Here is a 70,656-nt window from a genome sequence, read left to right on the forward strand (position 1 = left end):
GATAACTGATGATTTAACATTTTTGTATTTTAAAAAAGTTCATATAACCTGTGCTTTATGCAAGTTATATTATATATTAAAGTTTATATTATACATGATAACATTATTATTACATTATTGCATTCCTTTTTTTCTTAATGTAAATTTCAGTGGTGTTAGAAATAGATATCCCAAAATCTAACAAGTTACTGTTTTCATGTCATTTGAGTGAACGGACCCGTCAACAGGAAACGGGGCTTTTATTTTGAAGGCGAGTGTTTGCCTCTGTGGCGGATGTAAACACTGCTGAGCTAACAGGCTAACGTCAGGTAAGCTCGCTTATCTTTCTTTTATGACGTTATCCATGACGTTTATAAATTTAATTTAAAGAGGGTCTGATGTTATCAAAGCAGTTATCAATATACGTTGACTAAAAATGATTGCAAATAAAAACATTAGAAAAGCCTCGTAAATGTTAGCTAGCTAACTGTTGATGCAGAGCTTCGGGGCATTTCGGGTCGTGTAGTAACAATAAATTGCACGGTTTGAGCTTGTTTCTTGTATTTACCGTTAAACTGATTTAATTTATTAACTGATCTAAATGGAAAGCTAATATCTGTACAAACAGGAGAACGGAATGAAATGAACTTTGACCTACTTATTCGGTCAGGCCGAGTCCGGCTGAGTAGTTTTAACTTTAAGATATGCAAACTATTATTTTGGAATTTTAGCGCACTTTTGAAATTAAATGAGGCCAAAAATATTAAAAATGATGAGCAAGTAACAGCACCCAGGGATGTTGCAGCTCTGACCCAATTATGTATCAGAATATGATATACATACAGAATATTTTACATTTTAACAAACTTTATAGTACAAATATAATATAATATCAAGACATTTTAATGTGAAAGATTCTTGCCCACTGTCTTCTGCACATGCAATCGAAGATTTTATAATATAGTTGTTAATAAACCTTTGTTTGTAATTGCAGAAGACAATGGACAAGAGTCTTTTTGCTGTTTGTTAGATCCTACAAAGTAGCCATCATTGATGACAGCTTTGCACACTGTTGGTATAATCTGAACCATTTTTTATTTAAACAAAAGTAGAAAGATGAGACAGAAGGGTGTCCAAACTTTTGACTGGTACTGTATATTTGCATACATGCATGCAAATACAATATAGCTTTATGGTTTGTTCTCGTATTGCTACATTGGACAGCATATGTATCTATACTGATAAAGGCTGATATAGCTGTGACAGACCAATATCAGCAGACTGGGTTCTAATAATTTAGAGATGTTCACATGAGCTTAATGCGCCATGTTGTCATCTGCAGTTTTCAAACAGTGTTTTGTTGTAATGTAAGTATTAATATTACTTCTGTGAATGTAAACATGAAGCCTAAAACACCATCTGTCGGTGATGGATCAAATATTATTCTCATCTGCTTGAATCAAAAGCAAAACAAATTTTGGCAGAAAACTGAAACCTTAGATATGTGAGGCTGCTATCCTCATTTCCTTAAAAGAGTATGAAGTGTGCCTCCAAACAAAATGTGTAGATGAAGGAGAGAGAAGTTCACAAATGAACCAAAAGTGTGAATGAAATATCCAGATAATCCTGTAAATTACTGGCTGAATGAAACCAGGTAATGTGTCTCCTTACTGCCAGTGGTTCACACAGTTGAACGCCTCATCTTCTTTTCTTTTCTCACCCCAGACTGCAGGTCGTGAGCCATGTCGGTGTGCTCAGTCCTTCTGAAGCGCCGCGTAGCTGGAGGCTGCAGCAGGGTGTGGTGCGGCGGTGCTTCTCGACCGCTCATCCACATCAGATCAGCCAGTGTAACTGAGCCGGGCGCAAGAAGGTCTGACGAAGAACAACTGTGGGAGGCAGCGGCCGGCTACCTGCCGTTCTCCAGAGCCAAGATCGGATCTTTCTTCCAGGAGAGGCCAGTGCTGAAGAACCCGTTTTTAGAAGACGCATTGCTCAGAGGATACCTCAGGAGACACCTGCCCGAGGAGGTGAGGAGGAACTAAACTGTACAGAAATGAAACAGCCCTATATATGGACCCTGTGTAATGCCTGAGAAAGACCGACATATTGGTTGTTTTAATGTCTTTGGGTTTTGAACTGTTGGTTGGTTGGGGGAAAAAAAGGAATTTGAGGACGCTACTTTAAGCTCTGGGAAATTATGATAAGTATTTTTCACTTATTTTTTGACATTTTACAGACTGAACAATTAAACCTGAAAATAAACGGCAGATTAATCAGTGATGAAAATAACTGTTAGTTGCAGTCTTATTTGATATTTTGCTGACAACACTGATATTGACATGCTGCAAAAAGAAAAAAAAAAAACAGTTCAGCATTGTGCAAAGTAGGGTAAAAAGGCTGTTGGTCAAAAACTTTACAAATATATTTTGTCTTTTTAATTTAATAAAACTTCAGTTACTTGACTGATAATTGTTCTATTAATTTTGCTGCTGCAAACATCTGTTTGCTAATTTTCTAAAACAGTTGCCCAATTTTTTTTCCCAATAACTGGCCAAAAATTAAAAAGCATTATATTTTGTAAAAACTGTACATTCTAAATCTAAAATAAAGTCTCAAAATAATTTAAACATTACTTTTTAATCTGCTTAATAGTAATTGTATTCATTTGCAAAGATGGTTGTCAAAAAACATCCATATGCTTTATTTTTGGAGCATTAAGATTAAAAGGAAAGAAAATCTAATTTAAAACAACAGCCAATAAGAAAGCAAAGTTTTTTCTCAGGATCCATCTTTTATTATTTCAGACTGTGGAAATTGTGGCAACTTGAGCAAACAAGCCTTTTGTCAGGCCGATAAGCTGAGGTGAATGTGTGTGTTTGTATTTGTCCACAGGCAGCTTTCTCAGACTTGTGTGCATTTGGAGAGCGTGTTGCCAATGAGGTGGACAGGTGGGGCAGAGAGTGCGAGGTTACTCCTCCCCGATTGGTGCAGTTTGACGCTTGGGGTCGCAGAGTGGACCATATTGCGACCTCACCCGCCTGGAAACGCATGAAAGACCTGTCGGCACAGGAAGGACTGGTCGCCATCGGCTATGAGAACTCATTCGGAGAGTGGAGGTCAGGAGACTTTTGTACTTCCTTTTTCAGTTCATATTTCACTTAATTTTTTTGGCAGTTTCTAATAGGTTAAAACTGTGTGTGTGTGTGTGTGTGTGTGTGTGTGTGTGTGTGTGTGTGTGTGTGTGTGTTCCAGTCGTGTGCATCAAATGATCAAGTTGTACATCTTCTCTCCCTCCTCTGGTCTCTACACGTGTCCTCTGGCGATGACTGACGGAGCTGCTAAAGTCATCCAGGTTTGTCAGAATCAGTCAATACAGAAAAGTAAATAACTGGACATTTAAAACTCAACCTATGAGAGGTTCTACAGAGAACCCCTCTATGGTGTAATGGCTCCACCTGGCACCCTCTCTGGGGGTTCTATTCAGGACCGTTCCACCTTATAACAAGAACTCAGCCATGATAACCTCTTTGTAATCCAAGGTTTTTATCAAATAGCCAACAAATGGGTTCTACTGAGAACTGTTTTTATTCCAAGGGTTTTATGTAGAACACACTCAGGGCATTCCATTGATAACCTTTTTATATTACAAAGGTTTTTATCTAGAACCCAGCCAGGAGGTTCTACCAAGAACCCTTTTATATTCTGGTACAAAGAACCTTTGATGAAAGAGTTCTTCAAGGAGAACTCTTTCTTCCAAAAAGGGTGGATGAAAAGGATTCTCAATGGAACACTTAGTCTTATAAAGAACCCTTGACAAAAGCCTTTCTTCAAGAAAGAGTTCTTCAGAAGCAAAGGTTCTGGGTAGAACCTCAGCCCTTCAGCTTGAACCCTTTTGGAACCCTCGCTTCTAAGAGTGTAGAGTTGAAATATAATTATAGAACAGCTGCATATAAACATGGGTTTTACAGTAGTCAGATGGTTGCTATGCATGTAAGTACTTTATTTTTTTTAACCTAATTTCTCCCAGTAAGCTGAATTTTTTTGAACTTGTAAAGATTGTGAGTGTTTTTCTGTCCGTGTATGTGAAGTCTTTAGGCGTGTCGTGGCCGGTACATGAGGCCTACAGTCGTCTAACCACTCGACAGCCTGAACGTTTCTGGACATCTGGACAGTGGATGACAGAAAGACAGGGAGGATCTGATGTGGGTCGGTAGTGACAATCACAGTCATCTTACATGAAACAGTATAAAGAAAACCTCTATTATTGCAGTATTACACCATCCACTTATGTAGTGATTGTTTATTGTCGTGACTTGAATTATCTGTTGAGGAATTTTGTTTAAATACTCACAGTTCTGAATTTGTTCTGCAGAATAAGACTAACTGTTGTAATGCACCATGTCTTGCATGTCCTCAGGCACCGGCACGGAGACAGTGGCTGTTCCTCAGACGGATGGTTCATACAAACTCCACGGCTTCAAGTGGTTCACCTCTGCTACGGACGCAGACATGACTCTCACACTGGCCAGAGTGCAGGACAGAACAGGAGCGACCACACCGGTGCTGCAGGGTTCTGACTCTCCTCTAACATCAGTGGTCATCACTCTTCCTGAATGACTTACAGAGCGAGTTCTCTCTCCTACTTCACAGGGAAGCAGAGGTTTGTCTTTGTTCTACGCAGAGGTGAGCAGAGATGAGGACGGCCGGCTGAAAGGAATAGAGGTCCAGAGACTGAAGGACAAACTGGGCACGAGACAGATGCCGACTGCTGAGCTACTGCTGGACGGCCTGCAGGCCCACAGGGTCAGTTACACATCATCACTTATTACAGCGGTGATAAATTATTTCTGGCAGCTATAGCTCACTTTGTTTGCTAAAGATCACCATAACCTCACGTCCATCTCATGAACATCAGCACAGAATTTTTAATTATATTATTTTGGTGGCCAAAGGTCAAAGGTCATGCTCCGAGTGACCTCACTATACATAATTTTGGCCCGATGAATTCATATTCTAACTGTGACCAGATTTCACATAAATATCTTGTAGGATAAAATGATGACCTGGAGACATTTTATATCCAAAAGGTCAAAGGTCAACTTCAGTATGACATGAAAGTTTAGCTGTCTGTCAATCGTCTGTACTCCTCTGTGAAAATCATCTCCAAGTGAAGACGGCATGTGTCTCATTGGAAAATATTCACTGGAATCATGTATAGTATTGTTATAACTTCCATTCTGCCAAAAAAATAAGATTAAAAAAATTATCAAATTCCTTCAAAGTCCTCAGACAGATGTGGATGTAAACTGTAACTAGACTGGTTGGCGGAGGCTTATAGCCACAAAGCACTACTTCCAGTTTTGTTTGTTTCAGGACCTTTCTGGTCTGTTTCACTATTTAATGGGAAACAGTACAGTTTAATTTTTTCCAGCAGTGAGAAGCTGCTCCATTTTCTTTGTGAACTGCATTGTGGAAGAATAGTAACCATTGACAACACTCTCAACAGTCAGCTGTATTTAGTCTGCACACTGTCTGGTTTGTTTAGAATAAATTTCATTGTTTCACTATGAATGTACTACAGACAAGGGTTGGGTAATATATTCAAATTTTCCAACCTGCCAACATGAGCACAAATACCTTTCACTCCTTCATCTAATTGGGCATGTACTGTGGCTGAGCAGCGGCTCTTGCTCGCGCTTTGTTTTTGTTTTTTTTTACATCAAATTAATTTTTTTAAAATCCTTGACATCTTCATTCCCTCTTCGCATTCACAGCTCTCAGAGGAAGGCAGAGGCGTGGCCTCCATCGCTAACATGCTGACTATAACCCGGATCCACAACAGCGTCTCTGCAGCAGCTGCAATGAGAAGGCAGGATACTACTTATACTGCTGTACTGCATCTAGCCATCATTTCTAAAGGCGCGCTCTAAATATGCTGATTAATGTGTGTGTGCGTGTGTGTGCGCGTGCGTGCGTGCGTGTTCACAGGGTGGTCCAGTTGGCTCGTGACTACGCCACTCGCCGCACTGCCTTTGGAAAGCTTCTTAAAGACCACCCGCTGCACATACAGACTCTGGCCAGGATGGAGGTGAACTGACAGGAAGTGAACACACTACACATACTCTATGACATGTTTCCCATCATGCCTCACTCATTGCTTGCTGCTGACGTGGACAGGTGGAGACTCGGGGGGCGTTCCTGCTGGTGATGGACGTGTGTCGTCTGTTGGGCCGAGAGGAAAGCGGCATGGCGACACAGCTCGATACACACCTGCTCCGTCTGCTCACTCCTGTGGTCAAACTGTACACCGGGAAACAGGTGTGTGTCTTATACAGATGTGATTCACTGTCATCTCATTGTTTTGATAGAAACCTTTAAAGGGATAGTTCTGATTGTTTAAAGTGGGCTTGTATGAGGTACTTAGTAGTCAGTAGTCAGTTTATTACCTGCAGTAGATGTTGACCGGCACAACCCCAGTTTGAGAAGCAGAGTACCAGCACAGAAACTAAGCAGTGTACTGCTGTGGACAGGGTCAGCAGTAAAATGTATTTAAGCCACTTAGAAAAGGTCCACCCAAAAAAATTAATATCACTTTAAGTGTACACTATATTTAGAATATTTTTACCGATTTACTTTGCTGTCAGACAGCCTTTTCTGCCAGGAAACCACTGTTACAAGAGCCAAATATTGCTTTTTCCAAACCAACCAAACTCCATAGGAGAAATCAGTAATTTTACCTCACAGAACACAGAGTTGCTGCTCTGCCGCTGCCACCTTCTGTTAGTTCATTTGTGATATCATGTGACTTCAGTATTTTAAAGGGTCGTTTGGATTCACTGAAGTCATACAATAATACAAGTAAACTAACAGATCGGGGAAGCGGCAGATGAGCAACTCCTGTGTTCTGTTAGGTAAAATTACTGATTTTGCCTATGGAGTTTGGTTAATTTGGAGAGAGACATATTTGGCTAATCTAACGGCAGTTTCCCACTAGAAAAGGCTGTCTGATGGCAAAGTAAAGCGCAGAAAATATTATAAATTTAGTGTACACTTAAATTGTATTGATTTTTTGGGGGGTGGACCTTTCTCGAGTGGCTAAAATACCTTTTGTTGCTGACTCTGACCACAGCAGTTAATTGCTTAGCTTCTGTGCTGACAGCTTGCAGCTTCTACAAACTTCTACTTCTTCTACTTCATTTAGTACAGTGACTGTGGATCAGAACTATCCCTTGAACATTCTTGCTTTGTTTTATCTCAGGCAGTGGCTGTAGTGTCAGAGGGCTTGGAGAGCTTTGGTGGTCAGGGCTACATTGAGGATACTGGATTGCCTGGACTACTTCGCGATGTGCAGGTGAGGTCAAATGATAAAAACCAACAATGTTTTACTTTTTTTTCCATTTCGAAGCTTGCATGTCTCTTTCTCTGTCAGGTGTTGAGTATTTGGGAAGGAACCACAAACGTCCTGTCTCTGGATGTGCTGCGCTGTGTTGCTCGCAGCTCAGGAATGGTTCTTCAAGCTTACTTCACTCATGTCAAGGTATAGGGTTTGGGAATGTTCCTGCCAAACAAGTTCAGTAACTAATCTGTGACGGAGTTGTACAGGAATGTGATTTGTGCTTGTTTTCTGCTCCTTGTAGTCCCTGCTTGCAGGTGCATCAAGTGTTTCCTCATTGTCCCCAGCAGTGAAAGCACTGGACGGTGCACTCTCGAAACTGGAGGGTTTTGTTCAGGTAGCGGCTAGCAGAGGACCCGGCTACCTGGAGCTAGCAGCCAGAGACCTGGCATACAGTCTGGCTCGCATCTACACAGGTAGGTACCACAGTCACACATTAAAAAGTACTCCAAAAAACAAAAAAACTCCCACAAAAAAACAAAATCAATGCAGCAGAACCAGCAGAGCTCCTACTGGTGCTAGAAATCCTTGAATTTAAAGTGGTGTTTTCAAGGTTTTAAAAGTGCTTGGATTTTGGATAAACTGCTTTAAAGATAAGATATTGCTTTATTAGTCCAACAACGGGGAAATTTTCAGTTTTATAAAGAATATAAAGAAACACCAATTATAGTATAGTGTTATATACAATATGAACAGACTCAGCCGACTGCTTGAAATTGTGATTACTTGTTTTCATAATAAATTGCTCTGAATAGTTTCCTTTTTAGATAAAGAGATAAAATAAGTCCGAGACAGACTAATCTGCTGATGCTGACTCAAGTGACATCACTTAAGGCAGTTTTCCAGACTACATACAGCTCCCTCTGCAGACACAAAAAGATTTATGCAACTTTTTCTGCGCACATATAGTCATACTCCCCAAAACCTGTAAACAGACGTCATTTGTTTGAAGTTAGTGGACTTTTCTAAGCTAACGTTAGCTAGTGTTGCACACCGTTGGCAGTGTAGGAAAGCTGAAGAGATCGTAACTGCATTTGTACTTTCTCAGAAAAACCATCCAGTCGTTTACATAGAAATCAGTTCACATGCTGTTACACGTTCACACATTGGCAATACAAACCGATTAATACGTGCACATCCACATTCACAAAGTACCTTTAAATGTCCGTATGTTAACAGGTGCCCTTCTTATTGACCATGCATGTTGGAAAGGAGCCTCTTCATCCGACACCTTCGCAGCTCTCAGGTAAAAATTGACTCTTCTTTCAGGTTAAAAAAAATACAACAAAAACTTTGGATCCATTCATCGAGCGTCCATTTATTTTCCTTTATCAGGTGGTGTGAACACGACTTGTGTCCTGTGGCGACTAATCAGGAGAGAGGCTGCTATGATCCCAGTACTCCACCGCTGGACGCTGCGCTGGTGTTTGAACAGCCGATCCAAGACTGATGGATCAAACTGATCAAACTGTCACTTGATCTGCTAACACTGTGCCTTCCTTTAATTCTGTGGCAGATCTAGTCACTGTATCCACTTATGTGGAAGCACAGCACTGGAACTGAAAGAGTTTTAATATAATGTTCCTTTCATGTGCAGCTTTTATGTGATTTAGTATTTTTGGTATTTACCTCTGTATAAAATGTATCTGCAATATAGATTTTTGTCTGCAGTAAATAATTTTGCAGTATACAAATAATTGAGAGGCCCGGATGTTTAAAGCGACGGTTCACCCAAAAATGAAATTTCACTCATTTCACTCACCGATGTGAGGATGGGTGAAGATCCCCAGTTAACAAAACACTCCTGGAGCTTCAGCGGGAAACAGTGTTGGAACCAAATCCAGTGCAATTGAAGTTAACGGTGACCAGTTTTAAAATATAAAAAAACGAACCCAAAAAACACAAAATGTCTCCATACTGCTCATGTGGTGAAATCCAGGTGTCCATAAACTGCAACATTAAAATTTGACTTAAAAAGACGCCATTCACACCATGTTTTTAGCCTAAATGTCAACTGTACCCTCTCAGACCTGATCCGCGTGCACACACCTGAAACGCTCTCACCCAAGCGGCGCGACACGAGATATACGAGATCTCGCGATATCTTCACACCTGTGTTTTCATGCTACCTGGAAGCGACTCAGACGCTTCTGTCTTCAAACAGAGAGAGATCTGTTCAGTAAGAGTGATTTATAAGATGTACAGTTGACTTTGCAAACTTTCAACAAAGAAGAAAATGTCCGAGGACTTCGACGTAGAAGAAGAACATTGTTTCTTTGCTGCAGCCGCGCCGCTTCAGGTGTGTGCACGTGGATCAGGTTTGAGAGGCCACAGTTGACATTTAGGCTAAAAACATGGTGCACATGGCGTCTTTTGGGTCAAATTTTAATGTCGCGGTTTACAGACACTTGGATTATACCACACGAGCAGTATGGAGACATGTTGTGTTCTTATTTTACATTTTAAAACGGGCCATCGTTCACTTCAATTGTACTGGATTTGGCTCCAACGCTGGTTTCCGCTGATGCTCCGGGAGTGTTTTGTGAACTGGAGATCTTCACCCATCCTCACATCAGCACAGAGGTGAGTAGATACTGAGTGAAATTTAATTTTTGGGTGAGCTGCCGCTTTAAATGGTGTGAGGCGTATCAATAAAAACATGAGCGCAGGCTTTTCACATTCACAGCCATGATCAGTCCCACACTTAACTTTTCAAAGTCAAGAGTAAACACACACCACAAACCCCAAAGTAACCGGAGCAAAGGTCAGAAGCGAGGAGAGTCTGGCATGTGGGAGTTTACTTACATGCTGCCTTCAAGAACTGTTGGAAAAATGTGAGAGTCTGAAACAATGGAAAAAATCTGAACTTTGCAATTTTGCACAATTTGTACACCACAGGATTGTTTTTGATTGTACAGTGATTTTTTTTTTTTTTGTTTGTATACTGTGTCATTCTGCAGTTTCATTGTGCCAAAGCACACTAACAATGGAACAAAGTGATGTACAGTAGATTTTTAGATTGAATAAATAAAGAATACATTAAATATAAACCTGATAAATATTTGGTTCACTTCTATGTAGAGTTTTTTAATTTTTATTTTTCCTTTTCATTATTTGGTTTGTTTGGAAGCCCATGTCTACCAGTAACATAAATACACATTTGAAGTCATAAATATGAGTAAAAAAAAAAAAAGTCAGAATTTCATTTTGAATTTTTATCATAATTGTGACTTTTATTTCAGAATTTCGGCTTTTTATTTCATAATTATGACTATCTCATAATTCTGACTTTTTAATGTTATAATTTTAACTTTTTATGTTATAATTTTGACTTTAATTTATAATTTTATCTAATGGTTTCAATTTTTTATCTAATAATTATGATATTCATCATTCAGACTTTTTATCTCGTGAATTTTTACTTGACTCTTTATCTAATAATTATGGCTACCTCATATTTCTGACTTATTTACAATTATTACTTCCTAATTCAGAATTCTTACTGTTATATCAAAATTCTGACTCTTTATCGAACAATTATGACTCTGTTCTGATTCATACTTTTTATTTCATAATTCCGATTTTTTTTAATCTCATAATTATGTCTTACCATGGGGATATTTTTTCTGTTACTGGATGAAATGGACCTCCGTAGTTTTGAGGGTTCTTTTTGGAATTCTGAGTTTACGAGGAGTCCTTGAACGCAGCACGTTTCTGGTTGGGAAAACAGTAGGTGGGGTTTCAGGCGAAGGTGTACACGATGTACACGGACACTGAATCTGGGCTGTCAGAGGATTAGAGAAACAAAACATAGATATCAAAGTGAAGCTACGGCTACGAAAACAACGACGTGTGTTTTGAGATATTTTTCTCAGCTTTTTTCGCGATAATTTGAGCTGTAAAGTCCGGACTGCAGGACTGAAAACAACCCTCCACAGTCAGTCTGTGAACGCAGCAGCAGCAGAATGGACACCGCGGCTCCAGGATAGAGTGAATAATGTCCTGTCCTGTTTGTCTGTCACTTTTGCTGGTGTTGTCGTGTCACCAGCAGGTCACCTCGGGCTCCCATGTCCTCAGGAACCAGCCTGGTGTCGGACTGTCCGGGGGGTCTTCAAACACAACACGAGCCATGATGTTGGGCAACAGCAACGATGAGGTGAGGGACATTTGATATTTAACACGTTTACTGTCAAAGAGCGTTAGTGTGGTCATAAGGTGTGAATGTGCTGGTTGTTTTCTGGTTTAATATCACACAGGGTTTGTGCAGGTTGTCAGCAGTTTTTTTTTTTTTTTGCAGCTGTCACATGATCAGTAGGAGACCTTGACATATCTCTGATGTGCTCACATCTGGGCAAACCATATTTTTACATGTCAAGGTCCACCAAACACATCTGGGCAGTTATATAATTGTGTTGTTTGGGAGCAGGGAAATGCACTTTGTGATGTGTGTTGTTTTCACTTGACTTTATTTGGTAAATAATGAAAACTTCCCATCACAATTTTCCAAGACCTCATAAAGAATGCATTACCAACCAGGTATAGTTCACGTTTTGCTCTGCTGGGGCCCCAGACACTCAAGGGCCCCATAAAGACAAAGTATAAATCACATGCACAGGTAAAAGACAAGTTACCCTGTACAATGAAATTCATCTTTCAACTGTGAATGCTGCTAAACAATAAAACACATTTAAAAATTAAAGAAATATTCAAGAAACGTTTAAATATATCAGATATCAGGAGAAATACAAAGAATAAGGCTGAACAATTCATTTAGATTTTATCACTGGTCCTGGAAATCTTTGAATGGGGCGTTTTTGAGGTTTGAAAAGTGCTTGAAACTGCTTGAAATCTGTGTGAAAAGTTCGCTTTTTACATAAAGAAATAAGTTGAGCAAAGCATGACACATTTTGAAACATGAAACTATGTCGTTTTTAGGTTGAATCTGTTACTCTTCTGTAGAATTTCTATCACAAAACATAATTTTAGTGTGTGTGTATAATTTTAGTTTATAATATAGAATATATACATGAACACATTTTTTGCAGTGATCCCTCGTAACAGAGGCAGGAAATTTTTACAGTTTAACAAGAAACTTTATTGTCCAAAACGACATCAGGGCACAGAGACAGTAAACTGTTCACTGCTGTTTTTAATAATCATAAACAACTATGGATCAAAAACACAAATAGAACAGAATATACACGTATATTAAACTTAAATTAAGAAGGATTTAAAAATTCATAAAATGCTGTCTACAAAAATATAAAATAAAAACAATCTAAATTATGTTATGTAAAAAAAAAGTTTTCTTATTGGCAGTTAGACAACATAGATGATAAATAAAATGCATAAATAATAGGCCAAATGTTGCAGATAATATTGGTCGGCCTGTACTTTTACAGTGAAAGAGAGAATAATGATTTGAAAGTGATCCCTCCCTTTGAAAATGCCTTCATATCACAACTGCAGTATCAGTCAAAATAATCACAATTACTTATTGTTTTAAGCCCTAAAAGAGAAAATAACATGAAGAACAGGTCCAGTGTGAAGCAGAAGAGAAAATTAAAAGTTTTTAAAATCTGGATGTGAAATTGAACAATTACTGCCTTTAAGAGGACCTAAAGAAGAAGTTAAAACTTTCCGGGGATGTGTTAAATGAACTGTTTGTTTATTACTGAAGTCATTGTCAGTGCATTATGTCGTGACATGGGCACAGATCCTGGGGGTTACCAGGAGTGTTGGAGGGAAGTGAAAATAAATGTTTACATTTTGAAGGTTTTATGTCTCCTCTATGTATCCTTCACATTATGGTATAATAAACTAAGAGGAAATTTGGAAAATGAAGTTAATGGTTTACTTCAGCCAGATATATTTGAGGGTACTTCTAGTATTTTTACAACATTTTTGGTGTGTAAATAAATAATGGATACAATAAGTCACAAAACGGACCACAAGGGATGCGACGTAACGAATGCACCTGTCCACAAAAAGTGCTTGTTTTTTGCCACTGAACTTTTTCTTTCACCAGAAACAGCTGTTACATCTCCACTGTCTGAATTTATTAAACTTTAACTTGTAAATATTTATTTTTTGTTCAAAAATGTTCATTATTTTTATGTGAGTGATAAGACCGATGTTTCTCTTGGTGTGTGTGTGTTCAGTGTGACCGTGTGATGAACCTCAGTGCTGCAGACCGCTGCGCCTTTGTGAAGAACACACCAGACTGCAGCATGGAGGACGGCTTCATCAGCTACCTGCAACTGGCCTTCTGCCTGCTTCCTCCCAACCTTACACCTCTCACCATCACTCTCTGTGTAAGACCCGTCCGTGTGTGTGTGTGTGTGTGTGTGAGAAACTGCCACTCAGCACCAGCTGATCTTTTTGAGGAAGTAGATTTTACTGTGGGAGAACCCAAACTCCTGATTTTACTGGGCTCAGTCATTTCATTCTTTGCTAAATAATGGGTTTTTATGTAAAAACATGTGAACTTCCTGAATTCCTCTCTTCGCAACATAACGAATCAAACGGTCACACATTTAATCTGTCACATTAAGCCGCCTGTGTTGAAGCTAGACGGTGTAGGAACAAAAGGATCAGTGTAGTGGAACAAGGCCATGTTCTTCAGCGTCAGCTCTCCTGTTCGAGCACAGCAGAGTCAAGCAGCACTTCTGTCTCCTCTGAGTACAGCGGTGCACTAGACCTTCACTTTCTCCTGCTTTTTTTCTCCACAGATCATTTGGCTGTTCTTTTTGTTTGTCATCCTCGGACTCTCAGCATCTAAGTTGTAAGTGTCTCTCATGTTGCCATTTTTGTGTGTCAAGAGTTCCCTTTTATGCATCAGGGCAGCAGAAATCCATCATTTTCACTGATTAGTTTTAGCTGTGGAAATTGCAACACTACACACACACACACATACACACACACACACACTCACTCACTCGTGCCTTCAGTGCGGTCAGTTTAATGGTCACATGACTGTAGAAAGTTGTGAGATGTCTTCAAAGGAAGCACAGTTTGTTCTGCTTTTCTACCCCTCCCAACCCCACTTCACACACTCAACACCACTGCACTACAGTGACTGAGTGGTGAAGAAGCTGCTGAGTGTTAAATATAAAATGTCTTGAACTGTTAAAGGCATAGTCAGTGTTTTACATACAGTAGATGTCAGCTCCAGTTTGGAGAAGCGGAGAGGAGCACCAGCGTGGGTCAGCAGCAAAACGTATTTGAGACACTTAAAAAAATTGAATATCAGTTTAAGTGTATCCTGTATATAGAATATTTTCACCACTTTTCCAGCACTTTTCAATGGAAAACTGCTCTTATGTGAGTCAGATATCAGTCTGCAAACCAGCCAGACTCCTTTCACAAAAACAGTAATTTTACTTCACAGAAAATGGGAGTTGCTGGTCAGCTGCCGCCTGCTCAGTTGGTCTGTTTGTGTCATTGTGTAACTTTGGTATTTTTAAAGGTTAGTTTGAATTCACCAAAGTCACTCAAAAACACAAATAAACCAACCAGTCAGGCAGCGGTAGACCTGCGTCCTGTGAGGTAAAATTATAGATTTCAACCATGGAGTTTGGTTAATTTGGAGAGAGGGGTATTTGACTTATATATCAGGTGTTTCCTGTCAGAAAAGGCAAAAAATCTGACTTATTCCTTTAAGGAATATATTGTGTAAATTCTGAGAGGCATTTCATGAACCCTTTGCATTTGTCACTCACCATTTTTTTTCCACTCTTACTCCACAGTTTCTGCCCCAACCTGTCAGCCATTTCTACCAGTCTGCACCTCACGCACAACGTGGCCGTATCCTTAATCTGCGTCCACTGACTGTACGTCACCCAGAGGTTCTCACATTGGTCTGATTTTCATTTTTAATCAGTACAGAGCAGTCAGACCGCTGAGTCACCAACACAGTTCCTCTCTAAGAGTGACTTTTGCTCAGCGGTGGGTGTGTAGAGTACTGAAAGTCAAAAGTAAAAGCACAATCACTCCAATAAGAAAAGACAGAAATGAAGTAAAAGTACATTTGAAATGAGTGAAACCACAAATTGCTTTCTATTTGAATATTCTTAGGGTCTGCTGTACTTGTGAAAATAACAGTGTTGAAGTTGGTGTTATATTAGGTTGCCTGCTTTCTAAAACACACAAATTTAACAGCCCAGCAGACCACTAGGCACAAGTTAATATCAATAACACCGAAGATTAAAAATATGAATGAAACATTAGATGGTTGTTAGCTAACTACATGTTCACCTACAGCCTGTGATCTAGTTTTATACACTTGGTGATTTTTTTAAATTGTTCAAATTTGTCTGGGTGGTTAAAAGCAGAGATCTCAGTGTTTTTTCGGGAGCCGTCATGTAACTTTTTAGACTTGGGTATAAAAAGTGTGGCCAGGGATCGTTGCTGGAGGCTGCAGTTTCATACTGCGGGCAAATATAGGTGGTGCTTATTGTTTTTTCCATCAGCAATTTGTAGAGGCACACCTTGCACACTCCCCGCTACTTTAATCCTCACATTTGGAGCAGACTGGTTGTAACGTAGGTATAAATGACAAATATAGCAAAGTAAAAAGATTACTGGCTCAAAAGTAAGTAAAAAGTTAAAGTATAGTGTTTTTTGGCTGTTTCTCTTTCTTGCAAATAGATTTTTTGTGAATAATATTTTCCTTGACTGGTGTTTCTGCTGAGGGCGTGACATTTCTGGCTCTTGGTAACGGAGCTCCAGACATCTTCAGTGCCATTGCAGCTTTCTCCCACCCACACACGGCTGGGCTGGCTGTCGGAGCTTTATTTGGTATGTATGCTCGCACGCAAAGCTAAGTAAACAACTTATAAACTGGCCTTATCATGCCTGCTCTGCCTCCCTCCACAGGAGCTGGTATATTTGTCACCACAGTGGTCGCCGGCAGCGTGGCGCTGGTCAAGCCTTTCGCCGTGGCCTCCCGTCCTTTTCTGCGTGATGTCAGCTTCTACATGGTGGCGGTGTATTGGACTTTCTTCATGTTGTACAGAGGAACCACGACACTGAGAGAAATATTTGGTACACACACACACACGTGTAACTTCTGTATTTGTCAACTTGGACCCTAGTTCGTGGTGGTTTTGTTTCAAAGTGACTAATGGGAACAACATTTTTGAGGGAGCCCGCTGCAGCTGGGCAGCCACAATACTGAAGTGCACTGTAATCCCTCTGGGCAAAGTCAAAGTACGTCCACAAGAAGTGCTTGTTTTTCCACTGACAGGCTCAGATTGTTGTTCCAAGTGTCTGATAACATCATGGAAAGGATCCCTACTGAGACAGACCTTTTTGTTGAAGAGTAAAATCCTTTTTGTTTAACCAGAAACAGCTGATTTATTTATTTATTGCTCTTGCCAGAGACCAGATTCTATTTACAAAAACATAATTCAGTCATTTTATCATCATGAGATAAACTAGAACTCTCCAAAATCATACTAGTTTGTCTTCCATTGTTCAACAATCACCAACTCTGATTTAAAATAACCTCTTAAAGGTGGGGTGTGCTATTCTAATGCAATACACTTATTATCAAATTCAGCGAATATCTTGTCATGTAAGCTTACTGTAAACAGCCGAGCGCGGTCGGCTCACATGTAGGTCTGTCCTACAGTTTGAGAGGCAGGAGTGAAGATAAATCCGCCTTTTAATACCAAAAATTTGAAACTTAAACTCTGAGCTCCTCTCCTGCCAGTAAAGGAGTCAGCGTCAGGTTTGTCCCCGGCTCTCAGCAGCTGTCTGTCGGCCCTGTGCTTCAGCTCCACCCCGGTCTGCGATAAAATATTCTTTTCCCTCATTGAGGCCACCAGTAACTTCAGGCTGCAGACGCGGCTTCACCATATAGTCACTTGTTACTGTTGTTTCATTGGCAATGCGCGTTCACAAATTTAAGGGGTGAAGCTTCTGCAGGGGCACCAAAGGAAGGGATGTGTTTGTTTGGTTTGTTTCTCCACTGCTTCTCTAATGTCCCACATCCCTCTTGCTCCTCTTTTCAATGTTTTCAATGTTTAATACTCACTTAGACACAAAAACATTGGAAAATAGGGTCCAGGTTGAAAAATTACTTGTGTAATTAAGATTCTTTTTTTGTAATAATAATATAACATGACACATTTCTCTGGTATTGGCAGGCCTTTCTCATCTGTCCCCAGCCTTTCCATCCTCAGTCATTTATTGCCTCTGCTTCATTTGATTCATTTGTCTGTTTATTTTTGTTACTAGTCTGATATCAGACTGAGCTGTCAGCTCTTTATGCTCCATTTCCGTATTCAGTCTGACATTATCTCCACTCTTAACTGATTTATCTGAGGGAAGGCAGATGCAGTTTTCAGTTTTCAATGCTGATTGGTTATTCATCAGTCGCCTCTCGATGAATCCAGGTAAAGGTAGCCAGTGAGCAAAGGAAAAACTGATGTTGATTTCTTTTTTTCTTTTTTTTTTTTTACAGATACTGGATCTGTAAATATAAAGTCAACATGTATCCCATAAGTTTCAATCATTTCTGACTCTGACAAAATCTCTTTATGTTTAAAGACGTGGAGGATTTTGCAGCCTTGCAGTGTGGTGTTGTGCATTCTTGTTCTGGTGCCAACATCCTCAGTCTCAGGCTGCAGCCTCAGCTTCTTTTCTAACCAAAAACAACAAGTTCAAAGAATCACTCAGCCGTAGTTCACTGTGAATCACCTACTCTCTGATGGCACATGAGGGTCAGCTGCCACTTACAGTCTTCATCATCATCTCATGCCCATTTTTAAACGATTCCTTACTCATTAATTTTAGACACACTCTGACATTCTGAGCTTCACTTTCCTTTATTTTCTTCTTCTAGGGTACCTGGGCCTCTATTTGGTGTACGTATTAACCGTTATCATCAGTGCATACATCTACAACCGGCAGAAACAGTCACTCAACTCCAGTGTTCGGAGTGCTCCAGATATCCCAGGTAAGAAACACAAATACACAATATAGTCTCCTGAGCATAATTATATTGTTTCCTATAAACTTTTATGACTTAAATATCATGTGTAGGCCAGATAAATGGAATTCATGTCGGTTGCACAGAGTTGCATGTTAGGCGATTTGTATAATTAGCATAATTAGCTCAATGTCAGGTGAACTAAAGGAGATCAGAAATTGTCAGACTTCCCAGAATTATTGTCATGTTAATAAGCTGCAGAGTACGTATAGAAAATAATAAGAAAAACATGTCTAGGCCCATTGTCATACCCTTACTAGCATATTAATCATTACTAACAACATATTTAAAGAAAGCTGAGCCTTGCTTAAGTTTTTACTCATACATTGTTATTTTAACATATTAGTAAAATACTAATAGTAAAAATATTAAAAAGAAAAATATATCATTCCATCCTGCAGCACCCAGCTGCTTGCAAGAGGTCCAACATTTCTCTAGAAATGCTTTTCAAACGGACAGTTGCAGTATAAGTCACATCTAGCTTCCTTACGCAAATTACATCATTAGTTTAAAATTAACTTCATGAAAAGAAACTGAGAACGTTTCTGTGCACAACACATTCTGAGAATGTTCACCTGTTCTGTTCTTATTATGATGATAGCTTCAAAATGTACAGGCTCTGTCCTCAATCTGTGAAAAAAAATCTGTATCTCTTAATGTAATGGAGCTAACTGAGGATATACTGTAGCTTAGGTTAGGCTGAACGCTGGCAGCAGATGAGCTCAGCGCTGCCACAGGTGCCTTTTGTGTGATGACAACCAATTTGCATTAGGCCTTTTGTTTGTATGAGAACAAAATCATTCACCCATTTAGCCTGATCATTTATCCTGGCCTTTCAGGAAGTCACAGACTTTGGCTCTCATGTCTTGATACTCTGTTTTATATTTTGTTCACAAGGTCTCGTCTTGACTTGTCTTGAACAGATACCAAGGAACTGAGCCTCACCTGCTGAACCTATAGATGACATTTTAATCATAAAAATTCATAAGAAATAACATCGCTGGGTTTCATGTAGGCTTTACACAGGTTTCCAGTAGATTGATACACACAGACAAATAAAAAGAGCATGTTTCTACAGTTTCCACTGACACATTTTGTCTTTGCAGCAGAGTTTCACTCCTCTGACTCATCCGATGATGACATTCCCTGTCTGAATGGAGGGACCATCCAGCAGGAATATGGTAGGAAAACAGCAGCACCACCACCCTTCTATAAACCACAGTATGAGTTAATGTGCACCAGAGGTTTTCTGCATGATCAGGACCATAACATGCATGTGTGTGTGTTTCAGAGTCAGAGTACAGGCCACTTTTGCCGTACTCAGAGTCCACGAGTCAGATCCTGCTGAGCTCTCTAAACCCAGTGGACAGCAGGAAGTGGAGGAGGAAATCCTGGAGCTGGAGAGTCTTGAAAGTCCTGAAGGTGTGTGTGACAGCAGATAGATACAAGGGACAGTGTAAAAAGCTTAATGGGCCTCATTCACTAACGTGTGCACACAAAATAACCTGCTGTCTGCAAACTGCTACACCCACATTTCTCTTCACAAGTAAATATGTTTTCTTCAAGAAGGATCACAGAGAAAGTTGTGAAGTTCTTGTACCATCACATACAGACAGAATCAGGCGTTGCTACAGCGTGGGGGGTGTTTATTTGTGTTTACATCATAACCACCGAGAAACAATCAGGAAATAATCTTTTATTTATCTGATTCACGCCTCGCCCTATTCAGTCTGTACCTTGGACACAGCTGTGCTGTGCGTGTCTCAGGAGGAGGCCAGAAAAGGCTCACTTTGAGACTCATAAAAATAATTCTTAAAGCTGATACTGTGTCCCTGGAGAAACGGACTGTGTGCAGAAAAAAAAGAGACGTAACAACAGACCAGAAGAAAAAGCAGGAAGCAGTTTGAGAACAGAGCGCTGGTCTGTCAGCCCAAGATAAGAGATTCAAAGACAATTATTGGAAATATCCATAAGTGGGATTATTTATGCAATTTTTGTGAATGAGGCCAAATGATTTAAGACTTTGACATTACATTAATGATCTGTGTTCTGCACCCATCAGATACCTGTAGAGGTGCTGCTGCTGCTCTGTGTCCCTGTCGTTGACCCTGATAAAGAAGACAAGAACTGGAGGCGGCCGATGAATTGCCTTCATCTGATCACTGGTCCTCTGGTGTGCGTGCTCACCTTCCAGTCTGGACAATGTAAGTGCAGCACCATTGATGATTGAAGCACCATGACACATTGCAACAGACATGTTAAATGTTTGTCTTTTTGTCCAGATGTACATTATTTGATCCAGGGGCAGTTTCCTCTGTGGCTGCTGACTCTTCTGCTGGGACTCTTCCTGGCTGGCATCGTCTTCTGCACCACCACCAATGACCATCCTCCAAGATATCATCCAGTAAGTTTCTGCGAACTTTAAAAAGGAACAGATATTGTCCCAAGTATACGGGAGGTAAACCCCTTTCGGAGGAGACATTTTTATTTCCAGGCTGGATGTAGTGCTTAATTCAAGCTGTGATGATGAAATATGTCCTGTTGTTTGTCATCTTCTTCCCTCTGCAGCTGTTTGCTCTTCTGGGCTTCATAGTGAGTGCAGTGTTGATCAGTGCAGTGGCCTCTGAAGTGGTCAGTCTTCTGCACATGCTCGGTGTGGTGCTGAGCCTCAGCAACACTGTGCTGGGTCTCACTCTGTTGGCCTGGGGCAACAGCATTGGAGGTGAGATTTGTAAAACTGTTCTTTTTTTTCTGCAAAACATATAAAAATCTGCCTGTACTTAATAATCTCTCTTTTTCAGACTGTTTTTCCGACATCACCATCGCCCGGCAGGGTTACCCACGGATGGCCATATCTGCCTGCTTTGGAGGCATCATTTTCAGTATCCTTATTTCTATATGAGAACATGTGTCAGTACAAAAACATAACTTATGGACATGTATATCAGTGGCTGCATCCTTGACTGTTTTCTCTTCAGACATGCTGTTTGGGGTGGGTTTAGGATGTCTGGTACAGATGCTTAAAACACACTCTGATGTGGAGGTAATCTCCTCAAACACACATTTCAAAAGTTTACAGATACACAAGACTGTTTTGGAACCCGTGAACATGGCTGTATCTTTTGTCTCCTCCTCAGTTTGAACTCGAGGGTTTGTTGACGTGGATTCTTGCCGGAGCTCTGGGTCTGTCTTTGGTCCTGTCCTTTGTCATTGTTCCTCTGTGCCGGTTCCACTTGGGTCGCGCCTACGGGATCTTCCTCCTCGTCTTCTATGGCATCTTTCTCGTCATCGCGCTGCTCACAGAGTTTGGCGAAATCCACATCGTATAGATGCGACTCTGAGGACAGTCTGAAATGTGGGACGTCCTCATCCCGGAATGCAAAGTGACACACTGGAATGGACGCTGCGGACAATTGACATCCTCCTCTACACGTAATATTAAAGGGATAGTTTGGATTATTTGAAAGGGGCTTTTATGAGGTATGTAAAGATAATTAGTGTATAACTTTAAGTAGACGGTGGTTGGCATGCTCCCAGTTTAAAGATGCACAGAGGAGCATCGTCTAGAAAGTTGCTGTGGACAGGGTCAGCAATATTTTAGCCTCCTAAAAAAAGAAAATCAACATCAGTTCAAGTGCACGCTCTATTTAGAATATTTCCATTATCTTATCTTGCCATCACGCTGCTTTTAATGACAGGAAACCACTGTTATATAAGCCAAATATCATCATCTCTCGCTCAGCCTGACCCCACTTTATTTTATCTATCATGATTTTATCTCACAGAACACAGGAGTTGCAGCTCTACTGCTGCCTCGGTCTGTCTGTTTCTGTTATTGTGTATCTTCAGTCAATCCAAACTAACTTTTAAAAAACCGAAGTCACACAATTACACAAACAAACTAACAGATCAAGGCATCGGTAGACCGGCATCCCCTGTGTTCACCAGTGGAGTCTGGTTGAGCGAGAGAGAGCAATATTTGGCTTATAAAATGCAGTTTCCTATTAGAAAAAGATGTCTGCTGTCAAGCTAAAGAGGTGAAAATGTTCTAAACATAGCATACATTTAAATTATTGATTGACTGTTTTTAGGTAGCTAAAATTGCTTTTGTTGCTGACCTTGTCCACAGCAGTAGATTGTTTAGTTTCCATGCTGGTACTCCTCTCTGCTTCTGCAAACTCAGGGACGTGTCGACCGCCATCTACTGTAGGTAAGACACTGACTATGGATAAGTACCTCTTACAGACCCACTTAAAATGATCTGAACTAACCCTTTTTATACAATTTTACTATTTATACAATACAAGAATGAACATGTTGTGCACTTGCCTGCTTCCCAGAGCCATCCAGCGGCTGGTTGGTGAAACCGAGCAGGCGAATCAATGACAAACTTAAGACTTTTCTGCTCAGGGAGAGCTGAAACTAATCATCACACTGTGCCTTTATTCAACTTCTTGTTTGTGCTGACTGGAGCTACGATGGCACTTTGTGAATCCAGAGGGAAAACACAGGTCATTATAATTTGTATTTTAAAACATTGTTAATGAACTAACTGTACTGTAAATCAAAATGTTAAAATGACCCTGTACAAAGCTGCTTTTGGGGAATAAATAATTTTAGTTTGGTGTTTCTTTTTACAGGTCGTAGTAATGCTTCGATAGTCTTTCCTCACTTTCTGTGTCGCTGTCTGCACTGCTGTGGACAGAGTCAGCAGCAAAATTATTTTAGCCACCTAAAAATATTTATATATTTATGTAAGTGTATGCTACATTCAGAATATTTCACTGCTTTACCTCGCCATCAGACAGACTTTTCAGACAGAAAAATGTTAAGTAAGATAAATATCACTCTCTCCAAAGCAACAAATCTCTTTTAGCAGAATCAGTAATTTTACCTCACAGGACATGAAGCTGCAGGTCTACCACTGCCTGGATCAGCTAGTTTGTTTGCATGATTGTGTGACTTTAATAGGTTAGTTTGGATTCAGATGTCACACAATAACACAAACAAACTAACCAATCGCAGCAGCGGTAGTCCGGCAACTTCGTGTACTAAGAGGTAAAATCACTGTTTCTGTGAAAGGAGTCTGGTTGGTTTGAAGAGAGGGATATCTGGCTGGTCTCCTGTTTTAAAAAGCAAGGAAAGGCAATGAAAATATTCTAATTATTGCATACACTTTAGGTGGCTAAACTGTGTTTTCCTGCTACACCTGTCCACAGCAGTACATTGCATAGCTTCTGTGCTGGTACTCCTCTTTACTTCTACAAACTTGGGGGTGTGTCAGTCACCATCTACTCTAGGTAATAACACAGTCTACGGATAAGTACCTCATGTGACCCCCACTTCTAACTATGCCTTTAAAATATTGTAAATAAGTAGTTACCAGCAGTATAATACAGCAAAAATACATTGATGACAATTTGAACAGTTTAATAAAATCCCTTAATAACTAACTCAAATACATTACATAATAAGAAGTTATATAAAAGTAAAATACTTTAAGTCTGTTGAGACATTAGTTAAGAGACACACCATTATTTTGTTGGGTTGAAGCTAAGAGGAGTGTAACTGTTTATAGTTTTGGTCTTAGAAGTATTGTCAGTGTTAATACTGATCATATGGGCCGTTGAACTAAGGCATCATCAGGTTTAAGTACTACATGATTTACAAGGTCACAGAAGGCCTACAGCAGTATACGAACACAACATACTGCAGTAGTCCTTGGTAATACCTGCTGCAGTCTTTAAAAAGGCCAAAAGAGGGCAGCGTTCTCACTTCATCTGTCCCGTGACAGATCCGTGCTGCTGTCTTTCTGTCCACAGCGACTCCTCCAGGTAGGAGTCGTCGTCGTCAACTCGTCTCAGTCTGAAAGGCCCCGGACTAGTTTCCCACCATCGTGGAGCTTGGGGTGAGGTGTGTGGGATGGACTGGAAAAGACCTGGAATAACAGGATTTCTCAGCATTTAAAAACGCCGTCTGAGATGATGGTGTCTAAGTACTGCTGGGAAAGTGTTTTGTTAGTTGATGCTGTGAGATCCAGTCTGTGAGTTGAGCTGAGGCTCTGGGAAGGAAGACGGGTCAGAGACAGGACTGTCCACGTCCTGGTCCAGGCTTTGGTCGGGCTCAGGCAAGTTTTCCCTTGAATACTCTGCATACCACTCCTGGAAGAAGAAAGTGTTGAAAAGTTTAGGAGGTTTAGTCAGACCAAACTGCGGTTGTGCTATGCTGGTTCAGGTTATTACAGTCCAAATCTTTTACATAGTTTATCTATTTGTCACCAATAACAATGTCAGAATTGGAACTAATTATGCATTAAAATATTCATGAATTATTGACTTTTCTGGTCATCCAACCAACTTGCACTTCAGAAAACAACTTCTTCCCAAAAGAGACTTATAAAGAGAATGTAAAGACAGTAGACTGACAGAATAGCCTTAAAAATCAAAAATACATATTATTTTCCTGGCCTGTGGTGAATTCTGGTGATATCAGCCTTAGAGATATCTGCCTTTCTTCCAAAATAATGGGACTAAATGGCACTCAGCCTGTAATGCTCAAAGCACCAAAAAGTTACATTCAACAAATTCCAACCCTGTGTCTCTTACTCAAGATAATCCACAGATTCCACAGAAAAAAGAAAATAGTTCCCATGTGAAACTGCTAAACAGCACTACAGCACATGGGAAAAATATATATTTTCGATTTTGGGGTGAACTGTCCCTTTAAGGCCTAAATGCACTGAAAGCCACAACTGACAACCTTTTACACTACAGCAGACAGCAAACTTGAAAGCAAAAATACACGAGGAGATGAAGGAGAGACAGCATCTGGACAGTTTGTCTTAATTTATAATAATGCATGGCAGTGACAGATGTTTCATAGAGGAGACGAGCGTATATAACACAGATCTGTCACAGTTAACAGAGAGTCTGCAGTGGTTCACACGTCACTGATTAACCACAGAACCCTACAGTAACATTAGGATTCATGATGGAAAAAAAAAATGTCACATCAACGTTTGTCCATATTCACACCCTCCCAGCTCTCTTTCTGCACACTTTTTAAAATTTCTTTTGGCTCTCAAAGCTTTGGTGCTTATTTTGCTGCTCCAAAATCGAAACAAGATCAGAGTTGGAGCATCAAGGCAGTTTGACACGCCTCACAACACATTCGGCCATTTAAAAGAATCAGTGTACTTCAAAAGCCACATGTCAGATGCTTTCAGTGCATTTGGGCCTTTAAGGATAATCCTATGTTGTTTTAAAGAAGTTTTATGGTGCAAAAAGTCTGTAGGAAAAACAACTTTACAACATACACAGAATATACCACTAAAGTTTTAACTGGAGCAAATAAAATAGTTTTTAGGTTACTTAACTGGCTTGCAGTTAATTAAATAATATATTTTAAGATCATTTTAATTGTTTAAAAACCTGTCCATGACTGTGCTCTTCTTTTCAAACATTTATTGATATATTTCTTGATTATTTCTCACCTGTATTTCCTCCTCGTACATTTTCATGCTGAGGTCACTCTTTGTTCTCGACCTACGCCCCAGGTACACCAGAGACGAGTGCTGTGTGCGTCACAGCGGGAGGGGAAAGCCAGTTAGTGGGACTTCATGTGAAGAGCAGAGGAAGGAGAGTTTACTGTGTGTGTGTGTGTGTGTGTGCGTGTTCTTACCCCGCCCCTGTCCATGGCTTGTAGGACTCCCTGTAGAGAGCTGAGGGAGGACAGTCCCGGGCACGTCTGTTTGTACAGCTCCAGAGTGGCCAGAGCTTCATCACGACTCACTTCTACTTCAAACACTATCCCGTTCTCATCTGGAGCATAAACAGACACAGCCAGATGTTAAAATGACTTACTGAACACCAATTCACATGCCGCACTGTCCTTTCACACAGTACTGACAACCAAATATTAAACAAACAAGCATTTATCTTATTATCTGTGTTTCCATCACTTCAGGGGACATTACAGTGACTTATATTGATTTCCTTACCCAAAACTTAAGCTACTTAATCTTTACAATTAAACGTTCAGTCATACTCAATGTAATTTTTTTTTATAGTCATAGCGTTGAAGAGTTTTCCAAATGAAGCTTTGAATGTCTTGTTATATTTTATGACATTATCCCCCTAACAAAATTAAAAATTAAATTAAATTAAATTAATTAAAAATGCTCAGTTTCATTAAAAAGATTCATCCGTTTTTTTTTTTTTTACTGAATCACCTTTCTTTAATGAACACGACTCGTCAGCTTTGTCAGCATAAATGTATATAAAGTTCTGCTGTGCTGTTTGACTGCTGCTAGACAATCCTGCAGTGTTTCCTGTGAAGTTTCTGTCAGGTCTGGTGTATGCACCAAAAAACACAAAAACCCCTAAACAGATGAGGGTGTGTGTGATGGCATATTGATGCAGTCGGCTTTGGGCAGATGACCCAACAAGCCATCTGTATCTAATATTTGCATTCAAATTTTTGCTTGCTCGGTATATTCATGGTATTGTGAAATGAAGGAGAGGGCGATTTATTACAGAAAAAAAACATTAGCATGTCAAACACAGCACAAAAAAAAGAAAAAAGATTTTTTTGGGCTGGTTTGGGTTCCCCTTGGCCTGTTGGCCCACAGTTTGAGGGGAAACACTGCCAGTGTCCCGTTCACACAGATTCATGTCTCCCTTTGTGCAAAGCAAGCTGAGGAGCAAACTGATTAAAACATGTTGTGAATTCTGGAAATGATTACATCTGTCTTTTTTTTTTTTTTTTTATAAATTTTGACTTTTTCTGGATTACTAGAAATGAGATGGAAACAATGCTACACAGCCAACACTGAATCTAATTCCACAAATAGTATAATGCTGATAATATCAGTGTAGCCTAACCTTGATCTCAGTGCAGAAATACTGAGTCTCAACAGAATGAATAGACATGGGAAAAAAAAAAAAAAAATAGCAAACAGATTTATGTCCCCACAACATGAGTAATACAAGGTCCCACCCTCTGGGTTCTCCAGTGGTTCCCGGTTCTTGCGGCTGTAGTTCATGCGGAACACAAACGCATCCAGAATGAACGCCACAATGATGGTCATCACCACCTGCAGAGGGAACAGACACAATAACACACACACACACACATGTTCGGTCACATTCACAAGAACTGACAGAGGCAAGAATTCCATGCATACTTCTGCAGACATATGTCATAAACACTGGAGCACATGTGACTGCACAGGCCTCACTCACCATGGTGACGATGTAGAAGGTCATGAAGTAGAGGCGGCTCCAGTGGCTCGTCATAGACGTGACTCCTTCCTGTGAGAGAGTGAACACGGCAGCGGTCAAATAGCGGCACCCGCTGGTCAATGACAAGACTGCAGGGAGGCGACTGATCAAAGACCACAGATAGACAGGCTGATCTTACCATGGTGATGTACCAGTTATTGACCACAGTCAGTTCAAACAGAGTCACTGGAGAAAAACACAACAAGAAATTAAAACACATTAAAAACAAGCTAATTTATGCACACAGAGAGATACATACATGCACATTCATACATTGTCCTGTTGTTAGGGAGTTTTCCAAACTTTAGGCAACATGCTAAGGCCTTTGAGCCACAGAGAGACCTACACTTACTTTTAACAGACATACCGTCTCTCCTCCAGACAGTAGGTGCAGCTGTCTTCTCCTTTCAGATAAACAAGGGAACAACCTGATAGTGTTGCTATGGTAGCTGAGGTCAGAGAGGTCTTGTCTCTGAAGACGTAACTGTAAACTGGTTTGGATAACACTGACCCTGAGCTGTGGATCCAGGGGTGCTGAACTGTGGTCTCAGACCTTGTGTACTCATAATTCCTGTGTTTGGATTCACTGACCAATAGGCTAATTCAGTGTGTTGGGTCTGACCTTATCTGGGCATAGGTTCATCGTGTCTGTGAATGTTTGAAGACTATCTCAGAGGACTTAAACTCCAGAACTGAAGAGAACATCAATGCCAACTGTGTACTGGTTATTCCTTAATTCTCCTTGATCAAGTATTATTAAACCAGTTTCAGCGTAAGACATATTGGACTCATGTGTACTTCCCTCTTCTGATGTATGGGGAAAGGATAAAATCCACGACACGTGCTGCCATAAATACTACCTACCATGCTACATCCACAGCAGAAAATAACCGCCAATAAATGCATTATTTACTCTTTGAGTATCATTTCCTCAAATCTACAGTGCCGAGCTGTTTGTGGAATGAAGCTACATATTCATGACCTGTTTTGAAAGATTTACATCTTAAGAGGGAACCAACAGCCTTGTCGGCAGAGATTCACAGACAAGCTGGAGGAAGCGGGAAAGTGCAGAGAGGTGGACTGACGCAGTTCTGGTTTTCGTCTTCTCATGGGATTTGCTGACTGTGATAAAATACAGAATAGTGTTTGAAACAATGAAAGGACTTACCAAAGCTGCTGAGAATGTTGTTGAAGTTATTGAGATAATAGTAGCCTTCCTCCAACACTGTTTTGTTGTCATGGGTGATTTTGATCTGTCTGTAGGAGTCCGCCACTGTGCTGGTGCTACGAGAAAAAAAAACCCAGATGAAACGGTTAGTGTTAGTTGATGTAAACATAATTTATTCTCTTGTGCCACAGGGTAAAGGAAAATATAGAAGACCAGTATTAATATCAGCCAACACGTAGAATACTGGGTGTTATTTTACAGATGATGACATCATGACTCACTTGCAGCAGTTGGGGTAAACCACATCTGCAAAGAACTCCATCCCCACGATAGCAAAGGAGTAGTAGAAGATGATTAAGGTCAACCCCAGACTGGCCATCCTGGGGAAGAGCTCAAACATGGTGTCCAACACGTTACGATACCTCTGCTTTATCTTAAACAACCTGTGAGAGACCAAAGACCGACATTTCAAACACAGAAGAAAATATGAAATAATGCCATTAAGTACATGTGCACTTCTGAAGCCGAGATCAGACTAATGATTTGTAACGCTGAAAGGGTCAGCAGCACTCCTGAGGGTGAGATGTTGTGTTGGTTCTTCAGTTAGGAAATTTTTGTCTTAGCAACATTATAGAAAATTCATGGTAATTAAGACAAAAAACACTGTATCCAACATAATAAGATATTTCTGCCATGAATTTTCTCTTTTTTTAATTTGTTGAATTGTACACGATTGATTTTTCATGTGGCCATCCTAGCTGTTGCTTAGTGTCATACAGGCTGGGAATCAAATAGTGTTGGACAGCTAAATAAATAAAAATAAATAAAAATCTAATATTGATGAAATAGAAAAAAACATGAAAGTTGTGTGCGTAAGGAGTATGTGGTTGAGCAGAGTGAGAGAAAGCAAGCAGTGAATGCAAGGAGAGCAGAGGAAGAGGTTAGCTGTGAAAGTTGTCACATTAGCAGTAAATCTTAAAGTGATAGTTCACCCAAAAATGAAAATTTAGTCATTATCTACTCACCCTCATGCTGATTAAAGGTCAGGTTTAGTTTTTTAGTCCACAAAACACTGCTGGAGTTTAACAGGAAAATAGCGTTGCAGAATCTCCAAAAAACAATGGAAGGACCAGTTTTCAAACATAAAAAAAACAACCGGAAAAAAACACAATGGTGTAAATGACGTCTTTCAAGTCATCTTGGCATGTTTTTTTTCCGGTCACCATTCACTTAAATTGTCTGGGAGATTCTGTAGTGCAGTTTTCCTGTAAAACTCCAGCCATATTTTGTGGAATAAAAAACTAAACCTGATCTTCAACCAGCATGAAGGTGAGTAGATAATGACTGAATCACTTTAAGGCTTGTGTCATACAGACATGGCTGTACCTCAAACATAATGATGAGGTAATCCTCTCTTTCCTCCATTCAAAACTCTGTCATCACTGTCAGTTTGCAACCGACTTGACCAGCTAACTTCACTATGAGCTGACTGGCTTTTGAAACAGGTTGTGTGCCTTAAAACCAGCCTCAGGCGACTTTAATAGCTGAGTCGCAGGTGACGCTATCAGCTGGTTTTGAGTCGACCCGAGAGGGGCCAGTTCACACCACTGCAACTTTTCTGAGCAACATTCTGAAATGGTTTTGTCTCGTCATTAATCTTTGGTCTGAACTGGCCTTTAAAGTGAGAAATAAAAGCGTACCGCAGCAGCTGAAGTGGTCGGAGGACTACAATAAAATAAAATGGCTCCATATCGAAGGCAAGAGCAATCAGGCCCAGGAAGGCAAACACCGTAACAGAGAAGTCAAACCTGGACAGACAAGCACAGTAAGAGGTTAACACAGAAAACACAGACCAAGTGTTTGGTACATGTTCAAATCAACTGGCTGAAGTTTTAGTAAGAGTGCTGAATCCAAATGTGCAGACTGGAGGGTCTATGAATTTATGCAGTCTTATTCTCACTGTGGCCCTCATCTTAACCTGTAAGTTTCAAGTCTGACAGTTTGGATTCAGTACTCGCTCAATATGTCAGTCAATCAACCCAGTGTCCAAGTTATTACTCACAGATTCCACCCAGAGCTGAAATAAGCCATTGGCCCCAAACCTGAAATTTTCAATAACACCTCTACACCATAAACTGAAAGCAGAGGGACAGAAGCAGAGTTAACATTAGTATAAGTGCATGTAAACAACTTTCATTAGTTCATTAGTTTTGACCTGGTCAGTTTTACAACCCATGAATATTGTCATGATGAGAGACAGCAGGCAGCCAACTCACTGGTCAGGAAAAAGATGTAACTCCAGGGGACAAACTTGGACCAAGAAAATCCACCTGCAGAAGGAGAGGAAGGTGAGAGACCTGTAGCACTAAAGTCACATGTGTTTGCATGATTAAGAGAGATCTTACTATTTAGCGTGTACGTCTCCACGAGGATCCACACACCGTTGATGGCCACCACCACATCTGCAGTCACAAGAAAAGGTTAAATGTACGTGCATGATAAGAGACTTTGCCTCAGTATCTGATGATGATGGCACTTACACATGGCGTATTGGAAACCCTTTGACTTCACAAGCAGGTTGATGCCTGTTAAAGTACAGACAGAGAGGGCAATGAGAATAAGGAACCAAGAGACTTAGAGCCTAATGATGAGGTGGGTGATCTGATCACAAGGGGACAGATCTAAGTACAGGTGTGAATGCACTCAAGACATAATCAGATCCAGTCCAGTGGCATGCTCCTAATGCACTCTGGGCGCCTCTCAGTGCCTTGCGTTTTTTACAGGAGAAGAAAAGCCGACGTCATTCACCTTTTTTTCCCTAAATTGTCCAATCATGTTATTAATATTGAGTATGTAGCAATAATATCGAGTTTACAGTTGCTTGGAAATACCAAACTTTATATTTTATAAACTTTGTGATTATTCTTTTGCCTTTTTTGTGTAAAACACATTGTGTCCGTTTGTCTCAGCATGTTAGCTACAACAGTTGGGCTGACGGTTGACAACAACACATTTGTTCTCTGCAAACAGAAATGATTTAGCAACATGTTTATTTGATTATAGAGCAGGGATGTGAGAGCTGATCCCAAACTGTCACTCAAGGTGCATGTGGAGACATCTTGTAATGCCAGAGCTGTCCACTTATGATCGGATCGCCCAAGACACATTAATACACGTCTACACAGATTAATATTTGTTTAGTCTAATAAACAGAAAAAAAGACAGAGAACTTGCCTTTGAAAATGAGAAAGGTTGTGTGTGGAAGGTCATCAAACCAATGTTCCCCACTGCGTCTTGCCTAAACCACACACAGGCAAACAAAACATGCACATTAGAAACAGCCAAAATGGCACAAAACAGAGTGAATCATGACAACACAATAATGTAAAGCTACTTACCTTCCATTTAAGGCCTGTGACCTCGTAAAACTTATAGAAGTCCTGCAAACTGTAGCAGAACAGTCTCACGTTAAATTACATCACATGAAAATGTATGCTGCTCAACAACTGGGTTTGTCCCTACTGCAGTCTACTGTAGGTCATCTACTGACTATCGATAAGTACCTCTTGTGTAAGAATTCAAACTATCCCTTTCACTGAAAAAGTGTGTGTCATACAGACCTGAGCATAGGAGCTCCTGAGGTGTTAAGAGCTTTATATGTGAGGAAGCGGTCTCTTGCAGACATCCGGGGTCTGTAAAATCGCATCAGACCATCAAACTGTTTCAGTGACACGCCCATCGGCCTCTGGAGGGAAAACAGCATCAACAAAAATGCAGTGGGCGCTTTATAAATGAAATCATTTGTATCAAATATTCCTTTTCACTGAACAGAATAGTGAGGTTGTACTGTACCTGCCGGCTAACCAACAGCTGAAAGGCATGATCAATAGCGGAGCGCTTGTGAAGCAAAAGAGATTTAAACTTCATCTTCTCAACATCATTAAACGTATCAAACACCACTGCCAAGAGCTGGAGGGGAAAAGAAAAAAAGGACAGTGTAGAGATGCTGATGAGGAGTCATGTAAAAGGTGGCAATGCACAAATACATCAGGCTCCACATTTTAGAAGTGGTAAAACATGGCTGTTTGTACCAGGTTCATGATGAAGTAGAGCTCTATGGAGAGGTAAACAATGAAGAAAACACAGGACCAGCGGTTCTTGGAGTATGCTGGCATCATCACATCAGGGAAACTACATGAAAGAAGGAAGCATGAGACGCAAGAACTGGGCCATCGGCCGAAACACATGTGGTGATGCAAAAACATTCTGAATGAGCTTCAAAAGCAGGAAGTACAGCTCGCATGCCATGTGTGTAAAGATAACTGAACAGAACAACGTGTACTGCTGCTTACTTTGCTGTGGTCAGCAGCACAAACAGACTGACGAGGCTGTTCTCCAGAGTGCTGAAATACTGCGGCCAGAGGAGAGGGTACAAGTCAGGAAACGTGACCTTTACAGAAAGAACTTCCCCAAAGTTACATAATTCAAACAAACTAATGTCAGGCAGACTAAAGAGTCAACGTACCGGGTCAGACTTGTTTGGAGAGAAGAGGCAGAAACCTGGGAGAAGACAACAAGCACAAAAAATAAGAGAAAACTTCTGAAGACAGTAGATGGTTCACCTTATACATAGTACTTTATAGTACTTTTTTACAATTTACAATTTTCAAGCAACAGCATTTAATATACATTAAAATAATATATTTTCTTACCCAAGATAGCAAAAATAACCATGAAGAAGAGCAGCAGTAGGAGGATGTCAATAAAAGGTGGGAGGGACTGGAAGATCTGGCGCAAGTTTCTGATTGGATGAAACAAAACTCGTCAGTGATGGTTAACAGTTACATCAGTGGTATATTGTATGCTGGTTGTGTCTAGATGGCTACCCTCGATCTGTGAAGGTCTCACACATACGTACTTGATTCAGCACAAGCTTTAGTAAGTCAGGTGACGTAGTGTCAACAGGGAGACAGAGTCCACATGAGGAGGCCTTGGTGGATGAGTGGGTCAAACTTTTACTTAGGAGACTGGGCTTCAAGTCGTGTATGAAACCAAAAGTCAATGGCAATGTATTTTTTTAAGTCTTAGTTGACTTATTATTATCAGAGAAAGAAAAATACTATAAGTCATAGTTTGGTTAGGTTGATGACTTGATTAGTAGGGGTGTGAATCTCACTGACTGAGATCGAGTCGATTCATATCTTGATACATGTTCAATGATACGATATATCTTAGAAATTTTTAAATGTCCAATGATTCGGTTCGATACAATTCAGCTCGGTCACGATACGATATGATGCAATACAAGAGAATGCAATGTGTGAATCTGTAGCCTAAAATAAGAATCTGAACAAACTTTAAAACGGTTTTAAATATTTTTGCAGTAAGATGATCTGCTGCTCTGTTTCATATGAAGAGTGCAGTGACATGACGTCTCTGCGGGTCAGACTCGTGGCTCTGTTCTCTGCTGTCAGACACATTTTGCATAAATTATTTGCAGCAGTGTTTCTCTTCTGTCTTATAAAATCCAAGCTTATTCTACACTTGCACGTTATGAAAGTTTGGTGTTGCCATGTGGTGCAACGTCACTTCTGTCACTGTTTTCAGCGCCGTCTGTTTTGAGGAAATGAAGAGAAGACTCAGAAGAAGGAGGAGGGTGCGCTTGTTTTGTGTGAGCGCGCAAGCAGGTGCCCAGAGAGAGCGGTGCAGGCAGAGGCAAGAGGAGAGAGAAAACAGAAGAAAGTTGCACTTCACTGATGCCAAAAATGAAACGTATGCGCATCCTAAAGAAATGAATCGATATCCTTGCGCTGCATGGATTTGTTTCTGATTCATGTTCAGCTTTTTTCATCGAATGCATGAGTGACCGTTACACCCCTATTGATTATGTTCAGAAAAGGTCATTGTTTGGGTACGTCAGGGTTTCACACAGGTCACGAAAGCAAACTTCTCCCATGCGTGACCGCTTCAAAATAGGAAGAAATGCGTACAAATCCTGTGAGTTTTGCAAAGATAGAGTAATCACCTGGACACAACACTACATTTTCAAGGAATAGGATGAAATCATGGAAAAAATATGTAAAAAGGGACATTAACTTTGAAGTAAACAATTAACAAAGTTGTCACATTAAAACCAAGCATCAGTCTGTCATTTCTGAAAGACATCTCACAACTAGGTATTGTGTAGGATTTGAAAATTTCAGATACTTGTGAGTCCTTACTGTAGCGCTAGAAGAAGACACAAACACAACAGTGCATCTATCTAAAACATATCAATTAATGTTTCCAAGTAATCATTCAAGTAAAATATTGTTTCTTTCAGGAAGGGTGGGAAACCCTCCCGAGACAATGGCCGGGGAAACCCTGGATCTTTTTTGATATCACCTCAGTCGAGGTTCCAAGTGAGCCGAGCCGATACTGAACGGTGGAGTGAATACACTTCAGTTCATAAACTTCTGATTGGTCAAAGAACCGTCATCTCCTCCTCTGTGCTCCTGTTTTTTTCAACAGTGTTTTTTCTTTGCCGCCATCATCTTTTTCAGAAACAACCATCCCTTCAATATCCTCCTTGTTCCCCTGTTTGTGTCGCATTGAAGGTGTCACAGGAGCCTCACACTGCACAGTTATGATGATTAGCTAAGAATCCTGCTTCTAGTTGTTCTGTATGATCTTTCCTTTATTCTCTCAAGTCTCTTCCACCATATAGCTTCCTTATGAAAACATCTAAACTGAGGAAGCTGATGTTTCTGTTTTTTGGCCATGACTTTGACGTGTCAGTGTGAATCTGTGTGTGTCAGTGTGTACCTGCGCACAGCACCACAGTATCTACAGTCCACCAGGAAAATTGGCCTGAGAGCTCTGGTTACTCGTACATGAGACGTCTGTCTGATCAGAACCACAATGGCCTCCACGAACTGGAGCAGCAGCACACACGTCTGTACAAGAAGAAGAAGACAACATGAACAAACACACAGTAACGCTGAATCTCAAACTATGACATAGGATTTGCATTACTCCATCATGTATTAGTTACCTTCACCATTGTCCTCTTGTGTCGTATGAAGGTGTGGAATCCTAACCAGCGAAGTTTCATGCATAGCTCAAACGCCACCATAACCAGAGCCAGCAGCTCCAGAGTGGCGTGGACCTGCAGAGGCATCAAGCAGGCAACTTTACAACAAACCGTATGCATGAGCTTGTATAAGCTGTGAGTGTGTTTGTGTGTAAACGTTCACTGACATAGACATCCAGGCGCAGTGAGGGCACAGCGGGAGCTTCACACAGCGACAGCATCATCAGCAGCAGGCCTGTCAGCAGCTCCATCATGTAGAACAGGTGGTTGTGAGCAAACAAGTACGCTGCCAGAGCCTTTGGGTTTCGAGGATGGGTGAAGAACTTATCATTGTTCTCTCCCTCCTGTAGGCGACATTCACAGAACAATGCTAAGAGTTAATACATTATCATCATTTTTAAAATGTCCATGTGTGCTTATCATACATGTGGGAGGTCATCTACCTACAAAGTTGTACCTTTTCTTAAAAGGGATAGTTCACCCAAAAATGAAAAGTCAGTCATTATCTACTCACTCTCATGCTGATTAAGGGTTGGGTTTATTTTGTTAGTCCACAAAACATGTAAAAAACGTGAAAAAAAACAAACAAACAAAAAAAAACAATTGGGGAAAAAAACAGAAAATGCCAGTTCAGACAGTGTGCATGTTCAAGTGAGTGCAGCTCCAAGCTAAGGATCTACACTGAAGATTCAGGCTAAAAACATGGTGTAAATAATATTTTTTTTAGTCAATTTGGCATGTCAGGGCTTTAGGAGACTAGCGGTATGGAGGCATTTTATTCTTTAATTTTCTTGATTTTTTACATTTGAAAACTGGTCACCATTCACTTCCGTTTTTTCTGCAACACTGTTCCTGTGAAACTTCAGCAGTGTTTTGTGGACTAAAAAACTAAACCCCACCTTCAATCAGCATGAGGGCGAGTAGATAATGACTGAATTTTCATTTTCACAGTGTGGAGTGTGTGTAAAAAAAAACATTATATGACTGGCATGTGAACTTCATAAGACCATGGACTTGCAGCTGCCCTGCACACTCAGTAACAAACAAATGCCACAATCCAGTGCCTGTGAATACCTGCAGGTAGATGGCTGCCTCCTGGTAGTTCATCTCCCAGCTTTGCCGTAAGGACACATTTTGGGCTCTGTGGTTTTGTGGCCCCGGTGTTGAGATCACTGCGTTGTTTACTATGTCATAATTTCCTCCTCCTCCATCTGGAAGAAAACACTGCAGTGTCAGTGGATTGATAGACAACAAACTGTACCCTCAACAAAGTTCTTTTACTTCCATATGTATCTTTCCTTTAGCAAACACACACATGCACAGTACATAGAGGGGTATGTGCCTACCAATGCAGTCTAGTTCTAACTGTGAGGCATAGGAGGAGATCACTACTGGACTCTCAGCATGGGTCTGATCTTCATGGGAAGCAGCTGCCTGGCCACATAAGCACTCCATTGATCAGCTTGGATTTGTCTGTGTGAAAGTATTAAGGTCCCTGAAGTCCACAGCACAAGTATGTGTGTGTGTGTGTGCGGGTGTCATTGACAGTACACTGGTCTTATTCCAGCGTCTGCACACATCTGGATATACAGATGGCCAAACATTCCTGTCAGGCCTGATGCAAATGCCAGAAACACAGTCAGAAATGGTCCAAATCCAGAATATCCAGAGTTATCCAGGCTGAGGTGGTGGATCAAAGTGGCACTGGAAACAGGAGACCATTCAAAACAAGTGACAATGCTTATTGAAGTATGTCTTTGACAACCGGTTGCTTCTTTAGGAAAAAGTCTTCTTGATGAGAGATACTGTCTCCAGTTACAGTGAAAGTACCCTTGTGCCTCAGTGGTGGACTTCAAACTTTGAACCCAGCGTGGCCAGTCAGTGAGAAAGTGCCGTGTTTGCACTGATGTCACATTGTCTATTACGCCTTCTTCCTGCCACAGACAGGATACAGACACGAGACAGATACACCACAGGAGGACTTAATCCTGCGCTACCACAGGAACTTCGACTGACTTCAAAAGACACAGGAGACATCTAGTTATCTAACAACTAGAGGTGTCACAGTTACAAGAATGAATGGAAAATCAATCAAAATTAGCTTTCAATTTTAGTAACTGAAATAAAAGTCAGAATCTGTGATTTTCCCAGTATTTTTTTTCTGTCCACCCCTGCCTACTTGTGCTGTCTGGTGCATGTCTGAAGAAATAAACAGCACTTTAAAGATGAAAGAGTATAGTTTACCGAATGTGTGTTATACATCATACAGACTAAATGATTAAAGAAGACTTTAAATATGTTAATGACAGTTGTCAGGACATAAAATAAATGATCTGTTGATTTTTACAGATCAAGACTCACCATTCTAACAATGACATAGCTGTCAGAGCAAAAAAAAAACTTTAAATAGAAAAATCGAATCATAACCTTAAAATCAAAAGTCAAATCGTGGATTTGGAGACAGGTGACACCCCTGCTAATAACATTGTCGGACATAACACAAAATTAGATTGACTATCTTTTAAACCTGCACTGTCTTCAAAACAAACTCAGAAGTACAACTGAAAAAGATGAAATCCAGATGAACTCTGTAATAATCTTAATTTACAGATTCAAGCAGGTTCTCTCGTAAAGATAACTTTCTTTCTTGAATAAACAATCCCTCCATGTGTCTTTCTGCAGCTGCATATTTCAGTTCTGTGTGAGTCTATCTGGGCACTCTTCCCACACACTGTACATCACATGTTTCTGCTTCAGGCACGACTCCTTGGAATTAAAAAGGTAGTGGAGACCATACGAGTCTCTGAAGTGCAGTCACAGACATTTCCTCTCCACCATGACAGCAGCAGATGAAGTGTGAAGATCAAATTCCAGTCCAGCGGTGGCCTGGCTGTTAACCTGACAGAAGTACACCACCCCGTGTCTGCCGTGCGCTATTCCAGCCCTTCATTTGTTTGAGAACAATAACATGTTTGGAGCTCCCGGTCAAAAACACAGACGGGTCAGCCTCCCAGAAACACAAACAAGCTCAGCAGTCATGACCGTTTCTCCCAGGATGAAATAAATCTAGTTCTGTGGTGATCTGAAGGGCCACCGGCAATAAAAACTGAACTCCACACTTCTGTCCAAGCATGTGATTTGTCACGGAGGTGAGACAATGCAGCCTTCTCCTTTCTTCTTTCTCAGCGTCCAGGTTCAAACTCCCTCTTTTTTTTCCAGAAAGCTCCCGCAGCAATCAGAAAGAACAGTATGATACGTCCTCCTCGGCCACCACTCCCAGATATCCTGAGAGAAAAAAAACTTCTCCTCTTCCTGTTCACCTCCAGAGCCAGAGAAAATGATCCAGTATGCTCACACACACGGACACACGTACACACACAGGCTGCAGACATTCACACACACAACACACACATGCTGCCCCATGAACACCAGGGAGGGGCTGAGGGGCGCACGGTCTGCTGAGGCAGCAGGTTCTCAGATGGGTCATTTTGTAGCTTATATGTGAGGCATACAAAGGCAGCAGGATTACTATGTTGAGTTGATGCATGGATACCCATACGTACTGCACACACAGACACACACACGTGATCTCAGAGCTCGGTGGACAGTCTCCATTAAAGTAGTGTGACATGGACGTGCAGCTTGTATCCAGATTACTGTCAGCAACATTAAACGTCTTCAGACCGCACAAGTGCACATCTGGTGAGTATGTGAGCCTTAACTTTTTACCACAACAGGTACTAACATAATTACATATACAACATATACTAAATTACTAAATACTCTTCCATTTACAGCAAGACACGATAGGGCTGGGTACCGAACCTTGTTTATTTTGGCACTAACCAAATTCCTTCCAACACTATCGCGTATCGAAAAATGCCTTGTCATTGGATACCAAATTTCTATACCTAAGGAATAAATCACCATGTGTTTTTTTTTTTTTTTGGTAAAACTGCTTTGAGTGGAAAAATTCAAAAAAAAAGCAGAAGCAGACAACTTAGGTTTAACCACACTGTGGTAAATATGTTTAGATTTTTATGTTATTATACTACTTTAAGTGTGCAATAAGGAGCTGCCAAATGAAAATAAACATTTGTGCAGTAATGTACAATGTAATTTTGTCAAAATAGACTTAAAAAAATTGCTGTCAATGAAAAACTAAAAGATTCCCACACTCTCCCGCACTTGCAAATTCAAGATTTATTATCAGCGCTTCATTGTGATGTGTGAAGGTCATCACACTGTAATTTTGTTCATAAAACTTGAATTTGCAAGTGCAGAGGATGGTGTAGAGTCTTTCAATAAAAACCTCGTACATTACGTTTAAGTCCACCGAGGGGTGGACGGGGAAAACTTATTTGGACACATGTTCTTGGCAACAACAATAAACCAATGTCTAATACGCCGGTCTCTTTGGATGCGGTGACCCACTTATTTTCACATGTGCTCACCTTCACACAGGTAAATCATTATATGTCGATTATTCTTTCTCAGACAGGTTTCCATCACAGGCAAGTATCCATTTAACAGTTTCAGTTCCAATACATTGTCCAACAAACTTCCATGCTGCCACACACGGTCAAAAAACTGTTTGCTTGCCCCTGTCCACACACCTGCTGCTCATCATCTTCACCTTATATTACCTGTGTTTGTGCCCTAGTGCTCCACCCCGTGTACAAACAACAAAACTGCATTTCTATTTACATATAATTATCTCTAATTAATTAACCAAGAAACAAAAGAAATAAAAAATATTACTGTGGCTCCAACAGATGGTGTGCGGGAATCTTTGCTTTTTACTGTCGACTCTTCTCCTATGGACCTATCTACTTACAGGTGTGCTAAAGTTTTGCTCTTTGAATAAAACTGTTATTGAAAAAAGTCATAGCATCGCAACCGGTACTAGTATTGAACGTTTTTTTAACAATACCCAGCCCTACCATACAAAGAGGATACAAAATTTACTTTTTTGTCCACCAACCAATATGGGACAGTAAGTGAATGCTCTATAAAATGCTCATCACAATTTCCCACAGCCTTAAGTGACATCTTCAAATAGCTTATTTTATTGAACCAACAGTCCAAAACACAAAGACTATTCATTCACTATTATAAATGACAAAGAAAAGCAGAAAATTCTGACATATAAAGAGTTGAAAGCAACTTGATAAATGACAAACAAATCGTTGGCAACGATTTTCTTTAATCATTACAGCTCTAATCTTGTTAAATCTGTTTTTGAGAAGTGTTAATTGAATTTTATTTCATTTTAGAGACAGTAGTTTGCATAGTGAATTTAATATTTTGTCCACCTCAAGTAAAAATTAGAAACACTAATCAGTAGAATACAGCCAAACCAAGCTGAATAAACACCTAAAACACTTGCAACAAAAAATGAAAGTTTATGAAAGCAGGGGTTGTTGAAATGCTGATACCGTTGGACTCCATAAGTTTTAGCTTTGTGTACCAAATACTGGCAACTGTATATCTAATATCATGCAATAATAGTAGCAATAACATGAGCAAGGCCAGCGGTTAAGACCCCAGCCTTACAGAGTTCACAAAGGTCCAGTATGGCTGATGGTGGGACATGACAGTAAAAACTTACTCTCGTCTCTGCACTCAGTCTCCTCGGTAAGCAGACCGCTGTTTGCTTCGTCCCAGGTTAAGATGAGAGGCACATCGTCGTCAGACTCCATACTAACAGATAAACAGGCTGCAACCAGCCTTGATTTGATAACGTTTAATTAAACTTAATCTAGCGTTAAGCTACTCACTAACTAAACAAGTGCATGGTTTGTTCTGCAAACCGCAAGACGACTGCGCATCTTGGCTGCTAAAAGCTAATGCTAACAAAACGAATACTTCTGTACGCCGTGCTAACTGAGCTGTAAGCTAACTGTTACAAGCTGAAACGTCTCCGGTGAGATAACACAGTGACTAGGTTAACGTCTTTCAAGTTGTGTGAAGTGGGCAAGGCCTGTCGGTTGCAGATTTGGTCTTTGTCCTGTCACAGATGGCATCTGTCACCGAATCAACTGGTTCACCGTCACTCGGGCTAACAGGCTGAGACAGTCCATCTGTGTCCATCACGGCATCATCATCATCATCACCGCACACACGACCGTTAGTAGGCTTACAACCGGAAAAAATGCTCAGCGATTTCAGATAACATGTAAACGATAACCGAATACAACTGTTGTTTATCTACATTAATATTCACCAGAGACACTTGTTAACGACACTACAAAAGCTCTACAGATACAGAGTACAGCTAGATCAACAAACATTTACGACACTGAAACAATTCACGGCAGGATGGGTTGCCAGGTCAGTGGGACAAAACCGACCCAAAATCAGACGAGACGATAACACTTCTAACTCCACGGGAAAACTGCGGACCTGGCAACCTTTGCGACAGTGGCCAAATTTTCTAAATTCAAGTCAATGAGTCGATGAATCAAAAAAAAATGTAAAAACGCTTAAATGATGAGTATTCATTCATTCATTTGTGTGTTTATTCACTTATAAAAATTAAAATACTCATACATTTATTTTCTTTATCGTACGTCATTGGTTTGATACGGCCACGCGCATTGGTGGTATCCTAGCAACAGAGGAAAAAACATTTTCGGCTCGCAGACAACACGTTGAACAAGTCGACTGGTAAGTTTGCTATTAGCTACAAATACAGAGCAATACCAGAGTCATATATGTTGGAAAATAAAATGCCGATGGCTTGAGGCTACAGTATATGTCATAAGATTGTACAGAGGTTTGGCTCCCAACCTGGGGTTCCCTCAGGGGGGCACCAGAAATCACAAGGAGTCCCCAAGACTCAGGCATAGAAATTGTCAAAATTCGATTTGCACGTTAACTAAAATCACAAATTATGCAAAAGTCTGTAAACAAAACAATTTAAAAAGATACATTTCTTTTATCCTCAATTAAAAACAGTAGGCAAATTTGTAGGCTACTTTGGAGGCCACACCTCTGTGACCTCTGTGACCTCTGAAGCTCTGTGATAATGAATCACTATTGTTCTTGTGGTATGAATGAACATGTGTAAGCCTGCTCTGTTGGGTTGTTAAAAAATGTTCTAAGTTGATTCATTCATTGTCTGTAACTGCTTATTCCGTAAGGGTCGCGGGCTGCTGGAGCCTATCCCAGCTGACATTGGGCGAGAGGCGGGGTACACCCTGGACAAGTCACCAGTTCATCGCAGGGCTTGTTCTAAGTTTATAGTAGAAAAGAGACATTTACCAAAGGTAAAGGTTCTAAAAATGGAAACAATTAAATTGATGTATGTTTTGGACAGTTAAGCTTTGGAATTGATCACTTACTCTTTTGGTGTATGTGCACGTGTGTGCAGGCTGTGGGGGCTCAGCTTTCCTTAGATACAAGGAGTGGATGCTCCAACTAAACGGTAACCAGTGCACTGATGGATTAATTGTTGCAGCTCTATTATGTTGTGAAACTGTGCCTCAAATCATATGTGTTTTACTCAGATTTTTTAATGTGTACAAGATTTGCAAATATTCCAAGAGTACAACATTTTTTGTATGGTTTACTCTCTTCTTGACAGGATGTCTTCAAAGAAAGTACCAGTACTGGCAAAGACAATGGCAGAGATGCAACTGGAGGATCCTCGACAGGCGCATGACATGCCACAGATGAAGTTGCTCTCTTCTTACACTCAACGCATCTCCAGCATAATTGAAAACTGCATCGCTCGAGTTAAACTTGCAGCAAATCTGCCTGCTATCCTCCAGTGGATCAGTGTGTCCGGTGTTGATGAAAAGTTCAGCAGGGCAATAGACAGGTATAATGTATTAGTTGGAAGACTAGAGTCAAGTGGGGAACAGAAGGATGAAGATGGCACAAGGGCTCAGCTTAAGAGGGACTTCAAGAACTCTGTCAGGGATCTGCTCAGGCTTATCCGAGACCATCCTGATGTCATTTCTGGTTGGGAGGCGCAGCCAGGTATCGAATTAGGAGAGGGCGAGCGCACAGTAATCAGAGTGCTCGAGGAATTTCACAGCCTTATGGTGGAAAGGTTGATGACCAATGAGGAGCCAGAAGAAAGTCTCACTAAGAGGGAGGAATCTCATCTGAAGAAACTTATTTTAGGAGAAGAAAAGATGGCTGCATCTATTAAGGAAATAGATGGAGAGGTGAGAAGTCCACAGGTTCCCAACTTGTGGGTCCAGACCCCTACTAGAGGTCACCAAAGCTTCACGGGGGGGAAGACGGTCTTCTTGAATTTGTAAGAAATTTCAACTGGTAAATCCCGACCGCCAACTTTGTCTCAACCGCAGCATTAAGATAAAAACTCTCATAGCATAAAGACAAGGCAAGCTATATTCACAGAGCTTTCACTTTCAGCTGAACAGCCTCATCCTGCATTAGACAAGAACGCAGTTAAAACAGCCAATGATCTAATAGATCAATGGTAAGGCGTCAGGGAGAAGAAAACAATGAATGTGAAAAAAAGAAGCTTGTTAATTATTTATGAAATTTTAAAAGAAACAGAATACATACAGGATTTCATAAAAAAAAGTTTCTAAAAATATCAGGAAATCTTACCTCTGATGCACCATTTACAGGAAATGATTTGCTCAAGATTTATCCAAATCACTCATTTTACACAAACTTCCTGCAGTTATTGCATTCACAATTTGGATTAACTGTACAGTTAATCAGTATTTCTGTGCTGTTATTGCTATGCATTGACTTTAATCTGAAATATCCATAAAATATGTCACTTAGTTGGGGGTCATTTACTCAATGATAGAAAAGGTTGGGAACCTCAGAAAAACGGAAATTTATCACTTAAGTCAATGTATCCTCTGCTCTCTCCTCTCCTCTCCTTTGTTTCTGTTTGTGTAACAGATTGCTCAGAAAGCTTGTGAGCTTGAAGAGTTGAATTCGAAGGAAAAAGCCCAACAAGCAGCCATGGCAGCTCTTAAAGACGAGCAGAGTCATTCGGTTATGAAGACATCAGATGCGGAGTTCTGCAGCATCCAGCAGGAAATTGATCGAGTGAAAGTTCAGCTCAACACTTTGATCCTTAAAAACAAAGAGGAAGAGAGAATGCCCATGGAGGTAAGTTTGGTGCATCTACCATTTCACATTTTGGTCGCTGCAACATATTAATTTTTCATTAAAAAGAAAAAAGACATATCAACTGTCATTGTATTTCCCCTTGGCAGAAAAATAAAAAAGTGGAGGAACAGATTGAAGACTTGCTCCAGAACTTTGACAAGGAAATGGAGGAAATGACGGTAAAAACTCTGACAGAACAAAAGCACCAAAAGTTCCTGGAAAAGATACTTAATGTTTACTCTGGATACTTCATGTTTGTTGAGACTATATTCAGCCTGTTTAACACGATAGTTTAAGTTCATGACCTAAGATATTGTAGTTAAATGTCACACCAAATGCGACACTACATCCAAAAATCAACAATACATAATTTTCCTTTTACCTGTAGTTCCATTTATCTATACAGATTGTTTAGGTGTGAGTAACCTAGTTTTGGAAAGATCAGCCTTCTCTTTAATATGATGAACTACAACCTTGCTTCTGCTCATGGACGAGAAGCGGGTGCTCATGACAGCATGGGGCTGAGATACGTTTGGCAGGCGTAGCTTAGTACAAAACAAAGTATAGACATTGCCTTTGAGTTTTTTTTATTTTTTTAAAAACTATAATAATAACTACTAGCTCTGAAAGCAGAAGTCGAGGAAAAATAAGCAGACATATGTGTACAACTATCATACAGTTCATTTAAAATGAAATATATAACAATAAAGGTTGTTTCAGTTTGTGTAGTCTTCAAATCCAAAATGTACTTAAAGATGAAATTACATTTTTCTAGCCTGCTACTATTAATGTTACCAGCTACAACCACTGCTGATAAAGGCTATATTGAGATCATAAACATATAATATGAATAAAATGTTTATTATAATACATGCATGGGCTAGATTAGTGTTTACCAATTTTTTTTTCTGGGGACCTGCTTTTTAAAAATGACAAACCATCATGACCCAATTCACAGTAGGCCTTATCAATGTGCCATTTCCGCATCACCATATATCATGAATGTTAAATATTTTATAAATAATATATAAATATAATAAAAAGAAACATTTGTAAATACATTTAGGCTGAGTTTTCCCTCTCATCAAGAAAACAAACCTAAAAATGTTGCGACAACTCAAAACTTCAAGGCAACTTACTGTAATAGATTTTGATTTTTGAATCAAACTCAAACTCTTAAGTTTTAAAATAAACTAAGAAAAAAAAAGTTTTGACGACATAGTTGAGATAATTTACTTTTTTTTTTACTTTTTTAAATAAAGTTAAATCTTTGAAAGTTAGAAACTAAAGAAAAAAGTATTTGAAAAATTGTTCACTACATTAGCTAGCTTAAGATGCGATTATGTTGCTTTTAGAAGTAATCCAGCAACATATCAGCCAATTCACAGATGAACATCTGCTGATTTTGTGAAACTATATTCAGGATATTGTGTTTAGGCATCATCCTGCTATAATATTCATCTATGAATACTGAATGATCTAATATAAATGGGCCTTCTTTCTGTCATATTTCTGAGTTAACTACTTTTATCTTCTACTGTATCTTCTCTTCTTCACTGCTCATCACTGTCCAAAACCATCACCTGTGTCAGGCCAAACTGGACGCAAATAAAACAGAGCTGGAAAGAGAGGAGGAGGAGCTGAGGCAGCTGGAGACGCCCTTCTCTGCCCTAGAGGTGGAGTACAACCAGATCGTGGAGAGGCGTCGGCTGGCGGAAGAGAAGAGGAGGCAGGAGCTGATGGATCTGGAGCTGAAGACCAAAGCTGCTATTATTGCCCAGGCCTGGTGGAGAGGATACAGCACTCGCAAGGCCTTGAAGAACAAGGACAAAAGTAAGAAGTCCCAAAAGGGGAAAGGCAAAAAGACCAAGAAAAAATAGTGACCAATTTCATTATTCTGGTGCGTCACTGACACACTGTAGAGAGTCAATAGTTTGAGATGCTCTAATACCTTATTTTCTCAAACTGTGGTACCTGAACCAGCGGAGGTATGCAAAAACCCCTCTAGTGGTACATGAATGAATGTCAGGATTTTGCTTTTTAATTTTTTGTAATTTAAAAACATGAAATACTATGAAAATACTTGAAAATTTTTGAATGAAAAGACATAAAAGTTTAGATAATTGAAATGTAATTTAGAGTAAGTTTTTGAACTGTCTGTGGCTGAATGTGTTACTTATATAAATATGTAAGTTACTGTATTTTAAGACGCACTTTTTGAGAAACAGTTTTATACAAAAACCAGCCAGTTGTGCAAATTCCACTATACCAGATGTTCTGTGTTTTGTCATGTATGTGTTGTTCTTTTAATAAAATAGTTTCAGTTTTAAACTGGTATTGTTTATTATTATTGTCAGCGACAGAATGTAATAGATTACCACGCTTTTTAGAGCAACATTTAATATCTGAATTAGTGGCTGACCAATATGGGTGTTTCGACGGCCGATGTTAAGACAGCAGGGTGGCCAATTACTGATATTTAATGCCGTTATCAAAACAAAGAAAAGTCGTGTAATTACGTTATTCTATGCACCTAATATACTTAGCAACCAAGATCAACCTCATTTGCTAAGATTACATTTTAATCACAGAAGTTCATAGGAAACAACATTGGTGGGTTTACACTGAAAACAGATCAACAAGTTTAAAAAATGCAGTGATTTACCACATACCCACCAGTGTGGGGAAAAATAAACATAAACAAAAGAACTTTGTTACAGTTAGAAACGGCTGAAAACTATATAAACATACAGAACAATAAAAACTATTCTTTCAGTGGCCACAGGGTGGCAGTACAGGACCTTGTGTCACATGTAGACAGTATAATACATTGACCTGGCAGTGATGGAGACAGGAGGCGCTGGGGAGTGAAACATCAAGAGAGTAACTTATCTGATATTGCAACATGACACAGTATTTAACAAGTTAAAATTACTGTCTGAACTATCACAACATATTATCACATTATTACCCTGGAAATCAGAATAAGGATCTACATTAACGTCCTACTAACCATTCACTAAACCTGTTTATTTAAGTTTAGAAACATTGACGTTATTAGCCGACCTCCCAGCATGCACTACATTTATGTTTAACTCTTCCTTTCTCTACTTTCAATACATTACAAGAGATTGCCATGTAGCACAGGTTAAAAAATAGGCATTTGGTAAATAATGAAAAACAAAAAACTCAAATCATAATTGCCCTCTTCACTGACAAAGTTGAGAAAACTTTTTTTTTTTTTTTGTTCATAGTCTTTAGAAGATTAACTATTAACCATTATTCACCTTGTTTATAAAACTCAAACAATATTTTTATTTACTAGAAAAGTAAATTATCTCAAGATCCAGAGTGGCTGCTGATTTTACACTCTACCTTGATATTTCTACATCACTGACAGACAGTTAATATACAGTAATTACCAAGTAGATCCAGTCAGGAATCCTCGTCAAAATGATTGATCAGTTGTTGATTTGTTATTGTCTGTTAAGAGTTCAGTTAACAGAGTTTTACATATATTACATCACATTAAAGAGATTTACATTTAAAACAACTACCAAACTTTAAATCCACCATTCAATGCCGGTTCTATGAATTCCACTTTTTGGCCTTGCCTTTTTTCTGTTCTTCTCCTTTCTGTTCTTCGCTCTGTCCTGTTTGATACCTCTTCACGATGTTGTGGTGGTCCTCGATGAACCGCTGGATCTAAAAGAAAGAGACGGTAGGAAACAGTAAATTAATCGTTTTCTGTTGCTCTGTCTTCATCTCTGCTCGGTCGGGGTGTACATACCTTGTCCAGCTGTTTCTCCGTGTCATTGATATCCACCCCCTCATCTTCTGTCTTTTCATAGAGGTTGAGGGTCGCCATCTTGATCTGTCCCAGTAGGAGTGTTTTCTTTGCTGCGGTTTCCTGGATGTGCTTCCACTTCCTCTCCTGTATGTAGACAGACGGGGACAACCAACTTTGATCAAGGAAATTCAACAAAGACAGGACGGGACGGGACATCACAAACAAACCAGACATCAGAAACTGAACTCTAAATAGTATCCAAATATGATTATAAACATACTTTACAGGGTTCATGGGATGTCATATTGTTCACAAAATCTGTATTATTCCTTCTCTCTTCTTTTTATTTCCATTTATTTGCTTTTTTTTTTTTTTTTTTGGGCTCATAAGGTTGCTGAACCTCGACCTGAGCAACTGAAGCAACCCCAGATCATAACACTGCCCCCACTGGGCTTAATGGGAACATCACTTAATCTGCCTCTCTTCTTACCCTGATGCCCCCATCACTGTGGAACAGGGTAAATCTGGACTCATCAGACCACATGACCCTTTTCCACGGTCCACAGTCCAATCTTTATGCTCTCTAGAAAACTGAAGCCTTTTCTCTGATTATCCTCACTGATAAGTGTTTTTCTTAAGGCTACACAGATGTTTAGTCTCAATCCCTTGAGTTCTCTTCACATTGTTTGTGTGGAAATGCTTTTACTTTTACTATTAAACTCAGCCATGAGTTCTACTGTTGATTTTTACAATTTGATTTGACCAAACGTTTCAGTGATCTCTGATCATGATCATTCAAGATTTTTTTCCAACCACATTTCTTCCTGGAAGATGATGGTTCTCCACTATCCTTCGAGGTTTTAATGATGCGTTGGACAGTTCTTAATCCAGTTTTTGTAGTTTCATCAGTCTCCTTAGTTGTTTTCTTTGCTTGATGCAGGACAATAATTTGACTCTTCTGAAAAAGAGTCACATCTTTTCCTCAGCCACAGGAAATGTCTTCTGACATGGTTGTTTAAGAAATGAGAAGCTGCTCACTGCATCATTTAGGGTTCAATAACATGTTGTCAGCTGAAACACATTAATCACTGCAGTAATTATCCAGTGGAAGGATCTGACATGATTTTTTTTTTTTTTTTTTTTTTTTTTTTGGCCATGTAGTGTACAATATACAGTATGTCTGATGTTTAACAGGTGAGGGTTGGTTCAAACCAAAGAACAATTAATAATCAGAGGAGGTTTGTGAAAGTTTCATTTGAATACATGATATTATCATAACATTAGCTAAATATGAATATAATCATCTTTGGATACTTTTTAGTGAGTTAGCAAACAATGTAAAGCTGAGATTTAACATTTAATTTACTAAAGACAGATTAGTGTTTAATTGTGCAACTTAATTTAAAATCTGGATTTAAATCTGGTTCTGATAAATTCAGATTAGAACTAATGTTTATCGTAGTTTATCTTTTTTTAGAGGCATTTCTTCATCAGAGGTCATAGATATGTTGGGTTGTAGACTGCTGGAACCAAAGTATGGCAGCAGAGCATTAGATGGTTAGTTTATGCTGTAAAGACCCTTCCGTCTTTTTTTAGTTTCCCTGAATTTCATACGTAAGATGGCAGTTCAGTCTTTAAGCAACATGTGATCAGGTCCAAGCTCTGATGGCGGCTTTTGAGGCGTGGCTTATGTCTGGTACCCATGTTAGAGTTTCAGAGCACGTCTCCTCCAGGTCAGTCTCCAGCTGGGCCAGCTGGTTTTTCTTGTGCAGCCGCAGCAAACGATGCTGGTCCTCCATCATCAGCAGTCTTTTCCTCTGCTGGTCGATCTTCTCCTGCGCCTCAGTGTCCTTCTGAATGAGCTGGTCTTTTAAGTGGAGAAGACGCTCTATATGATCGGCGAGCCGGTCAGCATCTTCAGACTGTAACACACACACACATTAATGATGTAACAGCAACATTAAACTTCATTATCTACTCTAAACATGTCACAGTTTGTCATAGACACCTGCTGCTAACATCATACAAATTATCAAACTTTTGTAAAATAAAACATTAACTTGTACGAACAAGACAGAGGTGCAATTTTACACAACAATGTGAGATATTTAATAAGTGTGGTCACTGTTTAGGCCGCCATCAAGTCAAGAGTCAAGATTAAGGGAGTCAAAATGAGCTTTGGACTCTTGGCACAATTTTTCAGTTAAAAACATTTCCTTATTCTGAAGGAGTTGTGTGAAGAAACCTGTTAGGCATTTTACATTTTCTGGGTTATTGCAGTTATGGACGTGCACCTATGATGTAAGTTGAACTTATTTATTATTTTATTTGACAAATAATCAGCCGACATACTTTTGTTTTTGTTAATTTGCTAATGCCAACATGTAGACATGAAGATTGTTATCAATGTGAGGGTGCGGCATCACAGAGTAAACTGTATTTGCATCTGTTTTAAGCTGCGCTGTCACCTGTTAAACTATATGGTTTTCATCCATGTAAAGTTGTGCTGTCGCCTGTTTTCATGTATGAGAAGCTGCTCCGACAGTGATGATGCTTTAAACTGTTATGATGCTCCAACACCACATTTTGTCAGGCTAGTTTATCACTATCTTGGCCTTGCTATTTTGACTTCTCCTCTATATCACTGCGGTGCATTTCACTGTTGTTGGTCGTTTTAAAATTGCATAATTTAGACAGAGCCTGGTTTGATAATCTTGCATTAGGGCCCGGTGCTGACTCGTTATGCCACTGTGCATGAACAAGGATTAATGTTAAGACCCAATTAAATCAGGGTTTAACTTAAAAATATGTTGCATAAAACTTTTAAATTATCTTAAAATTAAGACAGATTAAATACAAACTTCTCCTTATATAATGTAATGTCACAATGTAATGTTTTGTTCAGAAATCTCTCCCAACAGTGTGCAAATTCATTTTTCAATTTTATTTTATTATTTTATTTATTCATGTTTTTTTAATTTTGGTAAATGAGCATGTCCATATGGATTAATCTCTATTTAGTTTCTGTTTACATCAGTAAAGTTTACGAAATGATTTCCTAAACAGAGATTAGTTTCAAATTGTGCAACTGAATTTAAAATCTGGATGTACTCATTTTAAACTGAGTTTTGCTGAACCCAAGTCTGATTCGTCAGATGCACTCTGCGGGTATAAGCCTGTCATTGGTTGCTTGGTTTCAGTCGGCATTGTGGCGTCTGCTATCTACATTTTCAAAGTTGCTGGGAAAGACGACACCCTCCCAGCTGCACCTCGGACGCTAAACAAGGATGTAAACAAGCTAGCAGTTGTTACCTTTTCTTTTGGGGTGATTTGGCCAGGACTCACCTCCAGATGTGCAAATGTTCCACCAAAACAAGTTCCCTCTTGACACTATTTTGCAGCAGCACCATCGCTGCATCCTGGGCTTAACTCTGTGTGATCAGAACTGATCTTAATAAAGGTAGAATAAGTAGGATTTGTCAGTTACTGCTTGTAAACGCATCAGACAGATAGTTGATTGTTCAGTCTCAGTCCCAGGACGTCAAATACTAACGTTTTGGGTTGATAAAGTGTCCCGAACACAGCGAAACAAGGAGATAATAAGAGGGTATGGGTGCAGATGCAGCTGCTGCCACACGCTTCTAAGGTTTGTGGGTGATGACTGAGAGGGATTATTCCATGGGAAAAGTCTGCTTTGCCTTTCAATTAATCTTTGTTGTTGAAATTCAATCCGCGAGCAGCAAAAAGATGAGTTAAAAGTATCTTGTTACTTTGAAAACTATAGGAACTGATGTGTAAGGTGGTACTATGTGTTTTAAACAGGCTCTGAACTGACAGGTGGTTTAGTAAAATGGATAAATATTATATTATAACGAACTATGCCTTAGATTTAGTCACATGTTGCCCGGCCATATGTACAACCTTGCATTACCTGAGTCATTTTGACCATTCGCTCCATGAAGTCCCGATATGGAGTGTGTCTCTCCACCTGACGCAGTAGCTCCTGTTTCCTCTCCACCAGTCGAACAGTCTCCTCCGTCAGCCTCTTAATCTCTATGGCCTTCAGCAGACACTCCTGCCTCGCCCTCTCTGCTTTCTCAGCCCACGAATTAATATTATATTCATCCTACTCAGAGGGACAGAGAAGGTTTTAGTTATAGTGTTGCTGCCCGGTGAAACTGAAATTCAACATGTAAGGTGTGATGCGGGAGCTGTGTGTGAAGTGGTCCCCTGCTGTACCTTCAGAAATACGTCAAATCTCGAGCGTGACTCAGCCACTTCCTGAATCTTCTTCTCCAACTCCTCCATCTGTTGTTTCAAACTCTCTTTAAGCTGCATTAAAACACACACGGCAGATTAGCTACTTAGAAATATTTATGATGCACGGACAGTGAGCATTAAAGGAGTGGACTGTATTTTTTGAAGTGGGGTTGTATGAGGTGCTTATTGACAGTCAGTGTAAACAGGGTCAGCAGCAAAACTTATTTTAGCCAGTTTCAGTGTACGCAAGATTTAGAATATTTTCACCACAGACAGTCCTTTCTTATGAGAAATCGCCTTTACATAAACCAAATATCGCTGTTTCCAAACATACCAGACTCCTTTGGCAAAAACAGCTATTTTACCTCGCAGAACGCAGGAGCTGCTTGTGTACCACTGCCTCATTTGGTCAGTTTGTTGTGTTATTGTGTGACTTTGGTGAATCTGAACTAACCCTCTAAAACACTGAAGCCGCACAATAAAACATCCATACATCAATGCTGCCGCTGTATTGGCCAGGACAAGTCTGACCTCTGAACTAAAACTCAATGAAAAATTCTCAATAAAACTCAAACATGTAAGTGAACTAATGAGCAACACACATTTTGAGTGAGCAGGAGCTTTAAATGTGTGAACTTCCTGGTTTTACATTATAGTAAACTTAATATCTTTGAGTTTTGGATTATTGTTGAACAAAAAAACTTTTAAATGTTTATTTATTGAACTACACTGAATTATTTATATATTTATACTTACATGTGTATATATTTAATAGTTTATTTATTTAATTCAAGTTTTATTTAATTCCATCTTTGTTTATTTCATAGGGATATTTATTTATGTATGTATTTATTATCTATAATTTTTATTTATTTGTGGAAGCCCATTTCTGCCAGTGGAAGAAAAAAAAATATCCCCACTGTGAGTCAGAATTATGAAATTAAAAAAGTTATTATTATGAAATAAAAAGTTGATCTTAGGGTGCATGTTTGTTCAGTGACTATCAGCAAGTCATGTCTAGCTTTGTGTGTTTGGTTTGCTTATTTTAAGTTGAATGATCAATTATGAATAAAAAGTTAAAATTATAAGATAAAATGTCATAATTCTGTTGAAAGTATGAAATAAAGTCATTTATGAGATTAAACATCATATTCCAGAGATAAAAAGTTTAAATTATGAGAAAAAAAGGTTGAAATTATAAGATAAAAAGTCATTATGGGACAAAAAGTCGTAACTATTGGATTAAAAAGTCAAAATTATGAGATAAAAAGTCGATCTTAGGGCAAGTACTCGTGCAGTGACTGGCAGTAAGTCACGTCTAGCTTTGTGTTTGTTGAAAGAAAATATGAGATAAAAAGTTTAAATTAAGAGACAAAAAGTCATAATTATAAGATTCAAAGTCAAAATCATGAGATACAAAGCCAAAATTATTAAATAAAAAGTTTATATTATGAGATAAAATCATTTATGACATAAAAAGTCATAATTAAGAGATAAAAAAGTTCAAATTATGATATAAACAGTTGATTTAAAAAGGTCAGTTTTTATCTAATATTTTTGATTTTTTATCTCAAATGATTTTTAATCTTGTAATTGAATTCAACTTTTTACCTCATAATTTAGATTTTTTTTTTCATATATATATATATATATATATATATATATATATATATATATATATATATATATATATATATATATATCTTACCATGAGGATATTGTTTCTGTGTTTGGCGGAAATGGGCTTCCGTACATATTTGACCCTCCACACAGAGGGAAGTCCGCACCTGTCTGCGCTCCTCCATCTTTACGTCCAGCTCCTCCTCCTCTCGGCGGACCTCCAGCAGTCTTAAGATCGCGGCGGTCTCGGTTCTGTCACCGGATTCTGCCGTCGTCACGTCACGGCTGAGGCTGGACCCCGCTGCAGACAGACTCCTGTTCACACGTTAAAGCATGGCAGAAGTCAGCAGCTCAGATTGATTCTAGCAGAACTTCAGACGCTGAGAAAAAGCTCCTCATAAACTCACCGCTCCTCGCGGACGGAGCTGGCGTCCATCGCTTTCTGTTGTCCTGCAAGATTTTCAGGGTTAACGACCAGTTTAACTTTTCTTCCTCCTGCCGTCGTTGTTGTTTGACGGCGGTTTCCAAACTTTCTACAGCCCTTCGCCTCCAGCGTCCAGTCCCCCTCTGTTTGCATGGAAACGCAAACCAGGAACTTTTAAAGGGACAGTCCAACATTTCAGCGCAAAGGAAAAAAAAACACACCAACAACTTTCAAAACTCAATCTGTAGTCTCAAAATGATTAAAACTTACAAGGTTAGGCCACACCATAAACTTCTCAAAACAACGAGGCAAGCTCTTAAATTAGACTCCTGCAAATTAATTGCAAAAAACACCCCAAACATTGCAACATGCACTACATTTTCTTTCTTTTCTTTTTTTTTTTTTTTTTTTTTTAGAAAAACTGTTATGAAATCAGGGATTTTAGGGTGCAACAATCCTAAAAGAAAAAGCCTGCAAAATCCTGCACACTAGAACTCATGACCTCAGTATTTCTAAATTCCTGTTTACTGGACTTCCTGTTTGACTAACCTGCAAAACCTCAAAACACAAAATTACAATGAGGGCCCGTAGTCTCATAATCCATCCATTTGTTCCACCTATAAGATTAAAAAACAGCTGAAAATCTGTGCACAGTGTGGACCTCACTGATGTCACCCCTGAAACTTGAGTTTCAGACATTTGATTGACAGGTGTTACCACAGGGAGATGTGTGATTTTTTCACTTTAAGCACAAAACTCACACTTAATATCACACCTTCCCACTGCTGACGCTTTGAACGACACTGGACGCTGCACGCAAGCACGTGGTCACACACCATGCTGCTCACCGTCCGGCAGACTGACAGACACAGGCAGACGCGATGACACTTTGCTGTAAACACGTCAGGAACAAGATCAGTCATGTGAAAATTTTGAGGCTACTTCAGTTCAAAAGATGTAGAAGCCTAATTTATGAGAGAATTTATTGGAGTCTGACAAGTTGTTTACATACTGAGACATGTTTAGAAATAAACCCCACTGAACTGTCAGTGAATCAGACATTACACTGTATCCAGCATTTTTCCCTTATTTTGATGAGAGACTGGAAATGTGTTGTGAGGTTGCACAACACGGTTTGCATCATAAGCACTAAGCCACAGGTGCAACCAAAACCTGGAGAATCTGTTTTGAATATTTCACCCATATAAAATATATAATAACAGGTTTGGATTAAAATTAAAAAGAAAACAAAGTGGGGAAAATGGATGTTAAGGGGTTTTAAAGTGCCAGCTACATCTTAAAGGCCCTTTATGTTTATTTTCTCAATAATTTTTTTACTATAAGCGATGATGAGGCCCTAAATTGACACTATTTTCTGCCAAAATTAGAAGCGATTTGGTTATTTCACATTTCAGTATTTGTGGATTTTACTTTTTTGTTTGTTTTGTATTTCTCACTGGTTTGGAGTAGGCGGTGCTTAGTTGAAAAAAAAAATTACTCTGTGGACATCTTATGTTACATATTTGACTTCATTTTGTCTTGTTATGTCATTTTCATCTTGTGACATCTGTTACACCGTTTTTGTCTTGTTGCGTCTTTTATGTTGTTTTCATCTTGTGAGATCTCTTACACTATTTTTGTCTCGTTACATCTTTTACGCTGTTTTTATCTTGTTACGTCCTTTACGTTGTTTTTGTCTCGTGACGTCTTTTACATCAATTTTGTCTTGTTGCATCTCTCATGTTGCTTTCATCTTTAACATCATTTTCATCATATGTCTTTTAAGCTGTTTTGTGTTGTTTTCATCTTGTAACATCTTTCACGTCATTTTTGTCTTGTAGCATCATCTTCGTCTTGTTAAGTCTCATATGTTGTTTTGATTTTGTGACAGGTTTTAAATCATTTTCATCTTGAAGCGTCTTTTTCGTCTTGTTAATTTTTTTTGTCTTGTGTTTTGCAGGCTGTCATGTGTGACCTACACTGACGGATACACCAAGGAATTATCCTGCTGTGGTAGTGTTCAATCCATTTAGGCTGAAATCAGTCTTGATGTTGAGAAGGCAGTGTGCAACATTGCAAAATAAAAATAATAATTCTTCTCAAATGCAAGCGAAAGGAGTAGAAAGTGCAGATATTTGTGTTCAAATGTTTGGAATAAAAGTAAAAAGTTGACAGAAAATAAACACTCAGGTAAAGAAGAGATACCTGAAAACTCTACTTGAGTACAGTAACAAAGTATTTGTATTTAGTTACTTCCCACCTCTGTTGTTTTCTCGGTTGATCTTTAGAGGTTTAGTCAAAAAAGACAGGCGTTAGTGTATTGCTGTCACCCACAGCAATATTCACTGTTCACTATTCAGCATATCTTCAAAGACTTGTTATCACCTTTAACTCAGAGCCACAGAGGATTGAGTTAATGGTAATTTGACATTACATGTTCATACCGGTAGCACAGTGTCATGTGGTGACAGAGGATGACGGCATTAGGACACTTAATGGAAATGCTGTGTGCTGTTATTTTTGCGTAATAATTTGCAGGTGTGGAAAAGATGGTCACGCTGACAATAAGAGCGGCAGAACCAGGAAAGTGCATCTGATGTCAATGCATGTCATGCACACATACACACATACACACACACACACACACACACACACACACACACACACACACACACACACACACACACACACACACACACACAAAATGTGCAGAGAAAAGGGGAGACAAAGCAGGAGAAAAGGCATGACCAAAAGGCAGTGAAGGGGAAAAACAACAACACAGATAGCTGCAGGCTGCAGAGATGCCGCTCTATCCATTTTTGATGAATGGATGGCTTGCTGCACACACAGCGCACTTTATTAATACTAATGGCATGATGCTATTATAATAAAAGCATGTTGTGTCAGGTGATGGGCACAGTGTGAGGCTGAGGAGATGGAGACATCACACCCATGTAAACACCAGCAGACCTTTTAACAGCCGAGGAGGAGGAGGAGGAGGAAAGGAGGATGAAGAGGTCAAAATCTATAATGTGAGGCACAAAGCTCATGAGTACACTAAAGAATACAAGAAGCACCGCTCATTTTTATTAATGTTAATGTTACACATTCTCTCTTTAAATGTCCTCTTAACAGGTTTGGGAAGTAACAGATTACATGTAACAGAGTTATGTATCTAGATACCAAAAAAAAAGCTTCTTAAATGTGAATATTTTTTGGTTTCTTTACTCCTCTCTGACAGTAAGGTGAATATCTTTAAGTTGTGGAGAAATTAAGACATTTGAGGACGTCTTGAGCTTTGATCGACATTTTTGCACCATTTCTTGGACCAAACAACTATCAACTAATCATCCTTTGGTCATAACTGTAAAAGGTGAAGTGAACTTATTTTTGCCACATACCATAGGCTTGTGTGTGTGTGTATATATGAAACTGGTGTGTTTTCTATGTTGATGTTGCTGCATTGGCATTCATTGTAGACTTGATATAATTCTTAAGAGTATAAACAATCCTAACAAACTTGTTGTCATCCTGCTGTTTCTTCTTAATCAGAGTAATCCAACCAGCACAGATCAAACAGAGCACAGCGCAGATGAAGTGTTTTCAGTGTCAGAGGTGACAAATGGACATGTTCGATAATGGTCAGTCCTGAACACATCCACAGGTTAATATTCAGACTCAATAGCACTGCCCTAAAAATTGGTGGGCACTTGTATCATGTCCAGACACACAGAAAAGCCACTTGGAGCCATACACTCAACCAAACAGGAGGTCAGCCATTTTAAAATTAGTGGTCAGTTTTAGCAGTTTTCTGTTGCAATCAACAAGGTGAACGCAAACACAGAAATCAGAATTAGAGTGGTAAAAAGGGTTTTTATTGCCGGGATAATGAATGTGGCCATAGGGGGAAAATCCAAGAGCTGGAGAGTGGGCTGATGGCAGGGAAGCAAAGCAAGGTTGGAGGGCTTTGGCTGGTTGGGAATGCAGCAGAAGGACGCACAAACAGGCAGGCAGCGATCCTAAAGCAGAGAAAAAAAAGGCATATATCCAAGTATCCACAAAACAATACATGAGCAAAAAAGCAGCCTGAAGCATGACTGTATCACAAAGGTTGATAACAGCATTCTGGCGAGGACCAGAGAGGAGAAGTCGGTGTTTTATAGTGCAGGGTTGATTACAGGATGGTTCTCAGGTGAGCAGCAGGGAGCAGGTGAGTTGAGCGAATGTTGTCAGAAACCCAGGAGAGCGAGGGAGTTGCCACGCCCACAACACAGACACACAGAGAGAGACAGACGGGGAGGGACAGGGGAAACAGAGGACAAGGAAAAACACAGGAAAACTAGTGACACAGCTGCACTTGATTGAATTAATAAGATATCCACAATAATTAAAAAAAAATCAATGTGTCTTATGCGGTCTGTGCACATTTCCACTGGGACTGTCTGGAGGCACCTGTACATCTTTGACTTGAACTTTGCTCCTTACTCGTGGTTTTCTCCTCCTCACTGTAATCTGAGTATTAATGATCCTCAAATGTCATGTTTGATAAGAGTCCTGACCTGAAGACATCTGCATGACCATCAGGGGTCATACTCTTAGCCCTGCCTACTAGCAACAGGAAGTACGTCTTGTGTGACAATCATCATTTGAATTACATTAAATTTTTGTGGTGTGGTCTACACTTGATATACCGCATCATGGGTGTTCTGTAGTACCACCTAGTAGAGACAGGAAGTGGCAATGAACTCCTTCCTGCAGTGTCCAAAACATGTAAAAATCCCAAGTTCTTGTCGACAGGTCGGAGTCTACACACGTCCCAACACACACATCACTGCTTGGAGCTTTAATTTTCTTTTTCGCTGATAAAAATGATATTTTAAGAGTTTTAAGGGTTTTAGTCTGCTTCGTGTTCTCATTGCCTTTAAATTTAAAATAGCATATCTGAATAATCAAACTGATAGCCAGTAAAAACCTTGACTTTCACTGCAGCTCACACACACACACACACACACAGAGAGAGAGAGAGAGAGAGAGAGAGAGAGAGAGAGAGAGAGAGACTCCCACACTTGAGTGGACAGGTAACAAACATTTAGACATCCATAATTAAAGGTCAACAGTGTGGGGCAAACAGATATTGAGAGGAAGTCTGTGTTTATGCTAATGCCTTGTCAGACAGAGAGGCCAGCGACTCTCTGACACCATCTATTAATAATGAGACACGATTGCAGAAATGCACTGGATATGAACCAAACAAAGCTGCTTCTGGCAAACAATGGGATCTGACAGCCGGCTGAGTGAGTGCTTTGAAATTAGGCTGCGTGTGCATGCAGCGTTTGCAGGGAGTCGGGTGTGTGAATGGATTTGTTTGTGTATTGATGTTTGTGTTTTTGTGTTTGTCTCACAGCAGTGGCCTTGTCGGGCCTGTTTGCAAACATGCTTGTACACGAGTGGCGACAAGCCTGCAGGGAAGCGTTGGTAACGGAAATGCAGGGAAGAGAGTGGGAAACCTGCTGGTCGAGGCTGAGGCACATGGTACCTCTACAAAAGGCAAATAAGAAAGTAGTATGTATAATTTCTGAATACAACAATGTGTGTTAAATATATTTAAAGGTATAATATGCAATGTTTTCCTAAAAATAATGTATAGACACATATAAACAGTCATCATGGCCCACAAGTGTGTTGTGGTCCCTGGCCTCTGCCCATATTTCATTATTTTCTCTCATTATTTTACTGCACTCAGGATGCTTTACCAACCCACAGCATCTGTATTTGACACCCTGACATCCCTGTGGTGCGTTTAAGAACAGCTTGGATTTCAGAATATCTTGCTGAAATAATTCTAGCTGGGTCATTTTCTAATCTAATCAAATAAGACAGTGGTTCCCACAGTGGTTACAGGACAAACAATAGTACATTCAGACTTTTCAGCCAGTTACACTGCAGAAAGTTCAGTGTTTCCAGACCAGAAAACCACATGAACCATTGAAAATTAATTTTCTAGCAATACAACCAAGCAACACTACTAAACAGTTTGTTTGACATTATTGTTGTGCCCACATGTTAAAAAAGCAAGCTATTTCTGTATCTGCTGCACTTAATTTTAATTTTGTACTTTTAAACACTAATATAGTGCCTGGCTTAAAGGGATAGTTCACACAGAAATGAAATCTACTAAGCCTCATGCCGATTGAGGGTCAGGTTTAGTTGATGAATTGTGGGCTAATATTAAATTTTGTCCAAAATTTGATGTTTTACAGTGTACCATGCATGCTGCAATGATAGTAGCAGCAAAAGATGTGCAGCACTGAGTGAATAAAGTTACAGTTTAATATAAAAGACGCAGCTCATTATCCTTACCAATGAACATAGCACTGACCCCTTTCAAAATAAAGGTCATTATTATTAAACTGATGTTGTTTGGCTGAAATGTCGGGCATGTTTAATCAACGTCACTGTTTTATCAACTGATTGTCACTGCAGGTCAAGTTGCTTTTCAACATTATTGCGACATCCAGTCTTTAAACTAGGATTTGCAATGTATACACTGTGCAATTTATGAGAAATATGCTGAAGGATGTTTTTGAAAAGTTCACCCTGGGCCATTTTGAAACAGTCAGTGGACAGCAGTCGGCCCACTGGCCATAGTTTGGGCACCACAGGCTCGTTGTGAAATAGGCCACTGACTACTTTCACCCCCTCAGTCCACTAAAGGTCCTTCAAATGAAGACGGAAAGTCACTGGTTGAAGCGCTCACCACCAACACTTGAAGACCATAGAGTGTGTCGAAGCTGAAATAAGATATAAGCAATAAGAAACATGTAGGACCACAGCAACAATTAAAGACAGTGTGAGGTCATGGCCTCAGCTTTTAGCCAGCAGTGTGACTCTGAGGATGAAAAATTCAGCCTGCTTTGGTCCAGACTGAATCATTGGATAGATTGTCATAACATTTGGTACACACATTCATGTCCGCCTCAGGATGAATTATCGTAACTTGGGTGATCTCCTGATCTCCTTTTCATCTAGCACAGAGCTGCTAGACTTCTGTTTTTTTTCTGGAAATTCAGGCTGATTCTTGTATTTTTGTATTTAAACTTCATGTCTATTGTTAGGTTTCTTAGTTTGTCCAGCTGTTCCGTTCCTTGCTTGTAATTTATTAATTGATCAGTTTAAAAACACTGAGGCATTTATTTACTAGAGGCCATGATAATGAACTGGCAACTGTGTGTGCACTGTGCATGATAGTATATTGTTCTTTATTTTGTATTTCTGTTTTTATCTGTAACTGTAATGAAGTAGTTACCTTTTTTGCATCCAGATTACATAATTCCTTTACATATGATCCGTTACTCCCCAAGCCTGAATGCACACGTACTGTAAGAACATGGTGGTTCAACATGACGATCGCCATGGAAGCGGACCCACATCTCCTGTAGATCATTCTTATTTTCAGGTGATTATACACAAATGAAAACATAGCTATGACTACCAGTAAACCCCCTCCAGCAAACGAGCAGACAGGAAGTCTGTGCATCCATTACACAATGTCAAAGATGGCTATCTAAAATAAAGATGAATAAAATCACAATCAAGTTCATTTTAACATAACAGAGGTGTTACTGCTTTTCTGCATACAGGTTGTTCCTGCATTTAAAATTTTTATATCTTGGAAACAGTTTTTCAGGAGAGTGTACAAACCAACAATTGATTACTTCTACAAGAATCTTTCAGCTGAAGATATTCTTCAAATTTGCTGCCACTAAAAAACAATGTAAGATGTCCATCATCAAACAATCGGTCCTATGTAGATAAACGAGGATTGTCCTTTTCGCCTGTGGCAACATCCAAAAGTGTCCAAGGCCGCTCGACATTCACTTTAAATTTACACCTTCAAGCAGTACATTGGGACAAAGACCATCCCCAAATAATAAATACAATCATTTTGTTAGGTAGAATATTTATATTTAAAGCTTAATCAAGAAAAATTTTGGGAAAAAATCATCTCTATGAACTACTAGTAGAGCAACATAATATGAAATGGGAAAAGATCTGCTTGAGCGAAGAGTGGGACTTTTGAGTTGTATTGTGATGCCTTCATATTGTTGTGAGTGTTTTTTATTAATTAAATAAACTATATAGATAATAAATTAACCAATTAATTAAATAAATGCCCTTTGATCTCACACGCTGGACCTTTAAATCCTGGCTCCGGCCCTGCAGAGCACATGCACAATAATGACCTGACAGCGTTCCTCTATTCAAAGCTGGGAGCCTGCAGGGGCCACGGCCGCTCTGCGCAGTGAGCAAACAGGGGGAGTGAAGCCCTGCTGGTAGTGATATCATTATGCTGTGTGTCCGTCTGGACAAGGGGACCGGAGTGAGGTCAGGGGGTATGGGGTGTAATCTCCTGATTCAATAGGTTTGTGTGTGTCAGTATGTGTGTGTGTATATGTCTCTCCATCTTGCTGGTTGTGTGTCTGTGTCTCAAAGGGAGTGTTTTTGTGTATCTGTGTTTGTGTGTGTGTGTCTGTGTGTGTGTGTGGAGGATTAGCGTGCCTCTCCAGTCCTCTGGCTGTAATCAGACGGGACATTGGCTCCATGACGTCCCACAACCCCCACCACCACCCACTGCGGGAGCGCCTCTATCCCTTTCACCCTGTCATGTGTGTTTGGCTGCCGGTCTTGGGACCTTGGCGGTATGTTAGGAGTTAAAACAATTATTCTTGCTCACATCATGGTGTCCTTTTTAAAATCTCTGCTTCCACCGGACGGAGTGACAGGAAAATTGGGGAGACGAAGAAGGCCACTCGGCCAAAAGCACACCCTACATCTGCCTCTGTGTGACGTTTGTACGTTTATTTCCTTCAGTGGGATCTTTAAAACCGCTGATCCAAAAGCGAAAAGAAGGGGAAAAGATAACGCAGCTCCATCAGGGTGACAGTTCGACGGCCGTCAGATAAACAACCACCGCTGATCAGGTTAGTCTGAGCCCTCTGACCCAGGACTGGCCTGTCTGCTGTTAGTTTGACCTTTGACCTCTCCCTTTGTCACAGGACAATCCAAGCACAACCCCCCCCCACACCCCAACCTCCCCCCAATACACACACACACACGCACACACACTCCTACTTGGCCTCTTATCCTTGACAGCTCTTATGCTCATATTAAGATCTACTTCAGTGATTTCAGGGCGGTTTCAGCCATAAACTCTCATTTAGGGGGAAATTAGCTCTGGTCTCAGTCTTATAACTATACTGTGCTTAACAGCATTAGACCATTCTTGTGGCTTTTAAATAACAACGAGGATGGATAGTATCATTCAAATAAACCTCCACCAGCCTACTTTGTTGCACCATACGTAATGGCCGAACATTCATTGTTTTACATTATTGTGCTGCCATTGTGCTGTCCTCTTAGTGCCATGCAGTGCTTACAGATCCTAATTATAGATACTTATGGTTTAGTATATTAACATGAAAAAATGGTTTGATGCATCCATCAATGCATTTTACAATCAACTTTTAAATCCCACTTGGTCTGATGAAGCTTTAAAGACAGAAAACTGTCACCTGAACAAGCTTTGGAAAGATTTTTTCTTAAAGGTCCAGTGTGTGGGATTTATGGGGAATTATTGCCAGAATATAGCAGAAATGGAATGCAATATTCATAAGGATTTTTTTTTATCAGTGCAAACCTGAAAAAAGGATTTGTTGTTTTTTTGTTACCGTTACAGTGAGCCATCACTGAGAAACACTGGCTCTAGAAAGGGCATTTTGTGCTTTTTTTTTTTTTTTTTGTGATAAGAGTAGGCTCTCCTACATGCTTGGAAGGGGAGGGTGAGATGAGGTGCTCAAAATCACCACGAGATGGCACCAAATCCTTCTGAATGGACCTTTGAAAGGATGGTTTGAAAATTGAAAGGTGGGACTGTATGAGGTACTGATGAATGACACTGATATTTTTACACAATAATTAATTTTAAAACTGGGTAAACCTGCAGCGTTTTTAAAAGTCTGTGTGTTCAGCTCTGAGACCTTTTGTGGCTTCCAGATGAATCTCCTGTGTCACTCTTTATACTGTCAGGTATCTGCCTTATTTCACTGTTTATGTTCATTTTCAGCTGATAGGAATGGTGTTACGTTACTGCAGATGAAAACCTGTCATTTCCTGATTTTGCTGCTTCATAATAAAAGCATTTTATATAACAAACTAACAGGGGACTTTTATTGGGAAGAATTTATAGGAAGTAACAAGCGGCTGCAAACTCTGCTGTATTGGGCTGCAGCACCAAGTCAAACAGCAAAAGGAGGAAAAGAGGCAAAAAGGGGCAAAAATCTACCCAGATGTTGTGTTTACATCACTACCGATCAGAGCTGGAAATGATAAATACCCATGTCTGCTGCAAAATCATTTGACCCGTGTTTTACTGCTGATCCTGTCCACAGCAATACATTGCTTGGCTTCCAACACTGGTGCCCCTGTTGCTTCTCTAAACTGTGGACACGTTGACCTCAATCTACTGTAGGTAATACACTGACTATCGATAAGTACCTCATACAGCCCCACTTCAGAAATCTGAACTATCCCTTTAAGTTTCCAAAGCGTTCTTATTTTCTGAGGCATTCCAGATGTTTTACTTGTGCCACACTGTCACTTTTTACTGCCACAGAGACGGAGCACCATCAGACCCATAGAGACGAACCATAATCAACTTTACCAATTACACTCCATCTCAGACCACTTATTCCTCACAAAATGGAATTACTTAATGCTGGACATCACACAAATGCCTCTCAGTGTCCTGTGAGAGACTCCAAATACGCATTTATATATTCGAACCGATAGTTCAGACTGTAATGAAATAAGCTTTAAATAAGTCTTTGATGCCTTTTAAAAATGCTTACTTTGCAGGAGAAATGGCTCTGCGGATCTGGGCAGCAGCTTTAACGTACAACACAGCAGAAACATAAACCCTCCTCAGCGACGCGCCCGGTTCAGCTGTGAGAGAAAAAACTCAGGTCTGCAGGCCAAATGAGTGACATTTAAAAATGTCAGTCTTTTTTTTGTTTTAGCATGTGGTGTCTCATCTGTGTACAGGACAAAAAAAGATGTGTATATATGATTATCCATGCCATGAGTCTGTTTAAAATCATCAGAGGAGGGAAGTACAAATACTTTGTTACTGTATTTAAATTGATCTTTCAGGTATCTGTATTTCACTTGAGTATCTAGTTTGCTGACAACCTTTTACTTTACATTTTAACACAAATATCTGTACTTTCTACTCTTTGAATTTTCAAAACAGGTCTCCTTTTTTAATTTGAATGCATTTGAATTACTGATTATGGCTACTTTGCATCATTAGACACGGACTTCCCAGCAAGTTCCCGGTAATTCCACCTCAGTGGATGAAGCAAACAACGTCACAAGATGAAAAACAATGTAAAAGAAGAAAATGACATAACTAGACAAAAGAACATGACAATATATAACGAGACAAAAATGACGTAACAACGAAGATGGTGTAAAAGATGTGACAAGAGAGATCTGGAGGAGAAATTTGAAGTTCAGTTGTCTTTGCACAGAAACAGCTGGTAGAAATGTCCTTCGGAGGCCTAATTTTTACTTTTTACTTTGACTACATTTCTGAGCCTGTACTTTTTCTCTTTTACTTGAGCAAAGAAGTTAAATCAGTGCTTCTGCTTTTACCTGAATCTTTTTTTGCTTATACACGACTATCTGTACTTCTGCTTGAGTGCATACTTTTGCCACCTCTGGAAACCATAGCGGGCTGGTAAATTTGGATGAGGATGAGAAAAGGAGAATATGTAGAGGGCAGAAGGAGGGGTTACTGGTGTGTGTGTGTGTGTGTGTGTGTGTGTGTGTGTGTGTGTGTGTGTGTGTGTGTGTGTTGGAGGGGGGAAGTTGGGGAGATAATGATAAGCACCACTTAGGCTCTTTGATCACACAGGTTCATCAATCTACTGTCCAACCAGTGTGTCTGAGAAAGTCCTCCGCAGATGGATTAAGATCCTTTACACACACTCTCACACACACTCACACACACACATGCTCTTCTCTGTTTAATATTACTTTACCACTTTAGCCAAAGCTCTGTACTTCCAGCCATGCAGAGGTCGTCACACGGCTCTGTTACTGTACAAGCGAGCATGAAGAGATGCAATCCATCTTCAGAGCCGGAGGCCCCCGTATGGGACCTCTCTCTTCTCTTTCCCCCCCTCCTCTCTCTCCCCCCTCCCTTCATCCCGGCCTGAGTTTGTCTGGAGACGAGGGGTTAAGGAGGAACAGACCCTCTGAAGAGCTGCCTGCTTAACCTCTGACCTCATGGTGTATGAGAGAAAGGAAGAAAAAGAGACGGAGAGAGACATATAACTAGCTGCGGAATTAAAAGTAAATACACCGGGTTAGAAGTTTAACGATTTAACAGCCTTTCCAAATAAATCTCTGTTCATTTGTTCTTTCAAAATAAGGGTAAACTCTGCACAGGTGTAAGGTGGAGGAGGTTAACTTTGCTGTGAGAGAAACATGAGATGTCAGGGGAGAATGGCAGTTTGGAGGGGGGGGGGGTTAAAAAAAAGGGGGCGACCACCAACACAAACGCCCCCACCTTTCTCTGTCCCGCATCCCGGCAGACCCCACCCCTCTCTGGGCAGCAGGTTGTCAGTGAGGGGGTCCAGCTGGTGGAGACTGCAGATGCCAAACAACCTGTCAGAGATAAGAGGAGGCGGACAAGGTATGCACAGCCCCCCCCCCCCCCCCAGCACCCACACCACTCAGAGACACTGGGGTTCCTCATGCTTGATAAGATACTCTAAACAATACTCTCTACACTGTTGAATTGACACTTACTTGAGAAAAAGTGCAGGCTACTGCAGCTATCAGGTCCTTCATATTGATACATGCATTGAAACAGATAATCTGCACTGCACTTAAAAGAGTTTCCACTCCCGAGGTGTTGAACGTACTTTAAATAGCCCCCTGGAAATGTTAAAGGTTGTCTCTGCTGCGTTTGTGGTCTAATCACAGAAGAAGAACAACACCACAACCACTTGACTTACGCAAAAATCCTCTAAAATTTATTCCGTTTCTGTATATAAATCTGTCTTTATTTCCATAGAACAGAAAATACTGGTTGCTTATCACAACTATTTATCACCACTTAGAGATGGAGGGTGAAACCAGAAACAAACCTTCAAAGAGAAACAAATATCTCTGAACAATACCGTCTCGTTTCACAAGTTAACAACAAACTAATCTGTACAAATCTAGAGTAATAAATACTATTAGCAGGAACAAGGTTATAAAAAATCTCATTGTAACACACACATACACTCTTTCTCTCTCACACACACAGCTACACAAATCAAATACATATCAAGGAATGATGAGGATCTGAGCCCATATTACAGAAACTTCCAAACACACACAACTTATCTTAACTGTTTGGAAACCATGGTAAGAAGGGTTAGGACTTAATTTAGGGGGGAAAAAGCCATTACAGATGAACAGTCAATGGGAAAGTCAATGTTCCCCATCTAACTGAAGATAGGAAACATTTGCTAAAAGTAGCTAATGGCAGTGTTAGCTGGCTTGTTTAATCTGTACGGCTGCTCTTTTATAGAGTGCTGCAGGAATGAGTCCTAAAACCTGGAACTGGGTTAGCATATTAGCATTTCCGATTCCCTCTTTGTCTGCAAAAATGTCCGCGGTTAACACAAGCTTAAGAGATTTTCATGTTTTGTTCAGCAACATAAAATATGTCACAACCCACTAATAAATTATGAAGGTTTTGCATGTCTAAATAACTAAATGAGACCATGGTGGTTGTCGTGGGCATTAACCGCCATCATGCTGAACACTAGTCGTTTATGGCAGTGATGCTAAGCCATGCTATGGCAGTGCTGCTCATTTATAGCCTTATAAAAATCATAAAAGTGGTGTTTGTTTTTTGAGGATTGTCCTGCTGAAGACAATTTGTTGGTATCATACATTTTTGAACATCTTTAGATTTGTCTCCAGATGTTACCAACACCTCTAACTCACCTGTCTCAAAGTTGGGTGCCCTTTGCTGTTTTTGGTTGTTTGTTGGATGTAAGTTTTAAAAAAATGGTTGCAAAGATATTTAGGAGTTCCTAATCTGAGATAAGATAGGATGAAATAATATGATTCCTATTAGTTAGTTAGGCTTTGCTTCTGTAATATAAAATTGGGGGAAAAAAATGCTATCTTAGACTCTTCCTATCTCAACTTAAGTATTAAGCAAGGAAATTTCTGTAATATGGCCTCTGCTCTGGGATGTTTTGTAATGTTAGAGCACCTTCTCACATGTTAATGCATGTAAAACACCTGGGCACAAATATAAGAAACTGCCTCATTACATAAAATTAAAGCAAAATCTCAGCTCACGTCATGTTTTGCACAGTCGATGCCACAAATGTTTCTTTACAATTAGCTGAGAGGAGGAAAAGTAACACTACTCAGACCTGCAGGGAAATGTTTTTAACCCAATCTTGTCAAAGCAATTAATGGAGGCAGGCTGTATGGATGTGACAGGGAGCATCTAGATTCAAAATAAAGACACTAGGGAGAACATTTTAACGAGTTGGTGCATCGATGTTATCACATGTACAGCACTGTGATTCTTTGTGTTTGCTGAGCAATCCTCGCATGTCAGGGATCAACACCGGACTCATGAATAATTCAGAAACAAACAAAAATGGGACAAGACACACACACACACAAAACATGCTGCACTCCAGCTCTGACTGGTCAGCTTGGGATAAAAGAGAGCCACGCGGTCATTGGCAGTCGCTCGGTGAAAGGACAAAGCCGATTGGTCAGCTGGGGGTGACTAAGAGGACAGCGGTGACAGCTGCATGACGCTGAGTAGTGCATTTACCCAGAATGCAGTGGAAACAGTGTTTACAGGTCCTTCAGCCTGTAGCGTGGTCTAAACAAACTGTTTATCTCTATGGTGCAGCGCCTGCAGCTACCACTGCCTGTCTCATTGGAAATTAACTCATAGCATCCTTGAGCTGAGCTGACATAGGCTTTACATACAAACACGCACACACAGACAACTCATGCCTTTTCTCCTTCACTGAGACTGAGCACGGAGCTGTGCTTTGCTCCACTAAAGATTGAAAAAAAAAAAAAAAAAAAAGTCTCCCTCCGGCTCTGCTGCGAGAGCTGAGATTATTTTGGTCAGTAAATGTTACTGCCTGTCTGACAATGGGTCACAATTTACATCCTTCACAATGAAGACAGAGGGAGTCATTGAGAGGATAGTGCTGCTCACGGTCTGGCCTTGACAGGGCTCACAGTGCAAACATTTGGATGACACCGGTCTTTGGGTTGACAGAAAGACAAAGTACAACTTTTTAATTGTGCTGCTCTTTTTCTTTTCTTTTCTTTTTTTTTTTTTAACGTCTGAAGCGTCATGGATGTCCAAGTCCAGTCTTTAACGATCCACTGCTCCATCCAGCACAGGGGAGAAACATGACTAACACCTCTTCACAGAGCACAAAATCACACTTTTCAC

The 70,656-nt window shown here is 39.9% G+C and overlaps 5 protein-coding genes across 6 annotated transcripts; 3 read left to right on the forward strand and 2 right to left on the reverse strand.

Moving 5' to 3' along the window:
• Positions 1-238: 238 nt before the first annotated feature.
• Positions 239-8,835, forward strand: LOC146319905 (acyl-CoA dehydrogenase family member 11). Its single transcript, XM_084728007.1, has 15 exons — positions 239-308; positions 1,705-2,006; positions 2,872-3,095; positions 3,232-3,331; positions 4,068-4,185; positions 4,397-4,539; positions 4,630-4,782; positions 5,754-5,848; positions 5,968-6,067; positions 6,157-6,297; positions 7,238-7,330; positions 7,409-7,516; positions 7,617-7,788; positions 8,552-8,618; positions 8,708-8,835. Exons 2-15 carry the CDS (start codon positions 1,722-1,724, stop codon positions 8,820-8,822), a joined length of 1,914 nt encoding a protein of 637 aa, XP_084584133.1. The 5' UTR covers positions 239-308; positions 1,705-1,721; the 3' UTR covers positions 8,823-8,835.
• Positions 8,836-11,063: 2,228 nt separating this feature from the next.
• Positions 11,064-22,107, forward strand: slc8b1 (solute carrier family 8 member B1). Its single transcript, XM_084728008.1, has 15 exons — positions 11,064-11,528; positions 13,534-13,686; positions 14,104-14,156; positions 15,121-15,178; positions 16,066-16,171; positions 16,250-16,417; positions 18,222-18,335; positions 19,475-19,549; positions 19,660-19,790; positions 20,431-20,572; positions 20,651-20,772; positions 20,937-21,090; positions 21,170-21,250; positions 21,347-21,411; positions 21,506-22,107. Exons 1-15 carry the CDS (start codon positions 11,370-11,372, stop codon positions 21,695-21,697), a joined length of 1,773 nt encoding a protein of 590 aa, XP_084584134.1. The 5' UTR covers positions 11,064-11,369; the 3' UTR covers positions 21,698-22,107.
• Positions 22,108-22,791: 684 nt separating this feature from the next.
• Positions 22,792-37,492, reverse strand: tpcn1 (two pore segment channel 1). The gene is made up of 26 exons (XM_084728011.1): positions 37,236-37,492; positions 36,964-37,100; positions 36,057-36,233; positions 35,851-35,964; positions 35,622-35,752; positions 33,530-33,618; positions 33,343-33,377; positions 33,170-33,228; positions 32,909-33,008; positions 32,670-32,786; positions 32,438-32,562; positions 32,216-32,264; positions 32,052-32,115; positions 31,358-31,402; positions 31,223-31,279; positions 31,094-31,147; positions 30,880-30,952; positions 30,518-30,625; positions 29,099-29,260; positions 28,818-28,933; positions 27,789-27,835; positions 27,611-27,679; positions 27,366-27,462; positions 26,049-26,188; positions 25,861-25,941; positions 22,792-24,529 (listed from the first exon to the last, which is right to left on the reverse strand). The coding sequence occupies exons 1-26, from the start codon at positions 37,342-37,344 to the stop codon at positions 24,386-24,388; spliced, it is 2,499 nt and encodes an 832-aa protein (XP_084584137.1). The 5' UTR covers positions 37,345-37,492; the 3' UTR covers positions 22,792-24,385.
• Positions 37,493-38,197: 705 nt separating this feature from the next.
• On the forward strand, positions 38,198-47,328 carry drc10 (dynein regulatory complex subunit 10). 2 transcript variants are annotated; one of them, XM_084728009.1, is made up of 5 exons: positions 38,198-39,591; positions 43,478-44,066; positions 44,785-44,997; positions 45,105-45,176; positions 46,590-47,328. In XM_084728009.1, the coding sequence occupies exons 2-5, from the start codon at positions 43,479-43,481 to the stop codon at positions 46,875-46,877; spliced, it is 1,161 nt and encodes a 386-aa protein (XP_084584135.1). In that variant the 5' UTR covers positions 38,198-39,591; position 43,478; the 3' UTR covers positions 46,878-47,328. The 2 variants fall into 2 exon arrangements, with proteins under 2 accessions (XP_084584135.1, XP_084584136.1); XM_084728010.1 differs by lacking the exon at positions 38,198-39,591 and adding an exon at positions 42,322-42,558.
• A 942-nt stretch (positions 47,329-48,270) lies between these two features.
• Positions 48,271-55,011, reverse strand: cfap73 (cilia and flagella associated protein 73). The gene is made up of 6 exons (XM_084729436.1): positions 54,835-55,011; positions 53,027-53,119; positions 52,719-52,913; positions 50,488-50,709; positions 48,788-48,931; positions 48,271-48,702 (listed from the first exon to the last, which is right to left on the reverse strand). Exons 1-6 carry the CDS (start codon positions 54,850-54,852, stop codon positions 48,586-48,588), a joined length of 789 nt encoding a protein of 262 aa, XP_084585562.1. The 5' UTR covers positions 54,853-55,011; the 3' UTR covers positions 48,271-48,585.
• Between the last annotated feature and the right edge of the window lie 15,645 nt (positions 55,012-70,656).

This window comes from Lutjanus erythropterus, chromosome 10, assembly GCF_056507025.1.
Source record: "Lutjanus erythropterus isolate fLutEry1 chromosome 10, fLutEry1.hap2, whole genome shotgun sequence".
Classification (NCBI taxonomy): Eukaryota; Metazoa; Chordata; class Actinopteri; order Lutjaniformes; family Lutjanidae; genus Lutjanus; species Lutjanus erythropterus.

Bases quoted from the DNA above. Each gene is read 5' to 3' on its own strand.
- LOC146319905 (XM_084728007.1), top strand. From the start codon at position 1,722: ATGTCGGTGTGCTCAGTCCTTCTGAAGCGCCGCGTAGCTGGAGGCTGC. The intron at 4,186-4,396 runs GTCGGTAGTGAC...GCATGTCCTCAG, and splicing joins ACAGGGAGGATCTGATGTGG to GCACCGGCACGGAGACAGTG. The intron at 4,540-4,629 runs GTGCTGCAGGGT...CCTACTTCACAG, and splicing joins GAACAGGAGCGACCACACCG to GGAAGCAGAGGTTTGTCTTT.
- slc8b1 (XM_084728008.1), top strand. From the start codon at position 11,370: ATGTCCTGTCCTGTTTGTCTGTCACTTTTGCTGGTGTTGTCGTGTCAC. The intron at 15,179-16,065 runs GTATCCTTAATC...GTTTCTGCTGAG, and splicing joins ACCTCACGCACAACGTGGCC to GGCGTGACATTTCTGGCTCT. The intron at 19,791-20,430 runs GTGTGTGTGACA...TGCACCCATCAG, and splicing joins GAGTCTTGAAAGTCCTGAAG to ATACCTGTAGAGGTGCTGCT.
- tpcn1 (XM_084728011.1), bottom strand. From the start codon at position 37,344: ATGGAGTGCTTATGTGGCCAGGCAGCTGCTTCCCATGAAGATCAGACC. The intron at 33,619-35,621 runs GTACACACTGAC...TCATCCAATCAG, and splicing joins TACTGTGGTGCTGTGCGCAG to AAACTTGCGCCAGATCTTCC. The intron at 32,563-32,669 runs GTACAGTACAAC...TTTTCCCTCCAG, and splicing joins AGCTGTTGGTTAGCCGGCAG to AGGCCGATGGGCGTGTCACT.
- drc10 (XM_084728009.1), top strand. From the start codon at position 43,479: ATGTCTTCAAAGAAAGTACCAGTACTGGCAAAGACAATGGCAGAGATG. The intron at 44,067-44,784 runs GTGAGAAGTCCA...TTTGTGTAACAG, and splicing joins TTAAGGAAATAGATGGAGAG to ATTGCTCAGAAAGCTTGTGA. The intron at 45,177-46,589 runs GTAAAAACTCTG...CACCTGTGTCAG, and splicing joins AGGAAATGGAGGAAATGACG to GCCAAACTGGACGCAAATAA.
- cfap73 (XM_084729436.1), bottom strand. The intron at 50,710-52,718 runs GTAATGCAAGGT...TGTGTGTTACAG, and splicing joins GAATGGTCAAAATGACTCAG to TCTGAAGATGCTGACCGGCT. The intron at 48,932-50,487 runs GTACCAGACATA...GTCTACATACAG, and splicing joins GCTCTGAAACTCTAACATGG to GAGAGGAAGTGGAAGCACAT.